The sequence below is a fragment of the Martes martes genome (genome assembly GCF_963455335.1).
Source record: "Martes martes genome assembly, chromosome: 7".
Taxonomy (NCBI): domain Eukaryota; kingdom Metazoa; phylum Chordata; class Mammalia; order Carnivora; family Mustelidae; genus Martes; species Martes martes.
The window spans coordinates 326509-387456 of record NC_137894.1 but is presented as its reverse complement, the minus strand read 5'-3'; the positions used below and the strand labels follow the sequence as shown (position 1 = coordinate 387456).

Sequence of the window (60948 nt, the reverse complement as noted above, 5' to 3'; positions counted from 1 at the left end):
GCGAAGTGTCTGCAGATCAAAACTGAGAGCGGCAGGGGCTCCAGAAACGTTCTGGACTAAGCAAAAATAGAAGACAACGTGTGCAGAAGGCCTGTTTATAATGAGAGCGATTTTTCTGAGATCATGCAGAGATACAAGTATGGACTATAAACGTGTAACAGCTCTGGGAAGCCTGTTAGGACCCCCCCCCCCCCGGAACCCAGCAGGCTGCAGGCAGGAGTGGGAGATGCTGCAGCCGAGCGGGTCTCACTGCCTGACCCGAGTGTGAGGCTCCCCCTGCTGCGCTGGTGCTCCACTGTGGCCTACCAGCTGCGCCACAGCCTTAAGTGCAAAGGATACAATGTACATACTCCAAAAAGGCTTTGTTGCTAAAGGAAATGCAAACCATCTTCTGATGCGGGTGGAAGGTCAAGGGCCACTGACTGACCTGGGTGGTGGCTGCTGAAGGTGGGGGTTGGGGGTTGGGGCAAGTTCTTTTTCAAGACTGAATTTATTTCTTTGAGGGGGAGGGGCTGAGGGAGAGGGAGAGAATCTCAAGCCCACTCCCGGCTGACCACAGAGCCCGACGTGGGGCTGGATCAGGGCTTGATCTCACCGGCCTGAGCCGAAACCGAGAGTCAGACGCTTAACCGGCCGCACTAGCCGGGGGGCCAGTGGCAGCTTCTTAAAGTAAGACAATGACAACGTCGGAGGCATGGAGCGACTCTTCCTCTCATGAAGGATTTCTCTGTAGGGGGTGATGCTGTCTAAACTTCTCTCAAGATGAATCAGGCCTCTGAAATCTACTGCCTCCCCAACTTACCTTATGGAATATTCTAGATCCTTCGTGTCCTCCCAACAGTCTTCACGGCATCTCCCCCAGGAGTAGGTTCCATCTCAAGAATCCACTTTCTCTGCTCGTCCCGAAGCAGCAACTTGTCCATTCAAGCATCATCACGGGATCTTGGCAGTTCTTCTGATTCCGGTCGTTTCGCTTTCCCACGTCTGCAGTGACATCCTCCCCTCAGCCTGGAACCCCTCAAAGTCACCCACGAGGGCTGGAACCCACGGCTTCCAAACTCCTGTTTGTGGTTCTGTCCTCTTCCCACAGATCATGGACGTTCTTAATGGCATCTAGGATGTGAACCTCTTCCAGGAGGCTTTCCACTTACCATGCCCAGATCCTCAGACGAATCCCTGTCCAGAGTAGCTGCGGCCTTGCAAAGTGTATTTCTTGAAGAACAAGGCTTGAAAGTTGAGATGACCCCATCCACGGGCCGCAGAGCGTCTGCAGGTGTGAGGACAACCGGAATCTTGTCCACCTCCATCACAGCTCCTGGGGGAGCCGGTGCGGTGTCCGCGAGCTCTCACGCCTTCCCAGGGGCCTTTCTCCGGAGCGGCCGGCCTCAGCATCAGACTTAAAAGAGCCAGTCGACCGTGCCGTGAACACGCGTGCCGTCATCCAGGCTTTGGCCACTGACAGAGCATGGCCGGAGCGGACGGAGCGCGGCTCCCGGTGGCCCGGGGACGTCCCGCGTGGTTCGTGAGCATCGGGTCACCTTCGAGTGAGCAGCAGCCCGAGCCCCTGCACGAGTCCACCTGGGCCTTTGAAGCCGCGAAGCCGGGCGCTGACTTCCCCCTCCAGCTGCGGGGCGCAGCGGCGGCGGCGTCTTCGGTGGAGGGCTGTCTCGGCCGCGCTGACAAGCCGTGCGGCTCAGGGAGCCCCCTCCCGAGGAGCCGCCTCCCGAACGGTCGCAGTGGGACCCGCCGGGAACGCGCACCTTCACCGGGCACTTCTGCGTTCCGGAGGCGGTGTCCCCCCTCACACCTCACGGACCGTCTCTGCCAGCTCCAGCCCGTCTCCTGCAGCTTCGTCCCCTGCCCCCGCCTTCGCGGACCCGAAGTGCGCGAGGGCCTGGCTCCGGGCTGGGCTCCGGCAGAAGCCGGTGCTGTGGCTGTCGGACCTTCTGTCCAGATCGCGAGGACTTTCTCCGCATCAGCAACACGCCTCTTTCCCGTTGTGGTTCCCACCTTTGCGGGCGTGGTCCTTTAATTCCCTTCGAGAACTTTTCCCTGCAACCCCCCCACCCTTGGCTAAAGGGTGCGAAAGGGCAGCTTTTGGCCCATTTTGGCATTTGACGTACCTTCCTCACTAAGCTTAATCTTTTCTAGATTTGATTTAAAGTGAGACACGGGTGACTCTTCCCTTTCGTGTGGACACTTTGAGGCCCCTGTTGGGGTATTAAGCGGCCTAATTTCAACCCTGGTGTGTCTTGTGGGGGAGAGGATGGGGCAGCTGGTGGCGGGCGGGGCGGGGGGCAGTGGGAACATACCCAGCTTTTCTAGGCAAGTTCACCGTCTCCCACAGGTGCTGTTCCTGGGGCCCCTACGCAGCGACAGTAGTAACATCACAGGTCACTAATCTGCATAACAAATAGGAGAAAACTGCTGGAAATACTGGGAGTGTTATCAGACTGTGGCACAGAGACACAGAGCAGGGAGTGCTGCTGGAGCAGTGCAGCCTGGAAACGTGCGGGACCTGGCCGCCGCCGCCGCCGCCTTTCCCTTTATAAGCAACGCAGTCGAGGGAGGACGGCGTCTGCCTCTGCTTTCCCTTCCTGGCTCTTCACACCGCACAGTTAGAGGTTCACTCCCTTGCTGGCCCCTGGGAGCTCCCTGCAGGCAGGGGACCCGCACACACGGTCTGTTCCCCGTGGGCCCACAGCCTTCCTGGCAGGAAGACCTCAGAACGCAGTGTGTGAAGTACCTATGTGCACCAGGGCGGCCCCTCCCTCCCCTCCGGAGTCCTTTCTCCTGAAACAGTCACCCCCTTCTGGGGGCAGCCGCTCTGGGGAGGGAGTGGGCTCTTGGAGACGGTCGCCCAGCGCAGGGATGCTGACTGTAATGAGTCCTGGGGGCTGGCATGCAGGCCACATGGGCCACGCTGGGGGCTCCCCAGAGTGGTTAGATTCAGGGGCGCTGGCACGGCCGGTCCATGGGCTCCTCAAGGGCAGGCCGCTGCCCAGGACCGAGCCCGGGAGCTGGCAGGTGTGGACCCACCACCTGTTGACGAAAGCCACAAATTCCATCTTGGGGGCGTGGCCACATTAAGCCCCTGAGGCACAGTCTCCACTTAAATTTTTATAACCCCGTGAGGTTGGTGTTCTTGCCCACAGTGTACAGAAGGGGAAACTGAGGCTCATAGAGAGGCCATCTGCCCAATGTTGCACACACCCGGAGAGAGGCGGGAAGCACAAGTCCCTTGAGATATTGACAAAGGCCTGGAGCGACAAGTGCTATTTTGGGAGCCAAGGAATTAGCATCCTCTCCTTCGAGACCCCCTGTGGCTGCGTCCCAGGCCCAGGCTCTGTTCTCTCTGACCCCTGCTGCCTGGGCGCCGGCCGTCTGCTCCTTCGCCACTCCGGCCTCCCGTGGGTTCCGCTCCTCTCCACAGCCCGACACCTGTCCCGGCCTCTCAAACAGCCGCTCTTCCTTCTCCACTTTCTGAAGCAGGTTTCCCCACAGCTTCACCTCGGAGCCCTCTTCCTCCCGCTGTACCCCCTCGGGCCGGCCCGTCAGCCCCCTGGCCTCTGGAGTCCGCATGTCGTGCTCAGAGCCCTCCTAGCAGGTCTGGACCCACTGCTGCTGCTGGCTGCCGCCAGGTGTCCTTCCCGGAATGCAGCTCCTGCTCGGAGATGTTCAGCGGCTCCCACGGCTCCCACGGCCCGACCGAGGAGAAGCAAACTCTTCTCCGGAGGCGGTCACTTTTCTCACAGTTCACAGCCTCCCTCCGCGCTGCCGCTGCCGGTGCACGGCGCATACCTTCCTCCGCGAGGCTCCTCCTGCCCTCCCCAGCCAGTCACGTTCATTAGAGGATGACAGGTTTAAATATCGCAGCGGAGGAGAGAGTCTGCTTCTAGGTGTCCAGAAGTAACTCGTGCTCCAAAGAGAGGATGTGGGAGCGGGGGTGGGGGGGGCGGCGGCTGGGGAGGGGCAGGCCCTCGCAAGGAGCCAGTGTAGACGCGGGCACACCAGCTGGGTCTGCTGGCTGGCGTGACGGCGGATTCCACCCCCTCGCAGACGCTGGAGATGGAGGCCCCAGCTTCAGGTGTTGGGTCGAACAGACAGTAACAATCGGGCAGCCGCGAGTTCCTCACGGGGGCACTTCCGGGGGTGGGGGCGGGGGTGGGGGGGTCATCTCAGGGATGCGGCCCTGAGCTGCTGGAAATCATGTCAGTGTCTGTTCCGGCCTTTAGAGACCAAGGTTGAGGCCTAGTTAAGAAGAGCCCGGGTCGATTTCACAAAGGAGAGATCTCTGCCAGCTGCTTTCGCTTAGATGAAAGCAGAGAGACAAAAAGTACACCAGCGTCTGGAGCCGGCCAGGGCCTTCTCACAGTCAGGCAGCAGACACTACTACTATTATCCCCATGAGAATTCCAGGAATTTAAGGCTCAGAAAGGCTAGTCACCTCCCCAAGATCACACAGCCGGAAGCAACCCTGTGGGGACGTGAACCCTCGTCTCATGGTTTCCACGTTCCTCGCCCTATTCTGCACCTGGAGGCCGCGGCCGCCCTGGGTGGCTGTCATGCTGCTGTCCCTGATCTGGAGCACTGAAGCTGGTGGGCACGGGCGCTGCACAGCGGCTCTCAGCCTTGGCTATTCCCGGAATCACCGGAGCAGCTTTGCAAACACTGACGCTTCGGCGACACCCCAGAAGTTCTGAGGGCACGGGTCTGCAGCGCAGCCCAGACCCAGGGACCCCTAGAAGCATCGGGTCGGAGACCCACGGGGCCGCAAGCCTGTGCTGTCACATCCCATCTGTTCTTAGAGAGAAGCCGGAGAGGTGGGCGGCAGGTGACCGTGACCAGGTCCTGTGGACGAGCTCAGGCAAAAGCTCGGCGGCTTCTGATGGCGGCTACGGAAACTTGCTTCCTGACCTGCAGCTAGACCTAGAGCTCTGTTCTAGAGCAGCCTGATGGACGCGGAGAACAGCGTCTCCCCAACCAGAAGAACTTTGAATTTTGCTTGGATGTTCAAAGTCACTTCACTCTTCCGCAGACCTGGAGGAGGGCATGGAGCCTGCCTCAGCTTCAGGACCCCAAACAAGACCAAGAGCTCCTAGAAGAGAGCGGTGGCCTCCCCTCCCTGACAGTATCCAAGGCTGGGCTGGAGTGGGGAGCCTGCAGGTTGCTGATAACACCCCTTCTACGCCCGTTTCTGCTGTGGGGCAGGGCAGGCGACAGCCCAGGTGGGTGGGAGACCTGTGACTGCAGCCTCCCCGGCAGGGCCCAGCTCCAGTGCCGACCCCCACTCTCAATGTGCACATCGCTGGGCCCACTCCAGCCGGGTCCAACTTAGTGGTTCTGAAGGTTTCCCCCCTGCACGACAGGAGGGGCCGTTGCCCACTCTTTGGGAGACCTGGACACGTGGCTACTCACCCCTGAAGCGCGTCACTGCCCACAAGAGTCCAACGTCACTGCTTACCTGTGGGGGACTGGGGGGAATCCCAGGGGTGCATAGCGCGGCGGCCCTGGTCCACAGCCGGGGCGGGCAGAGCACCACAGCGCGAATCTGGAAGTGCTTAAGCTCCTGCCAGCCTTGAAGATGCCCCGGGGGGTGCCAGCAGCGGCAGGGCCCCGGCAACCAGGGTCCCGCCATGGCCGCGGACCCCCGCCCACCCTCAACCCCTCAAGGGTGCAGCCACGCGCCGCAGGCCTCCCCACGCCCGCCCGCCCTGACCGCACAGAGGGCGGCCACACCCCCTGGGCGCGGCCCGGCGCGGGCGGGGAGCGCAGGGCGCTGCTCGCCCAGTCCCACCCCTCGGGGCAGGGTTTCCGCTCGCGCGACCCCTCGAGCCGGCCGGTCCTCGGGCCAGGGGGACCCGGGGACCCACGGAAGGGCAAGGCGGCGGCCCCTGGGCGGCGGGACGGTCGTCGGAGGGCGGCACCCGCGCCGAAGCCCCCTTCCCAGCCCCCCGACATGGCCCGGGGCGGCGGTCAGAGCTGGAGTTCCGGGGAGTCTGACGGGCAGCCGGAGGAGCGCGCGGCAGGGGAGACCGGGTCAGCCGGCGGGGTCGCGTCAGGCCCCGCGTAAGGGGCGGGGGGCGGGGGGCGGCGGGCGAGCCGGGGGCGGGGACAGAGGACCAGGTGAGTCGGCCATCGGGGTCCGGGGTTGGGGGCCAGGCAAGTCGGGGTTTGGGGTCCGCAGCCAGGTGCGTTGCCGTCGCGGGTCCGGGGTCTGGGGGTCGGGGGTCCGCAGCCAGGCGAGCCCGCCGTCGGGGTCCGGGGTCTGGGTGGGGCTCTGAGGGTCGGGGTCTGAGGGGCGAGGGTCCGCAGCCAGGCGAGCCGGCTGTCTGGGTCCGGGGTCTGCAGCTCGGGGTCTGGGGTCCGGGGTCAGGGTCTGGGGGTCGGGGAGTCCGCAGCCAGGGGCATCGCCGTCTCGGGTCAGGAGTCGGGGTCTAGGGCTCTGGCGGGCGGGGGTCCGCAGCCAGGCGCGTGGCCGTCGGGGTCGGGGTCGGGGTCGGGGTCTGGGGGGCGGGGGCCCGCAGCAGGCGCGTGGCTGACGGGGTCGGGGGTCGCGGGTCCGGGGTCGGGGGTCCGCAGCAGGCGCGTGGCCGTCAGGGTCGGGGGCGGGGGGCGGGGGTCGGGGTCTGGGGGGCGGGGGTCCGCTGCAGGCGCGTGGCTGACGGGGTCGGGGGTCGCGGGTCCGGGGTCGGGGGTCCGCAGCAGGCGTGTGGCCGACGGGGTCGGGGGTCCGCAGCCAGGCGCGTGGCCGTCGGGGTCGGGGTCGGGGTCTGGGGGGCGGGGGTCCGCAGCAGGCGCGTGGCCGTCGGGGTCGGGGGTCGCGGGTCCGCAGCAGGCGCGTGGCCGTCGGGGTCGGGGGTCGCGGGTCCGGGTCTGGGGGGCGGGGGTCCGCAGCAGGCGCATGGCCGTCGGGGTCGGGGTCGGGGGTCGGGGGGCGGGGGTCCGGGTCTGGGGGGCGGGGGTCCGCAGCGGGCGCGTGGCCGTCGGGGTCGGGGGTCGCGGGTCCGGGTCTGGGGGGCGGGGGTCCGCAGCAGGCGCGTGGCCGTCAGGGTCGGGGGCGGGGGGCGGGGGTCCGGGTCTGGGGGGCGGGGGTCCGCAGCAGGCGCGTGGCCGTCAGGGTCGGGGGCGGGGGGCGGGGGTCGGGGTCTGGGGGGCGGGGGTCCGCAGCGGGCGCGTGGCCGTCGGGGTCGGGGGCGGGGGGCGGGGGTCGGGGTCTGGGGGGCGGGGGTCCGCAGCGGGCGCGTGGCCGTCGGGGTCGGGGGCGGGGGGCGGGGGTCCGGGTCTGGGGGGCGGGGGTCCGCTGCAGGCGCGTGGCTGACGGGGTCGGGGGTCGCGGGTCCGGGGTCGGGGGTCCGCAGCAGGCGTGTGGCCGACGGGGTCGGGGGTCCGCAGCCAGGCGCGTGGCCGTCGGGGTCGGGGTCGGGGTCTGGGGGGCGGGGGTCCGCAGCAGGCGCGTGGCCGTCGGGGTCGGGGGTCGCGGGTCCGCAGCAGGCGCGTGGCCGTCGGGGTCGGGGGTCGCGGGTCCGGGTCTGGGGGGCGGGGGTCCGCAGCAGGCGCATGGCCGTCGGGGTCGGGGTCGGGGGTCGGGGGGCGGGGGTCCGGGTCTGGGGGGCGGGGGTCCGCAGCGGGCGCGTGGCCGTCGGGGTCGGGGGTCGCGGGTCCGGGTCTGGGGGGCGGGGGTCCGCAGCAGGCGCGTGGCCGTCAGGGTCGGGGGCGGGGGGCGGGGGTCCGGGTCTGGGGGGCGGGGGTCCGCAGCAGGCGCGTGGCCGTCAGGGTCGGGGGCGGGGGGCGGGGGTCGGGGTCTGGGGGGCGGGGGTCCGCAGCGGGCGCGTGGCCGTCGGGGTCGGGGGCGGGGGGCGGGGGTCGGGGTCTGGGGGGCGGGGGTCCGCAGCGGGCGCGTGGCCGTCGGGGTCGGGGGCGGGGGGCGGGGGTCCGGGTCTGGGGGGCGGGGGTCCGCTGCAGGCGCGTGGCTGACGGGGTCGGGGGTCGCGGGTCCGGGGTCGGGGGTCCGCAGCAGGCGTGTGGCCGACGGGGTCGGGGGTCCGCAGCCAGGCGCGTGGCCGTCGGGGTCGGGGTCGGGGTCGGGGTCTGGGGGGCGGGGGTCCGCAGCAGGCGCGTGGCCGTCGGGGTCGGGGGTCGCGGGTCCGCAGCAGGCGCGTGGCCGTCGGGGTCGGGGGTCGCGGGTCCGGGTCTGGGGGGCGGGGGTCCGCAGCAGGCGCGTGGCCGTCGGGGTCGGGGTCGGGGGGCGGGGGGCGGGGGTCCGGGTCTGGGGGGCGGGGGTCCGCAGCAGGCGCGTGGCCGTCGGGGTCGGGGGTCGCGGGTCCGGGTCTGGGGGGCGGGGGTCCGCAGCGGGCGCGTGGCCGTCGGGGTCGGGGTCGCGGGTCCGGGGTCGGGGGTCCGGTGCCCGCCGCGCCCCCGCCGCCCCGCCCGCCGCCAGCCCGCGGCCAGCCCGCGCGCCGCCGGAACCTCCGCGAAGGTTCTGGGCCTTTGTGGCGTCACCGTCTCCTCGCGGAACCTTCCGCCGGCGCCGAATAAAACCCGCGGCGGAGGAGCCGGAGGCCGAGTGCGGCGGCCCCGGGCGGCGGGCGGCGGGAGCCCAGGGCGGCGGGAGCCGGAGCCCGAGCCGGAGCCGGAGCCGGAGCGGGACGCGCGGGCGGGCGGCGGGAGGTCCGGGGGCGCTGACCGGCCTCGCCCGCCCCGCCCGCCCGCAGGGACAAGATGGTGAAGGAGACCCAGTACTATGACATCCTGGGGGTGAAGCCCAGCGCGTCCCCGGAGGAGATCAAGAAGGCCTACCGGAAGCTGGCGCTCAGGTTCCACCCGGACAAGAACCCGGACGAGGGCGAGAAGGTGCGGGGCGGCGGGGGCCGGGGGGCTGCCGGCGGGGGCCGGGGTCGCGGGGTGAGGGGCGGGCTGCAGGGGTTGGGAGACTCTGCTCGGGCAGGGGAGGGGCAGGAGTGGGGGGAATGGGGTTAAGGGAACGGGGCTGGGGGGCAGGGGGCCGGGCTGGCGCGGAGGGCAGGCAGCAGGGGTTGGGGGCCTGGCGTTGGGAGACTGAGGTTGGGGGCGGGCGGTGGGGGTCCGGGGGCTGGGGTCGGGGGCAGGCGCGGGGCTGAGGTTGCTAGGTTGGGGACAGGCAGTAGGAGATGGGAGATTGGGGTCAGGGCCAGTGGAGGGACTGGGGCTGGGGACTAGAGCTGGGGGCTGGGGTCAGGGGCAGGCAGTGGGGCTGGGGTTGAGGACCTGGGGTGGGGGCAGGCATCGGGGGTTGGGAGACTAAGGTCCACCCTGCTGGGATGGGGCTGGGGTCAGGGGACTGGGTTGAGGGGCTGGGATCCTGGGCTGGCAGCAGGGCTGTGGTTGGGGGACTCGGGTCGGACTCAGGTTCAGGACAGGTGGTGGGGGTCAGGGGGCTGGGGTGGGGGCGGGCGACAGGGTCCAGGCTGTTGTGGGCATTGGGGTGAGAGGGCAGATGGCCGGGGGGTGGGGGTTGGGGCTGCAACAAGCACTGGGAGCCCTGGTGACCCTGCAGTCCCCCACTCCTCCGTTGCCACAGCAAGCCCGCCTGCCACCCAATGTGTCCAGCTCCCCGGGGGAGTGTGGTTGGCACAGCCTCGGAGGGCAGCCCTGTAGGAGGGGCCGCGGGAGCCAGTGGGTGGAATGGTTTGTGTTTCTTCTTTGTCGGTGCATCAGCACCGGGAACCCCATGGATCTGGTCTGCGTGCCTATCTCCCACCTGGTCAAGGTCATGAGACACTGAATAATCACATTTATTAAGCAGGGACAGAGAGATCTCTATCCTGACACATCACTTTACAGGAATAGTCCAGGTTTTCAATCCTGAGGACCCGCAACAGGCTGGAATGCTGTGCATAGTGGCGACCTGAATGAAATTCCCTGTTTGGGAACAGCCGCCCTGCTCTGTCCCAGGAGGCCCGTTACCCACTGAGCAGGTGACTGGCAGGACCGCCTGCTGGTTCTTGGGAAGGCTGCTTAGCTGTCCCTGTCCCTCCTTCCACGGTTTGCTGCTTTCTTAGAAAACTCTGCAGTCTCAGGTAGCGTGGGGGAGGCGGGTCTCCTGCGGTAGGGACAGCAGTGACCCCCAGGCGGCGGGTGAAGCCGCTGATCAGGCATCTAGAGGTTGGAGCCCAGGGACGCCGCCCGTGTGTGCCCGCTCCCATGCCGGCGGCTGGCGGCGGTTCTGGGAGGTTATATTTAGCCACGTGTGCCGAGTGCGGCTGTCACAAGTTTACCATGCTTTCCGCAAGACCGTTTGCTGCTCACTCGCATTCTCTCATCTATATTTAGAGGTCACTGTGGCTATTTGAGGGCCTGGCTTCGTCCGTGGTGTTGGGGAGTCACAGACGTGCTCCTGGCCTCACTGGAGCCTGTCGGGGAAAACCTCCTCTCGGGGGGCGGGCGGGGAGGTGGCGGACCCAGGCTTCTCGGCGGACAGCTCGGACGCTGGCTTCGGTCAGGGCTCGGAGCAGCGTCCAGGAGCGTGCTCAGGGCTGCGTGCGTGCCCTTGGAGCCAGTCTGCTTGAAAACTTTGACTTGACTTCCACGACGTTCCTGGGGGTGCTGCCGGCGCGTCCCTCTCTCAGTAGAGCGTCTGGTTTGCTCCAGGCTGGTAGTTACTCAGCCAGGCCCCGCACCGGTGTCCCGTGAGAGGCTTCTGCCGGCGGGCCTGGGGCGTGGGGGTCCTGTGATGTCTCCACGGCTCATGAACCTTCAGTTCCATGGTCCCAGCAGGCTGAGCCCTGCCCTGAGCCCCTGGCCCCGTCCTCCTCCTGCCCTGGTGATAACTCTTGTCTGATTCCTGCACCCCCCCCCGCCCCCTGGCCCCCACACTCGCTCCCCGGCCTGCTATCCCGTGCAGGGGCTAGAAGGTGGTCGGGCTGGTGGAGGGAATCAGCACACCCTGTACAGATACAGTCTGGGACACAGATACAGTCTGGGACGGCAGTTGGAAGTGGGGTTGGAGATCAAAGGGGGTGAGGTGACAATTCGTGGAAACTGCCCTCAGGTTGACGGGAGCCTCCTCATTCATTCACCACATCCCTGTCTTTGTCCTGCTGTGTGCTGGGCCCACGGTGTAGACATTGTCTTTCTCATGCGAGTCTGTGTTCAGTCCTGTCTACCTTCTCTGTGTGGGAAGAACCGGTAGAACCTTTGTTGTTCCTCCTGAGTATGTCACTGTATTATTCATGCCTCTTCAAAAATAGATTAAGCCGGTCCTTTCACCGTGGGGAGGCGAGTGAGCCAGCCAGCAGGGGGTGGAGGGGGTGGCCTTTGTTTTGTGCTCTGTTGTCCTGTGTTGCTAAGCATCCGGCAGCCGTGCTGGCCACCGGCCCCTCCTGGGGTGTGTGGGGCCTGTTGTGGCCGCTTGTCCGTGGGGCGCTCGGCTGGCCCAGCAGGCCAGGGGGCCCCCCCCGTAGGTCAGGGCTCTCGCCTTCCACAGCTGGAGAGGAATTTGGGCTTTTGGCCGACTGCACTGTGGCTTTTCATTGGAATAGTAGATTTTCAAGTTAAAAAATCACACCAGAGGGGCGCCTGGGTGGCTCAGTGGGTTAAGCCTCTGCCTTCAACTCAGGTCATGATCCCAGGGTCCTGGGATCGAGTCCCACATCAGGCCCTCCGCTCACCGGGGAGCCTGCTTCCCCTTCTCTCTGCCTGCTTGTGATCGCTCTCCCTCTCTGTCAGATAAGTAAATAAATAAATAAAATATTAAAAAATCACACAAGAGCGTAGCAGTACGAGAAGCACGAGCACGTAGAGGAGAACCCACCGCACACGTCATCCTGCCGCCGTTCCCGAGCCGCTGCGCATGCGGCCTCCCACGGGGTGATGGTGGTTTGCTCGCCAGCTCATGTCACAAACACGCTTCTGACTTGTGACGTCATCCCGAAGTCCCGTTTTCCTAGCCGCGCGGTGATTTTGGTCCCGCGACAGATGACCGCAGTCGGAGAGGTGAGCTGGTGAGAGCACTGAGCTCCAGCTGAGGGGGTGGGACGACCGGAACGGGGGGGCTTGGGGTTGTGGGTGCCCGCGCCCTGCCGGAGACGCGGCCCGTTGTTAACTGCCCAAGGGACAGGGCGTTGCTTCTGCTGCTTAGGTTGGTCATTGGGTGACTTTCAGGTGTCGGGAGGACTTGGGGAGTGGTCCTTGTGGAAGTTCTTGGGCAGTGTATTCCTCTGGTCCCTCCCAGGCCAGGCCTGGAGGGTCGGGGCTCCGGCGCCCCACGCCGCAGTCTTGCTGCCGTGGAGGGGGTAGGGGCGAGGGAGGCCTGCTGCTTCGCAGAAACAGAAACAACGGAGCACAAGACGTGGCTGCCTTGAGAGCGAGCCTGACGTCCCTCAAGGACTGGGGCTGTTAAATTAGCTCGTTATTCGTTAGCTCGTGCTTATTGTCGGCTAATTAGAGTAGATCTCGCTCAGCGATCTGAGGAAACCCAGCTTCTCTGTTTACTTCCATGTTCGGTTGCTTCTAGCACGTTCTCGGGCTATGGAGCCAGCCGTGCCGTAGGCTGTTTACAGGGACCCCGTCTGACAGACTGGAGAGGACTCTGGAGGGCACCCTACGTCCCGTCCTCATTTCTGAACTCCTGGCCTCAAGCCATTCATCAAACACGCAGATGTGGCTCTGGGTCCCGGGTCTGGCAGTGGACGTGGCTGAGCGTGTGCCCTGTGCTCTCGGAGTGGCCGCTGCGTGGGGGGCTGGGGGCTGTAGGGAGCGGGAGGCAGCGGCTGGCCGGGTGGCCCAGAGCGAGGTCTGGCTCGGGCTCCAGGGCCACAGGCCACCTTGAGGAGCTGGGGCAGTGGGCTGGGTGCCGGCCGGCTCCGGGCGCCGTGGGCTCCCGCTGAGGCCGGCACGCGGAGGACAGGTGCAGGCCCCTGAGGAGCTTCGGCGCGGCCCCGGGCGCACGTGGCGGCCTCTGCGGAGTGGGTGTGCGCTGTGGTGAGGACAGAGCGCAGATATTTCAGTGTTCTAATTTTATTTATTTATTTAGAAAAAATATACTCTATTTTTATTTATTTATTTATTTGAGAGACAGAGATCACAAGTAGGCAGAGGCAGACAGAGAGAGAGGAGGAAGCAGGCTCCCCGCGGAGCAGAGAGCCCGAGAGACCCTGAGATCATGACCTGAGCCGAAGGCAGAGGCTTAACCCACTGAGCCACCCAGGCGCCCCTGTTCTAATTTTATTTTAAAAACATCCGTGTCCCCCCCACCCTTTGATTAAAAAAGAACAAACCCATGTACCCGAGAAGAGCGTGGGGCGTGAGCGCTGGCCCCCCTCCCGCCCCCCCCAAGCGTATAGCGGTGCCTGCTTCACCTCCCGGCCCTGATGCTCCCACGCGGCTCCCGGCGCCTCGCTGGAGAACTCGGACCCCGAGGAAGCACTCGCCTTTCTGCAGTCGCTCCAGGGCCTCTTGCAGTCACCCCTTCCCCCTCCCATCTGCGGTCACACATGGCACTTGGTTCCCTCGTCTGTCTTGCTGAATGTCTTTCAGTCTGGGTTTTCTGATACTTTTGTTTACAGCCGGATCCCTGTGACACACTGGTGGCAGGAGGGCGGTGTCTTAGGGACTGGAGCAGAGGGTCTGCTGCCAGATGAGGTGTGTGTGTGTGTGGCGGGGACACAGTTTTGGTGCTGGCGGTACCTGAGATGGGGGGACTGGGCCGGGCCCGGAGGACAGGTTCACACGGTGTCTGCAGCACACACGGACAGGTGCCCCCGAGGTGTCTACCCCTGAGTCCTTGTGGGGATGAACTAGCGCACGGGGGGCTGGGGAGGCCGGCGGCTGCATCTGGGAGCTGGGCCCTTGCTGGGCGCTGGGTTACGCCCCGGCCTGACCTCACTGTCTTTGGCTTCAAGCCGGGTGCAGCCGAGGCTGGGAGGAGCGTCCGCTCCCCGCAGGCCCCGTGGCTCCCCGCTCCTGAGCAGCCGGTTCCAGAGGGAGTGCGGCCTGTTGGGGAGCGTGACTGTGTGCAGAACACCTCCGTCAGCGCCTCAGCGTCGTGGCCTAACGACTCACACCTTCTCTCCATCTCTCTCTCTCTGTCTCTACTTTAAAGTTCAAGCTCATATCCCAGGCTTATGAAGTACTTTCAGACCCAAAGAAGAGAGACATTTATGACCAGGGCGGCGAGCAGGCCATCAAGGAAGGAGGCTCAGGCAGCCCGAGCTTCTCTTCGCCCATGGACATCTTCGATATGTTCTTCGGGGGCGGGGGACGGATGGCTCGAGAGAGGAGAGGTAAGTGCCTTTTAAAGACACTAACCAAGTTTCATAGTTTTCAAATGCTACCGGCCATGGGAATCAGGGCAGGTCATGCCTTAAAAGGGATCATTAGCCTTAAATAGCTCCCCCTACCCCCCAGTGTCCAGACTACCCCGAGCCTCCTGGCGCCTGGACACATGCCTGACACCTGCAGACACTGCCCGACAGGGAGCCCGCGGGTGTGAGTGGGGAGGGGGAAGGACGTTCCTTTTGCTGCCTGTGTCTTGCTCATGGGGGTCAGGCCGTGGGGTGTCCTACAGGACATCACAGCACCTCCTGTCCCTGTCCCCCGACCCGGTCCATGCGCTCTATTTCCAGCCGACGCTCTGTGGGCTGTCTCACTTTCTCAGGCTGCTTGGAACCCCGCCTCCCACCCCCCAGGCCCCCGCAGGTGAGCAGGTGCGCAGGTGTGAACAGGTCAGTAAGAGCCTGCCCGCCTCGCGCTCTGCTGTGCGTCGTGGTTCACGGCTTCATCCCCAGGAGGTGGACGAGGGCCCCAGGCTGTTGTGCTCTGGGCTGTGCTTTTCTACCTCTTCCCTCCTGCCAGGCCACATGCTGCCGCCTCTGGCTGTTAACTATGGTCCCCAGCTGCCCCTCTCCCTGTCCAGTTGACTGTGGATACTCTGCTTTGAGTCCAGACAGCCTCGCGTACTGAGATCCTGGGTAAAATAAGGAATAAGCTCCGCCCGGGGCTTACCGGAGGGCGGTTTGCCGCAGCGAGAGGCCCTGGAGGGATAAGGCGGTGTCTGTTTCACGTTACCATAGACTTTGAGCTTCAGAAGCTTGGCCACCCGCTCTCGAACACAGGGTGCTGAGAGTCCCAAGTCTGTCAGAAAGAGCCCTGGTGCCATGTCGGGGCTGCTGGCTCGGGTACTTGACGACGGACACGATGGAAAGTGCAGGCCCCTCCTGCCCGGCGCTCTCCCTGTCTCGTGGTGAATAGCTCCGGTGTCCGTGTTGCCGGCCAGTGAACGGGGACAGTGCGTCTCCACGGCCGAGGGAGCTCCGAGGGAGCCCCCTGGGAGCCGCGGGCCGTCCGACCTTGGCCTGGCCCTGGGCGGACAGACTCCCACCCCAAAGACGCGAGGCCCACAGATAAGAGTTCAGCAGAGGAGAGAGTTCCCGCTTGGCCACAGATTACAGAAGGGCTCAAAGAGGAAAGCAGTGGGCTCGGGGAGGAGTTTCAGTTAAAGGTGTGCAGACGGCACTGACGCCCTCCTCGGGGAGGGGAGGAAGGGCTCCTTCGTGGGGCACTGGCCTCAGGTTTGTTTTTAGGAAATCAAGAGGGAAGGTCTTTTGGCCGATGTCTATAAACGATTGAGGGGTTGGCTCTTAGCTACAAAGGGTGTTCGTTGTGCTGGCTGGCCGGGGTGGCGGGGGAGGGCGTGTGGCCGATGCACCGTCCCTCGGAAGGGGAGGGAGCGCCCTGCATGGCTCTGCAGCCGTAGCTCGTGGCGGCTGCACCTCCTGCCGTGTTACTCATTGCTCTGTTCCCGCTCTCCCCCTAAGGCAAGAACGTTGTCCATCAGCTGTCTGTAACTCTCGAAGATTTGTATAATGGAGTCACAAAGAAGTTGGCCCTCCAGAAAAACGTCATTTGTGAGAAATGTGAAGGTAATGAGTCCCACAGGTGTGGTCCCTTAGACCTGGAAACCGTTCAGATTGTTCCGTAATGTGGAGAAAAATCATTTTTTTGTCTTTTCAAATATAAGGGTCCAACAGACTGCAAACCAGTGGCCTAAGGGCCGGGTCTGTCTTGCTGTGCCATGTACGTTCTTTATTCGGACTGACGTTTATTTAACATGTAGATCGTTACTGTAAACCCATAAAAGTGCAGAGGGCTCACCCCACTTAGGGATCAGCAAACCTGTCCTGTGACAGAGCTGGGCAGGAAGTGCTTCAGGTCCCTGGCAGCGTGGGCAGAAACAGGCAGAGCAGCCCGGGACCCACGGACGCTGGCTGTGGTTTACAGCCCCTTGACTCACACGTAAATTTAACGAACACGATTTTTAAAAACTAGGATTTTAAAAAAATTATTTTTATTTATTTGACAGACAGAGATCACAAGTAGGCAGAGAGGCAGGCAGAGAGAGGGTGGGGGAAACAAGCTCCCCACTGAGCAGAGAGCCCGATGCGGGGCTTGGTCCCAGGACCCCGAGACCATGACCTGAGCCGAAGGCAGAGGCTTAACCCACTGAGCCACCCAGGTGCCCCCCAAACTAGGATTTTTAAAGAACAGTCATATTGGGGACCTCAGATGCACATGGTCTTGAGTTGACCGAGTGGGGCTGCTGCCCTCGTCTCTCAGCCCAGCCCCCTTGGCCACCTGGAGGCCCAGCTGGTGAAGCTCATGTAATGAACGTGGCCGGCACGGCCAAAGCCACGGATACTCACAGTCACATGTTAATGTCTGGATGTTCCTTGCTGGGTTAGGATCCTCCAGACTATATACTGCCGACCAAGACTGTAGACAGAGTTCCAACCCCAGTGTCCCATGGAGGGGGTGCTGGCCACCCTTGCTGGCAGGGGGGACGGGCCGCCCGTGGAGGAGCCCGGCTCTCAGTCCCGCGTCCCCCACAGGCGTCGGCGGGAAGAAGGGGTCTGTGGAGAAGTGTCCCCTGTGCAAGGGCCGCGGCATGCAGATCCACATCCAGCAGATCGGGCCGGGCATGGTGCAGCAGATCCAGACCGTGTGCATCGAGTGCAAGGGCCAGGGAGAGCGCATCAGCCCCAAGGACCGCTGCGACAGCTGCAGTGGCTCCAAGGTGATCCGCGAGAAGAAGATTATCGAGGTGCACGTGGAGAAAGGTGAGGCCGCACAGCTAGGCGCTCCCCCCGCTTGGTGTGCTGCTGGGGGCTGACCGTGGTGCGCACAGGTCGGGCGTCTGGGACCTGGAACACTGCGCCGCAGACGCTGGTCCCCCCCCCCCCCCGCCCTCCCTGCTCCACTGCAGGGCCGGTCAGCAGCCACAGTCTGTGTGCCGCAGTTGGCTTCCTCCGGGTCAGAAACAACCCTTTTGAAGGTTCTCCAGTGCTCTGAAAGGTGCTGGACCTTGAGTTTGGTTAACTACCCTCCCCCTTCTCAAACCATTCCCGTGGAATCATTCTTGACCGCCTTGGCCGCTTGCCGGCCAGAGGGCTCCTTCCTGCACCCGGTCACCCCACTGCCCAGATGCTCCCAGGTATGGCCCTCCCCCATCTCCGTGCTGCCCGACGCTGTCATTGTAAGGCCTTTCTCATGGTTAGAAGCTCTCCAGGTATTTCTGCATTATTCTGTGAGTTCCTAATCCGGTGAATATGAACTAATGAGAGATGAGACCAAAGTTTACAAATTAACACCGGGAGGGCGTTTTTCCAGGACTTCTGCGGAAGCATGCGGCTGTGCGTGCCCCCAGAGCCAGGCCCCGGGGTGCAGCAGGAAGTGGATGGTGACCCGGGCGCGCCGTGGTGGGTGTGCGGGGGGCAGGCGTGGCGATCCCAGCCACTGCTCTGGTGCTGGTGCCCACGAGCTCAGGAGGTCTGATGAGTCAAAGTCCCCAAAGGGCTGTGTGCTGTCTTCAGAGCTTTGTAGAGTGTGCGGTTTTTAAGAGAAATGCTAATCAGAAAGGATGATGTCTCACAGGTATGAAAGATGGGCAAAAGATTCTGTTTCATGGAGAAGGAGACCAGGAGCCTGAGCTGGAGCCTGGCGATGTCATAATTGTGCTTGATCAGAAGGATCATAGTGTCTTTCAGAGACGCGGCCACGACTTGATCATGAAAATGAAAATTCAGCTTTCGGAAGCCCTCTGTGGCTTCAAGAAGACGCTAAAAACGCTGGATGATCGAATCCTCGTGATCACGTCCAAGTCGGGTAAGGTTTCAGAGGCGCGTCTCTGAGTGCTGGGCTGGGTGGGCGCGCCTGGGACACTGCTGGCCGCTAGCCCCACTTCACCCCTGACGTCAGCACCACGTCCTTTGCTCTCAAGTTGAGTCACTGCTCATGACTGGAGAATTTTATGAGCTCTTTAAATATGCTCCTAGAAAGTATTCCAAATCAGGGGGAGGGCCCCCAGCAGGAATCTTGGGGACAAGCCCCATACCTCAGATGGCGGCGGTCTGTCCTGCACACGTCCCTCTAGCTTCCATGCTGTGGGCACGTGGGAGACACCATCAGGTCCAGTTTTCCTGAGAAGACCTTGCCCGTCAGCTTGGCCTCGGCTGCTCACACGCACAGGCAAGGGGGGCAGCACCGAGGACTGCCAGCGTCCTCCAGGGCGCGTGCGCCCAGCACACGAAGCCGCCTCTGGCAACATGAAGGCCGGTCATCCGTGTCAGAGTGCGTCTGGGCGGGGGGTGGTGCTGGCGGACACTCTGGTCATGTGTGGAGCTGCTCTGGTCCCCTCGCCACACCCACCCCCTCCCCGCCAGGGTCAGGGAGTAGCTTGCAGCGGGCCTCTGTTGGGGCTGGGGTGGGCCGTGACCTGCCCGTCCCTGGGCGGCGGTGGCCGGTGCAGGGTGCGCAGACCCTAGAGGGGCCGGCCTCCGTGTGCTTGCTTCCTTCGCATGGCCTCGTTCGGTTTTTCTGCTGCTTCTCTCTGCACCGTTTTCTCCTTTTCTGGACGTAAAAGGATATGGATTCTGTATCCAAGCCTTGATCAGTTTTTCTCTTTTTTAAAAAAACTTCTTATTTGGAAACGTCAAACTCACATTAAGTTGTAAAAATAAACACAGTACCAAGGTCATCCCCGCCTGTCGACAATTAAGCCCATTTGGGCACCGTGCTGTAAGGCAACGCCCGTGTGAAGCTGCAAGCCGCGACCCCTCCCAGGTCCCTAGTTCCTCCCTGCTTGAGGGGAGAAGGTCGCAAGCAGGTGTGGGTTCAGGGTCTGCTCTCGAGGCCCCAGGCCTGACTGTGGCACCGAGGGCGCGACAGGCCAGCGTCCACAGGGAGGCGTGGGAAGCCTCACAGTCGCGGGGCTCCCGGCGTCCCACTGTGCACGGGCAGTACCCTGCTGGTGACCTGGGCCAGAGGGGAGACCCTGCTCCTAGCGCGGTGACGGGAGGCCCGGGCTTGGGAGAACCTCCTGCCGGGAGACTTCTCTCGTCCGTCTTGCTCACTGACGCTGCTCCGTGTCCTGTCCTCCCTCACCGTCCTGCAGCTGCGCCTTATTTCTCATCCCTTCGCTGCTGCTGTCTCCTCTTTCTGCCGTCAGGGCACAGAGACTCGGGATGGGTGGGGAAGGCGCCCTGGCAGCCGGCGGGGGGCCTTCCGCGGGTGGCTTCCCGGCCCAGTCAGAGGCAGGAGCGTGAGGGGCAGGAACGGAGATGGAACTTTCTAGCACACAGGACCGCCAAAGGCCCTGCGGCTGAAGGCCCCGCGCCCCTGCATGGCCGGGAGAGGGTCCACGGTGGGTAGCGGGCTGTCCGGCAGTCAGTGTTCGGCACCTCCCCCGCGGGGTTCACGCCCTTCGCTGGGTCGTCGCTGCCGGGCGGAGCAGCTTACCTCGAGGAAGACTCTTCGGCCCTTCCTTTCTGTTGGGGCAGATGGGATTTTTAGATGTGCCGCTCTGCAGTTCTGGGGTCCAAACCCTGTGAGGCCTTTTGAAAGTTTTCGCAGCAGACCCCAGTGTGGGCTGGACCGCCTCCAGCCCCAAGCCCGGGGTTCGCTTTTCACGCTCGTTCACCTCACGCCGGAGGGGCCGGGCGCTACCCCGGCGTGTCCCCACCCCCGGCCCCGGCAGGGTCTTCGCACTCCGTGACTGAGCCTTCTCTGCGGCAGGCGAGGTGATCCGGCACGGGGACCTGAGGTGTGTGCGCAACGAAGGGATGCCCGTCTACAAAGCAGCCCTGGAGAAGGGGACTCTGATCATCCAGTTCCTCGTAAGTTCCTGAGCGTGGCCGCCGCGGGCTGGGTGAGGGCGCGCCACCGCGCCGGGGCCACCGCGCCGGGGCCGCCGCCACCGCTCGCTCCTCGCCCCCGCAGGTCGTCTTTCCCGAGAAACACTGGCTTCCTCAGGACAAGCTCCCGCAGCTGGAGGCCCTGCTGCCCCCGCGGCAGAAGGTGAGGGTCACAGACGACATGGACCAGGTGGAGCTGAAGGAGTTCACCCCCGGCGAGCAGAACTGGCGGCAGCAGCGGGAGGCCTACGAGGAGGACGACGATGGGCCGCGGGCCGGGGTGCAGTGCCAGACGGCGTGAGCGGCCGCGCGGCCGGGCTAGCGCCCCGAGTGTAACGTTGGCACAATGAAAATGGCATCGCCTAACGGCCTCGTGTCTGGGGTGTCCTGTGTATGTGTTCAGCCTTCTCAGGTGCTGAGTGTCTTTTCGGTTTTTCTTTTGTTTTTTCTTTGGTTGTCACTTAAGTTATAGCTTAATTTATATTTAAACGTCTCAAGTGTGAATCACTTCCGGTCTGCACATGGAGTCTATTTACATTTTCAGGACACTTCTGAGATGCCAGTGACGGCACTGACACTTGCTCCGGGGGGTTCTGCTGCGTCCTGTCGGCCAGGGCAGCCCCCTACAGGGCCCTGGGCAGCGCCCCCGGCGCGGCTTTCCTGCCCTGCCTCCAGGGCTGCTGAGTCTAGATTCTAGACAGTCCTCCTCCAGAACAGAAGCATGTCTGTGGCCTGTGCTCGGCCCCGGGGCCTGGTTCACGGGGCGAGGGCTGCGGGGCCACCAGCCTTGCTGCTGCACTGGGGCTGCAGTGGGTGTGTGATCATCTCGCTCGGAAATTTCTGGAAGCTCCCTGGTCTTGTGAGGACAGACCAGGCTGACATACTGTTTGCTGGGGCCCTGCACCTTGTTTGTGATCGTGATGACTTCCTACCGGCAGCCTTTGCAATGCTCTCCCACCCAAGCGCTTACCGTGAAGAAAAGGACGCCCCCACACACCCTGCAGCCTCGGCAGCGGCCTTGGGAGCAGCAGCCCAGGCTGGGAAGGCACAGACGTCTGTCTGCACCTCCTCCCAGAGGTCATTCCTCTGGCTGCACGGCCACGGGACACGGCTTTGCTGTGCATGGTGGCGTGGGCCGCCTGCCCCGATGGACAGTCCTCACTGCTTCACTCCCAACAGGCGGCCACAGCTCACGTGGCATTGCCACAGCCCCAGCCATCACCGGTCCCTTCCCTCCCATGGCTGTTGAGGGCAGAAAATGCTTTAGATGTGGCTGGGCGAGGGCAGAAGCCGCTTGTTCACCAGACCGCCCGCCCTTGGTTCTGGAGAAGCAGAGTCTGACGCCAGGGGCCGCCGCAGGGGGGTGGAGGGGGTCCATCAGGCCCACACAGTTGGGCTGAGCTGGCTTGGGGGGGGGGCCACCAGGCTCCAGCAGGACCAGGCGGGTGGGCGCCACTTGCTTAGAATGGTCCCTGCTTTGACCATTGATCAGGACAGACCTAAAAGCCACTCCTCCAACCAAGCCCGTGTGAAAACCCATCCACAAGTGGACCGCAACTCCCCGGTCTCCCCCACTGAGTGACTGCTGGGGGCGGAACCACATTCAGCTCCCGATCCCTGGTCGTGGGGATGGGATCTGGAGAGGGTTGCCTAAAACTCACTCCCCCTGTACACCCATCACTGTGCAATTAAATGAGAGACAAGCGGCTCTGGCTGTTTACGTTTTCGGGAGCTCCCCCACGGGTGTTACGGGCCAGCCTGCCTCACACCAGCAGACGGGAGCTCGGACCTGAGGTGGGGTGAGTGCCGACGCTGGGCGGGGGAAGCGTCCACGGCTGTGCTTACAGGAGGGCTGCTAAGGCCAAGGGGCGGGAGAGGGGCCCGGGCTTCATCCTGAGGGTGATGGGCCTGGGGGACAAGCATGCGATCTCACAGGCGTATGAAGTCATTAATAAAAAGCAATTATCTTCAGAGTGAGTCATTTTCACACAGGCCCCGCTGAAGGGGCACCAGCCTCTGGGGTGCCGGAGGCAGGGCTGGAGCCTGGGGACACCGCGGAGGCAGCAGGGTCCACAACCCTCTGTGCAGCCATCAGGTGCACAGTGTGGCAGGTGATGTCTTCAGGCTATCAAGTAGATGCCTAGACAGGCGGGACTCCAGAACACCCCCAGCAGGGCAAACCCCGTTCCCTTCAGGACCCCACTCTGAGACCGGCAGTGTGTGGGACCCAACCCTCCGGAGAGCAAGCCTGGGCTTCTCGGCCGGGAGCACCGGACCCCGCCATCTCTGGGGCAGACACCCCTCCTGCTCTCCCACCCACACCAGGGCAGCTGAGAAAGCCTGTTCACGAACACGGTGTTTGTGTTATGAACACTTTATGTTCGAGCACGAACAGCATTTCTAATAGAACATGAAAAGACTGATCTGTCTCTACAAAATTTAGGTTTCTGCTCCAATAAATGCTAGAAAGGTAAGGAATGTCGTGATGTACACACCGGTCTGAGAGTGGCGTTTACACAGGGCAATCGTAGACATGGATTTCCTGGTCATCGCCCACGGACACAATTTTTGAGCCATTTCCGTTGTATTTTACTCCCCAAACCTGTAAATCAAAAATAAAACTTCTAATGCCTGTATTCTTTTTTTTTAATTTTTTAAAAAAATTTTGACAGAGATCACAAGCAAGCAGAGAGACAGGCAGAGAGAGGGGGAAGCAGGCTCCCCGCTGAGCAGAGAACCCGACACAGGGGCTCGATCCCAGGACCCTGAGATCATGACCTGAGCCGAAGGCAGAGGCTTAACCCACTGAGCCACCCAGGTGCCCCTCTAATGCCTTTATTCTTTACGAACAAACACCCTTGTGTACTCACTATACTGAATCGAGAAAGACAGATGGGGCTGTTCTGGTGCTGAGCCATCGGGAATGGGGCCTTTCCCCTAACCCAGCACCTTGCGTTGCTACTGTTTATCATTCCCTCACCTCCCACACTCCATAAACTTTCAGAGTTTCAGATTCTGGGGAGTCGTGACCTCGTGCCATAAAGCAGGCATCTGCGAGGGGCCAGCATGGGCTCTCATTCACTGTCTCCTGAAAGAAGGCGGCCCACGACTACCCGGGGGCGTCCCCTCGGTCCTGTGCCCCGCCCCCAGCCAGGGATGCTCTCTAAGGCCCTTGGAGCCTGCCAGGCCCTGGAGCTGAGCCAGCAACCAGCATGGGGCACTGGTTTGACAAAGGTGATGTGGCTGGAGTTGGACCAGGTCAGCCTGTCACTCTGACCCCAAGTGGGGGTTCCAGCCCTGAGTCCAGTGTTGTCACTGGGTGGGCCGATGACCTCCCTTCTACCCCAAAAGCCCTTTTGAGACGACAGCACGCTCTGAGCCTCATGTGCAGGGAAACCAGCCCAGGGAGGCTTCACCCTCATGGTGAAATATCAAGATGAACCCCCCAACTTCATCAGCAATGATTTTGGATCAGACGTGAGCACGCAGGAACAGCATCGTCAGCGTTAAGCTACGTTCCAAAGAGCCCATCAGGGCGCCCGGCTGGCTCAGTCGGCAGAACGTGCGACTCTTGATCTTGGGGTTGTGAGTTCAAGCCCATTACTTAAAAAAAAAAAAAAAAAGACAAAATGAAAAATAAAAACCCCAGGATGTTCATTAAAAATATTAAAAGCCAACTTTTTACTGCTATAGGCATTTTCTTCCCTAAAGTGACCAGTTTCCTGAGACTTGCTACTTGGGACCAGCAACATGGGCCTCACTTGGAGCTGCTTAGAAATGCAGGAGCCCAGGCGCCGTGCGGACTCCTGCCTTTCCCTGGAGCCCTAGTTCCTTTCACATCCACGCTGGCAAAGACAAAAAGGTTGCGGGAGCACAGAGCCCGTCCTCCTCATTTAAAGACTGAAGCAAAAGTTACCAATGTTGCTTAAAGCAAAACAACCTATAAGAATTTACGGCTTTGGGTATGTTATAAAAAAGAAAACATCACACCACGTCTGTGGACACCTCTAAAAATAACAAGTGCTGTGTGTTTAAGCAACGGGCACTTTAAAAAAAAAAATTATTTGAGAGAGAGAGCACACGCATGAGCAAAGGGAGAAACAGACTCCCCGCTGAGCAGGGAGCCCGATGCAGGACTCGATCCCAGGATGCTGGGATCATGACCTGAGCCGAAGGCAGACTCCTAACCGACTGAGCCACCAGGCGCCCCAGAGCAACAGGCACTTCTGAGGAAGGCCCTTCCTGAGCCAGCCATGGCAGACTACACCACGAAGAGTGCTCCTGGCATGCTCCGGGCACCAGCACTGGACGGCCATGCGGCTAGTGCTGTGTGTTCTGGCCCCCAAAGGGACATCACACCTCACAGCTCTCCAGGCCGATGGCGCAGACAGTGCACGCAGGACGCTGGCTGTTGGACCACCCACGCAGGGAGAGCAGCCCAGCAGCAGGCCGGGAACAGGGACGGGTATCACTGGCGGCACTCAGACAACGCCGGCAACCAAAGACAAAGGAATGCGAATGTGAACTCTGCTGTACCTGATCCTGGTGGTCGAAGAAGGTGTGCACACATGTTCTCGTTCCAACGTCCCAAACTTTGACACTTTTGTCAGATGAACTAGGTGCAGAAGAGAACGTTAGTATCAAAAGTTTGTATTCTGGTTTTAAGTTGGAAGGAATCTGACCAGAAACTCCACCCTCCTTCGCTCACCTACACTCTGCCCACCTGTGTGCCCCCTGGCCAGCAGGGGCCCCAGGGAGCTCTGGGTGCTGGCCTCTCTGGTGGCTTTTCCTACGCACGGAGCGGCCACGTCCCTCAAGTTCTCATCTGCCCAGTCCTCATCCCTGGGTTCCCATCAGGCATCTCCGACACGTGTGCCTGTTTCCAGGTCGGTGGGGGCGGGGCTGGGAAAGCCCCCACTTAAGGCTACTTCTAAACGAAGATGCTTTTGTAGCTGTGCGATGCTAGAACCTGGCCGTCCTCGGCCTGAGCGACACGGGCTCCAAAGGCACGACTTCCGCACACAGATGTATGCAGTGTACGTGACTACTGGACCACAGAGATCCCTAAAGTCCCTACATAAGGAAACGCTCAAAGTTGAACTGTTCCAAAGAATCTGTCTTTGTTCTGGCGAAGGACAATTAACTACCTGCCTAACTTAAAAAAAACCCCAACCACCGACAAAACCAACGCAGAAAACAAAAGTCTACCTAAAATAAAGGGTCAGACCATCTTCAAATCTTAAGACAATACATAAAAGATGACCTTCACCTTCTTAGCATGTAAGAAGCGGCTGAGAATCACACGTACCTGGAAACGAAGTGCGTGTCATCCGGACAAAAGGCAACGTTCAGCACCCACGACGCGTGGCCGCTCAGTGTGCCGGCCAGATTGGCATGTTGTCTGCAACGGGAGAGCATCAGACAAAACGGAGACGGCATCAAGTCTTACCGGAACATTAGCACAGAATGTGCGACCTGCCCCACGGCAGAGTACGGCGCAAGGCAAGATAGCTGCCGAGACGGGGAAAGCGAAGCAGCAGGGCAAGCCGGCTGGCTCCAAGCCCGCCACGCTGCCGGCGCCCTCTCCACGCGGGGCCAGTGCTCCTGTCCCTGGAGCCGTCCACACTCACTCCTTAGAACCGATGGGGCTCAGAGAGGCCATTTTTAATCGAATCGAGAACAAGACAGGTCTAACGACAAAAGGCATTTTTACTTCCACGTAAGCACAAGCCCGACAGCAGGGGCGGGAGGACAACCCTGCCGCCCGACTGAGGCGCAGGCCCTCGGGCAGCACAGAGCGCACTGCAGGGGGTCGGAGGGCAGGAGGCCTCAGAGGAACCGTCTCAGGCTGGGCTCGTCCTCTGAACTTCGGGGACACTCGTCCCCCTTAGTCGGGAGGCCGGAACTGTAGTCATGATGGTCTTTCGCGCAGTCGGGCACTGAAGCGTCAGCCACAGCGACCTGGGGCTCTGGGACCCACAAGCCGGCACAGCTGGGCAGGGACACCCCTCCAAGCCCCAGCACTCAGCCAGCTCTTGCTCGCTGCCCTGCTGACCACCTCCTGTCCTCAGTGTCCCTGCTCCCCGCGCAGACCCCGGGAAAGCCCTCACAGGCCCACCCGAGGGTGTGCACACGGACAGTCAGGGCTGGGGCAATCCCAGTCAATCCCGGTGCCCACTCCCCGTGGGGGCGCGGACAAGTGGGCCGTGTGTACCCGGGGCACCAGGAGGCCACATTCGGGAGGTGTGAACCGGAGGCACGCCTCGTACTGAGTCGAAGGGTCAAGGACAGTCAATCCCCTTCCCGGGGAGGCTGAAGCGGGGAAGTCCGGGAGGAAGGGGCCTTGCACAAGCTTACAACCATAGATGGCTATGACCTGAAGAGAATGACCCCTTGCTCCTACACCTGTGGCCAAAAGCACCCACAGAGAGCCTCCTTCATCTAGACCTGCAGCGAGGTGGTGGGTGAACAGACAGCCGCCTTGGCAGGGCAGAGGGCAGCCTGCGGGAGGGCCACGTTTTTGCCATCACTCTGGGCCAGCGACCACCTGTGGTTCCGCCTCCTCATCCGTACACAGCTGACTGCCCTGAAGGAACTTAAAATCCATGAGGCCCACAAGAGAGGGAATGGCTGAAGACAGGCAGGAAGTACTGATCCTAGGGGGCAGCCCGAGACATTCCAAGTTCAAGGACAGGGATGCGGAAGGGGGAGCGATGCCTGGACCCTGCACACAAGTCCCTGCCAGACCCAGGACTCCTCCGAGCAGTGGCAGACAGGAAGGGCACCGGCCCTGGGGGAGAAGCCCGAGTCTCCACGGTAACTTACACGTCATAGATCTTGATGTAGCCGTCATCTGAAGCAGTGACAAGCAGCTGGGAGTCTGGGGAGAAGGTCAGGGAGCGGATGGGCATAGCGTGGCCTGAAATTCACAAAGCCCTTGTTAATCCGGCAAATCGTGGGCTCCCCACTGACAGTGTCCCTAGTAATGACCACAGTCACTGACCTGACTGCCCAGATGCCTCTGTCAGAGACACAGGGAATGACTGCATGGACCCCTCCTCCCAGTGTTCTAGAAATATCCACACAACCCGGGCCCCTCCTCCAGGAGCCATTTCTCCTCGGTTCCCTTCCCTCACGAGCTGGACCTCAGCACACACGGCTTGGGAAAAACTCCTCTGCTACGGACACAGACAAGCAAAGAAATACACGCTCTGATCTTCACAGATGCACAACAGGGTGCTGTTTCCTACCAAGTCCCGTGCTGTTGGGTAAGCGGTAAACTGAGGAGGCAATGTGTTCACTGGGTCAGAAATCACACCAGCAGGAAGAGCGCAGAGTGGGAGACGCCCTCCTACCCACGCGCTGATGCCGGGTGCGGGCCCCTGGGGTGGGCCTGGCTGTCATCCACCTTCGACTTCTTGACAAAAAGTCATTTCCTAATCATAAAGTTCTGTAGCACCGAACAGGACACAGAGGAAGCAGTCCTCCTCGGCTCCTCCGGCTAAGCCACGTTAACACATGAAAAGATAAGCCCCTTCACAGGAAAGGGCCCTTCTCACTGGTCCCAGGACCACCACCCAGGTGGTAACGAGATGACAAAACCCAGACTTGGAGGCATTTCAGATTTCCGACTGAGATCACTGTTTTGCAAATCTAAAGCTCATCTGTCATTTAGCAGCATTTTACTAAAAGACTGACTCGTCCTCTGGGACCTGATAGCCCAATCTGCACAAAATGGAAAGAGCTGTACCTTCCAGCGTGTGCAGGAGCTTTCCAGTTGCAATATCAAAAATGTTGATGATCCCGTCGATGGCTCCACTGGCCAGGTACTTCCCATCCGGGCTCTGTGCAGAGAACGTGTGGAGGACATCTGAGACCCCTTGCAGTCAAGCCAGCCCGCTCCCCCAAGCACAAGGCAGCTGCCCACTCGGAGCACCGCCGGCGGACAGTGCACAAGGCAGAGTCGGGGAGAGAAAAGACTGCTGTGTTTCCTTACATATGCAATACTAAGAATGAATTTTCCTCTTGTGTCCAAAGAATATTCCTTTTTCCCACTTTCCACACCGAAAATGTTCACTTTCCCCACATGAGTTCCTGTGGCCAGATACTGGGAATCAGGAGAAAAGGCCAAAGTCCAGGCGTCCACTAAACAGAAAAAAAAGGGAAAAAAATACAGTGAGAAAAGGTACGACCTTAATTTTTAAGATTTAAAGTTTTATCAAAAGATGATTTTTTAAAAATTAGAAACAACGTCCTGACTCAAAAGCCTATGTGTGAAGATGCTAATCCTTTACCAATATGACAATACCAAGTGTTAACAAGGATATGGAAAAACCAAAATCCTCACATATGGGTGGGAATAAAACAGTGCAGCCGCTCCGAAAAACGGGTAAACAGTTTTTCTCTCTTTTAAAACTTTTAATCACCTGGCACTCATCAGGACACATGTCCTCAACCCCCATGGCCTCCCTGGGGACAAGCAGTATGTTCTCTGGGGCTGAGAATCTTGTTCCTTGGTTTGCCTGTTTTCCCCCTTTGCTTGTTTGCTTTGTTTCTCAAATTCCACACATCAGTGAGACTGCGTGATAACTCTTAACGCTGACTTAGTTCACGTAGCACAGTACTCTCCAGTTCCATCCATGCTGTTGGAATGTAAGTGTTCATCCTTTCTGATGGCTGAGTTAATACTCCATTGTATATATACACCACATCTTCTTTATCCATTTGTCTGTCGACGGACATCTGGGCTCTTTCTAGTTTGGCCGTTGTGGACATTGCTGCTGTAAACACTGGGGTGCGTGTATCCCTTCGAATTACTATTTTTGTATCCTTTGGGGTAAATATCCAGTAGTGCAATTGCTGGGTCATAGGGTAGCTCTATTTTCAACTTTTTGAGGAACCTCCATGCTGTTTTCCAGAGTGGCTGCACCAGCCTGCATTCCTACCAATAGTGTAGGAGGGTTCCCCTTTCTCCGCATCCTCGCCAACATCTGTCATTTCCTGACGTCTTAATTTTAGCCATTCTGACTGGTGTGAGGTGGTATCTCATTGTGGTTTTGATTTGTATTTCCCTGATGCCGAGTGATGTGGAGCACTTTTTCATGGGTCTGTTGGCCATCTGGATGTCTTCTTTGCAGAAATGTCTGTTCATGTCCTCTGCCCATTTCTTTTTTTTTTTTTTTTTTTTTTAAAGATTTTATTTATTTATTTGTCAGAGAGAGTGAGCACAGGCAGACAGAGAGGCAGGCAGAGGCAGAGGGAGAAGCAGGCTCCCCGCTGAGCAAGGAGCCCGATGTGGGACTCGATCCCAGGACCCTGGGATCATGACCTGAGCCGAAGGCAGCTGCTTAACCAACTGAGCCACCCAGGTGTCCCCTCTGCCCATTTCTTGATCGGATTATTTGTTCTTTGGGTGTTGAGTTTGATAAGCTCTTTATAGATTTTAGATACTAGCCCTTTATCTGATATGTCGTTTGCAAACATGTTCTCCCATTCTGTCAGTTGTCTTTTGGTTTTGTTGACTGTCTCCTTTGCTGTGCAAAAGCTTTTGATCTTGATGAAGTCCCAGTAGTTCATTTTGGCCCTTGCTTCCCTTGCCTTTGGTGATGTTTCTAGGAAGAATTTGCTGCGGCTGAGGTCGAAGAGGTTGCTGCCTGTGTTCTCCTCAAGGATTTTGATGGATTCCTGTCTCACATTGAGGTCCTTCATCCATTTTGAGTCTATTTTCGTGTGTGGTGTAAGGAAATGGTCCAGCGTCATGCTTCGGCATGTGACTGTCCAATTTTCCCAACACCATTTGTTGAAGAGACTGTCTTTTTTCCATTGGACATTCTTTCCTGTTTTGTCAAAGATTAGTTGACCATAGAATTGAGGGTCTATTTCTGGGCTCTCTGTTCTGTTCCACTGATCTATGTGTCTGTTTTTGTGCCAGTACCATACTGTCTTGATGATGACAGTTTTGTATTAGATCTTGAAGTCTGGAATTGTGATGCTACCACCTTTGGTTTTCTTGTTCAACATTTCTTCGGCGATTTCTGGTTTCACACAAATTTTAGGATGATTTGTTCCAGCTCTGTGAGGAACGCTGATGGTATTTCGATAGGGATTGCATTGACTGTGTAGATTGCTCTGGGCAGGATAGGCACTTTAACCATTTTCTTCTTCCAATCCATGAGTATGGAACGTTCTTCCATTTCTTTGTGTCTTCCTCAGTTTCTTTCATCAGTGTTTTATAGTTTCCACAGTGCAGATCCTTTACCTCTTCGGTTAGGTTGGTGCAGAGATATTTTATTGGTTAGGGTGTGATTGTAAATGGGATTGTTTTCTTAACAGTCTGACAGTTTCTTAAGTGAAAACAAACTTAAGAAACACGTTGCAAGTCCATCCCTGGGTGTGTACCCAGCAAAAATGAAAATGCGCGTCCACACAGACTTGTGCACAGGCGTTCGCAGCACTACGGCGTCTACACAGTAGGTACCACGTAGTAAGTAGTAGAAACTTGCTAGAGACTAAGGAGAAACAATGCACGTGTTCAAGTGGTGGGTGGCAGAACAAAACAGACAGGAGGAAGTGCTCACAGCTGCAGCGTGGACAGAAAGGACATACACAACCCCGCCGGCACTAACTACGTGGACGGAGAGCAGATCTGGGGTTTCCTGTGCCGAGGGCAGAGCGTGGACAGACTCTCCTCGGACATGAGGGGGCTCCCTGAGGCCTGCGACCACAGCGGTGCCTGCACAACCTGTGACTGACTAAAACTCACTGAACACTTAAAACGGGCAAACCTTACAGTGCACAGAAGCGAAAGCTCACCTCGCTGGAGACGTACTATCCTGAATGCTCCCCAGGTGAACTCTAATATGACCAAGTATTTACCACAGATTAACAAGGACTGGAAAGAGGCACTACTGTTTTTAGAAAAATCACCTGTTTCTCAGGTGATTTCTCAGAGCAAAACCCAGCTCTATTTGTGTCATCCGGATCAGTCAAGCAGCGTCGCGGTGCTGCTCGGCCCGATGGAGGGGGTCTCCAGACTCCTGCGCCGCCGGGGCAAGCCATGCGCTCTAGAGTTCTATCTGGGAACATGCCACTGTTTCCTGGGCTACTCGGAACCTCTTCGGAGGCCATCCCAAAGAGCTCTGGGGGCCTCTGGGATCAGGGCCCAGAGGCCGCGGAGTCATCCAGTTGCCCACTACCTGCCCGTCCCGTTAGCCATATGCACTCTTGTAGGGGAACATGCCCCAAGTCTTGCCACCCTGCCCTGACAGGACACTGCTTGCCAGATCAAAGGGAAAACAGAGAAAGGCTCCCTCCCAAGACACCGTCCTCATTCCTGGGAAGGGCTCGCAGAAGACAGGCCCTTCCCAGCCTGTGGGACCAAGAGAGGCCGCTGCCAACGACACACGGCAGACAGCAGGTCCCAGCACGTCCCAGCACGTCCCAGCACAGGCGGGTCAGCACCGTCTCCCAAGGTGTCTTAAACAACAGTCTCTTGCAAATTTCAAAACACGTATTCAAAGGAGTAATAAATAATTTAGCTCTATCACTTTTCTCATGAAATGTTTGTTTTAAAAAGGAGATTGACTTCAAGAATGCTCAATTAACCGAGAAGATCTGAAAAAGCTTTTATAACGAATCTCTCAAACAGCTGCTTTTTAACCTCTCCTTATTAATGGCTAACATTTACCCTAACACTATTGTGCTTCTCATTCCTACTATGACTGTTTACAGGAATAATGGTTATTAGAAAATCTGCTTTGAATTCCTTGCAGTTTAATAAAATAACATTCCTAAATTATTCTATTTCCCCACTAGCTGGTTTACAATGGAGAACTTTTCGCGTCACATACCCTGATGCTTGGAATTCAGGGCGTTTTTGTCCCACACGCTAAGACTCCTGCTACCTGCACAACAGAAACTTGATGCAGTCCCCAAGTGCACCTCACCGCCGGGTCAGCTCTCCGCTCGCGGGCGTGCTGCCCGTCTCACGGCGCGGACGCCCTTCCCGAGCGCCGGGGAGCTTGGCTGCTGTGCCCATGAGGCCCTCCCCCGCGCCTCCACGGCCTTCCACTGCGTCCTCACTTTATTCTCCGGGATCGGGGGTGTTCTCTTTCCCTTCTCCCTGTTGCTCGTGGTGACCCACGTCCCCCGTGCACATTCTGACGACTGCCGGTATCCCTGCGCTCAGGACCCGAGCAGTGTGACCTCCGGGCGGCTCAGCCGCTCTTCAGCTGTCAACAGCAGCACCTGCGCTCACTACCCCAGTAACAGCTCCGTAATGACCAGATTCTTGTCCAGAGAGAAAGGACATCCGACCCCTTGTCGACTCTCTGTACCTGTTCCTTTCCACAAGCACTTGCCAACACGGAACCGATACTGGATGTTCAGGGCACTGTGTCGGGGACAGCAAGCTGGGTGCAGACCGGTCCTCTTCGCTGGAAGCACTCCAGTGCTCCTCTCAACTGCAGCGTGCCCAGGGCCGCAGAGCCCCGCGGTGACCTCAGTGACACGGGTCTGGGGAAGGCTTAGGTGCCCAGGGTAAAAAGGCAGCAAGAGATCTGCCTTTTCCTCCTCTCCCCGGCTCTGTGTCTTCGTAGACTTTGGGGGCTGGTGTGGGGCCCCAAGTCCTCGGAGAGTGATGTCAGCAGGTGGGGATACAGGTGAAGACAATCGTCTGGGGAGTCAGTGTCTGGGTAGCTTTTTCCAGACTTATCCCACCCCACACGCCCTGAAAACAGTGCCTCAGTGGATTCAAAAGAGGGCCTAGGCATGCACATTCTTCAAAAATCTCCAGCAGTAAGAATTATAGACGGGAAGTATTGCTTCCAAGGGGAAACACACTCTGTTTCTTGACAGCCTCGCTTCCCTGTGAACCGCGGGGCTGTTACCCCTTCCAACGTAGTGGCTACGGAGCGTCACCGGTGGGAGGCCAACCCACCCGGGGCTCCGATCAAGGGGACCACGTTGAGGAAACCCCTAAGCACCTTCTGTGTCACCCACCCACGCAGGGGCACCAGAGAGGCAGGCGGCTTCAAGGGCTCGTCGCCCATCCCAGCAGGACAGCCTCTGGCAGAGAATGCGATGCAGCTAATCGCAGGGGGATCGAAGGCTCCCAGGAAGCCTGAGATGTTGTGTTGCTCGTTCCACATTAATGCAGCCCACCGAAATCATTAACTCCTATTACCCCAGACATGTACCCAGGCTGAGAGACAAGATTCTGCTGTCCTACAGTAGGTGAAAAAATGCTACTCTACAAGTGTCCTATCTATCAAATGCTGGGAATCAGGCCCTGTAATCATGATGAGCAGAGAGGACCACGATTCAGTTCTAGAAGGACAGAGCACCTTACAATCGAGACGTCTATCAGTCACCGCACGTAACAAATCAGAATACGGCAAACCGCAGCTCTGGGCCCTCTGAATTCAGGTCCACGACCCCAAACTGGCAATTCTAAAATGGAAAGCCTCCGAAAACCGTTGAGTTTTTCAACAGGTTTAGCACCAAAAGTTACCTGGCAGTAAGACCTGACCCACACAGACAGACAAAGCCCCCGCTCAGCTGCTGAGACACTGCAGGCTGGAGGACTGCCGCCACCCTACCAAAGGCAGTACCTACCACACAGTCCACGCACCACATTACCCCTGCGACCAGACACTCCTGACCTGTCGAACTTCTATCCCTAGAGGTCTGGAAAGGGACAGTGAGAGTTTGCCTTCCTGAAGAGTCTTACCAGGTCCTGCATCTATAGACTTTATCTGTTTGCCGTTCTCCAAGTCCCAGAGGCGGATATGAGCATCGAGCGAACTGGATGCGGCAATGGGCAGCGTGTGGCTGATGTCCACAGACACCACACCCAGCTGGTGTCCCTCCAGACTCCACTGCAGGTCCAGCCTCTCATCAGACCTTCGGTGGGGGACAGAGAGATGGGTTTCTTCACACGCAACACGCTGTACCAGCATCTGAAATTCTGGGCCCCTGTGACCCACCCCTGCTCCCATCACCCGCGGTCTATGAAATGCAGAATCAGAGAGAACCCACGAGCACAGAACACCAAAGTCAGCCAAGTTTTAACTGTGGGACTTTTTTTTTTTTCCTCTTAAACTGTAGGCCTTTACACTGCATAAGAGGAAAACAAATGAGAAAAAACTGGCTGCCTTTTTAGACCACCACACTGCTACTGCTTCCTTACCTGGAATACACTTAACACTTTCCTGATTGCAGCTCGGGAATTCAGAAGAAAAACCCTAAACCCCAGTCTTCAAGGCTGTTGGGGAGAGGGTGCTCACCATTTCCAGACCTTCACCAGGTCATCCAGGGATCCCGTGACCACTGTCTCAGAGTTTTCTTTCTTGTTTGTCCCCCAGGCGACTGACCAAATGGCATCATCATGGGCTAGAACAGAAAGCACCTCACGTAAAAATCTGCACGTAATGTCTACACTTCATGGGCTCCAATGAAGCTGAAATGCTGCTCCAACAGTTATGAGTTCACACCGCTGGTAAACCGGCCACCTGGCTTACTGTCTGGCCCAGTGCTTTCCCTCCTGCTTTTCTCTCAAACACAGAGGCAGGCGCGCGCGTGCACGCGTGCACACACACACACACACACTTGCCCCAGATCTCAGGTGTCCCAGGGAGGGAGGGAGTTCCAGAATAATCCGAGTCTTTCTCACTTTAGCATGCTGCCTGTGTGCCTCAGTCTGGAATGCCATCACCTGGCTAAAATTAGGCAAACCAGCAGGAGCTCCCCTGCCTCCCTTCCCCAACAAAGACCTAAATTTGGTAAGACTCATCTCTTAGGGATGCGTAGGCAGTTCAAAAGCAAATAGCACAGGTCTGAAAATAAATATCTCCACGCTTGATTTGTCTTTTGTCACAAATGTCTACTATGCTTGATGAGTCAGTTACTACATTTTTAAAATAAATATTATCTCAATTAATCACAACAACCCTGTGAAGCAGGCACTGTTAAATCCTCATTTTACAGACAAGAATCAGAGGCTTAGAGAAGCCAAGTAACTCACCCAAAGTCAAAAGCTAAGAAGGAGCAGAACTGGGGTTCAAAGCCAAGCTCTTTATGAACTAAAGTCCACCGTAAATGCGAAGGCCTCACCGTGGGGTCTGCAGACCTGGCGCAGGTCCACACACGTGCCAAGTGCACGCGGAGGCTCTATTCACGCCGCGTAGCAACCGTCGAGGACCAGCTTTCCAAGCTGTGACTACTGGGCACTGAGCAGCTGTGACTCACACGCAGCACCGTGGCTTCAAGGATGATGCCCACCTGAGCCACGTCCGCCAGCGCGCCATGGGGATGGCATGAGCTGCCGGCCAGGGTGCTGACTGGCGCTCCCGACTAGCCAGTTACCCACCTGAGCTAACCAGGAAGAAAGCTTCTGGCTTAAACTTCAGACCACCTAAGCGGCGGCTGCTCACACTGCAAGAGCTTTCAGGCGCTGTTCCCACAAACTCCCCCAGGCTCTGCCCAGCGCTTCCAGGCGTGAAGAAATGAGGCTCACGTGAAGCCCTGTGCCCCCGGCAAGCTGCAACCTGAGACGGGACAGGCCCCAGCCCTCCCAACACTGCTGCATCCCCTACTTTCAGTAAGGTCATGGTCGCTGCGGGAGCCCCTGCCCTTGTCTGAGCGGGGAAGCTGTTGTGAAGACCCCAGGGCAAGTGCTGAGGCTCTAATGTCTCCCTCTTTCACCCTGGTAGCTGGGAAGCTTGAGCGGCTTCTTTCCCAGGCAGGAAAGCTTCCCTCAGCCCGGAGGGTCCCAGTCTCTCGTGTGACTCCTGCTTTTTCTTTCCAGTTAGTTGTCTGGGGCTTCTGCTGCAGTTTGCTTGTAAGGATCTGTTTTCAGCCGCGTCTGCTGCTTCTTCCGCAAAGTGCGTCACGTGGGGACAGCCTGTCAGGTCAGTACACCCGAAACACCCGATGACAGAGTTCGCACAGGTGAATCTGCTGGCAGGCTGCTTACCTTGCTCTTGTTTGAAGAGAATACTGTACTAAAAAAGAACAGACGCCTCATCAAACCAGTGGTCAGATTCGGAGGTATCCGATCCCCTCCCTAAAACCCCCCTGGCACCCACCCCACCCCCACCCCCAGTGCGTTAGCGACTCTCCCGTCCTCACCCTGTCCCATCCTGCAAGCTCCCTGATTCCTTCTCACCCAAGACTTGCAGAGCTGACCGCACCAGAAGAAAATCAGTTCTTACAGAAACTGTACTCTCTCCCCCCATCCGGAGGGGACAGATACATTCTGTGCATTCCCTGGTTGGATCACAGGAGGCTCTACATCCAGCTTCCAGCCCAAGTTTTGTAGTTGTATAAAACGAACAGCCTGCCTCATCTGTTCCCATTGTCCCTAATCTTACTGCAAAGATCTCTCCCTTTCCGATTTTTGTTTTCTTCTTGTTTTTGAATATAAGCTCCTTTTTTTTTTTTTTTTTTAAATTAAGTAAGCTCTATGCCCAATGTGGGGATGGAACTCACGCCTTGAGATCAAGAGTCATGCACTCTAGTGACCGAGCCAGCCGGGCACCCCTGAGAACAAACTGTTTTCCTCAATCCCTCCATCAACCCGGAGAAGACTTAGATAGCCTCCTCCTGTGCGTGCTGTGCGGCGCCTAGCCCTCCAGAGACTAGGTACCCAGGGTCCCCCAGCACTCCCAAGCAGAGCAGGAATGAGATGATGGTCTCCTGCGAAGACACCCAGACCTCGTACTGGCCTCCAACCTGCCAGGGAGACCAGCTGCTGTTCTGTGCCTCACCACAGGCCTTACCTGGTTGGTCATTTCCTTAACTGAGGACGAAGGCTACAGGCCAAACGGTTCTGTGGAAACATCAGGAGTTCAGTGAGCAGAGTCATCAGGATGGAGAGGGATACAGGAGGTCCCCTTATCAAGAAAACAAGGCAACCCTCTGCCGGAGCAGACGTCGGCCCCAGCAGTCCCCTTCACAAGCCCTATGGGGCAGCAAGGTCTCCTTTCTCTCTTGGAGCCCAGGGACTCAACTTATACCTACCCCACGCCACGTGTTCCTCTCCCCAAATCTGACTATCAGGAGGCACCAGTCTGCACCCCGTGCTGCTCTCCAGAGACACAAAACCACAGGTCCTTTTAACTGCAAATGTTATCTAGTCAAAACTCAAGAGGCAAGTATGTGGGAGCAAAGTGGTTATAGTCTCTGAAGGGATCTCGGCCAAATATGCCCACGAGAGCCAACAGGCATGTGAATGAGACACCCATCTCCTGGGGTCTTCAAGGACTGGGCTCAGCTAAACACAAACCTCCTTTAAGAATAGATGTATTTGGGCACCTGGGTGGCTCAGGTCATGATCTCAGGGTCCTGGGATCGAGTACCACATGGGGCTCTCTGCTTAATGGGGAACCTGCTTCCCCCCACCTCCGCCTGCCTCCCTGCCTACTTGTGATCTCCGTCTGTCAAATAAATAAATAAAATCTTAGAAAAAAAAAAAAAAAGAACAGACGTATCTTCTCAGGCTGTAAGGGTTCTTCGTATTTCGTGCGTGTGCCCTAGACCCTCCAGCAGCCTTGTCAAGCCTGTAAACCCCTTCTCAGGATTTCGTAAATGCACAGGACTAGAAAGGGAACCAATGCTTGTTACTCGAGGCTCTTTTTGTCTGTGAAGTCCCCAGGACCACCAAACTAGCGCAGGCGGACCCCACTGCTCCCAGGAGAAACACTGGGGCAGGTCCCGACCAATATAGCACTTCCTAAGCCTGACCGAAGTTTATTGCACACACGCATTTCCCTGTAGGCCCCTCACAGGAGGTGCACTGAGGAACACAAACTTCCGCACCACGTTTGGGGCTATTTTAACAGTGATACTGCAAACAAAAAGCACAAAAATGCAAAACTCATGACACTAAATAGACCAGAAAAAGGACCCTTGTTTACATGAGAGACGTGACACAAGAAGACAGAGCGTCCCCTTGTCCCGCTGCAGCTGACAATGTATCAGGGGACCCCAAGTTTTTGCCACATATCCACGTGAGACCATGAAAGTGCTGCGAGTGTTGATGTGGGGCCACAGGGACATTTTAGCGTGTAGGCAAACCTGCAAATACAGAGCCTGAGACTAAGAAACATCAACCTCACACCTATGTAAAACGCCACCAAAACATGAAAGTTAAATTTGTGAAGCTGCATTTTGATACCTACAGAACAGGGCCTGACAGCAAGTCTCAGCGCTACCCTGCTTTCATTGTGGTGCTGCGCTTACGCAGTATCCTGAGACGCGGACGTAGCTGTGACTTCTGTCGCTGACAAAGTCACGCTGTCAATACCAGGTTTGCTGCCTGCACTCGTGACTGGAGGAAATGCTGAATTTCCGCTGGAGATTAGAAAACCTAAAAGTGCAGTTCTTCTTCTCACCCACATTCATGCCCCCCAATTCCATCCAGGGAGAGACAAGACCACACAACGAAGGCATCCAGGCTCAGGTTACTTGCTTTAAATCTGCAAACCCCAAAAGCCCACCACGAAGATTTTCCAAGGGTAACGGGAAAAACAACTTCTGAATAACCTGTCTGTGAAGATCTCGATCAAGCTGGTAGGGTTAGCTCATCTGCGACCCAAGAACAGGGCAGGGAGGGCAGGGAGGGCAGGGAGGAGCTCGCGCCAGGTTTGCCGGCCCCCCCCTTCCAGTCCGGATCTGTACTTAGCAGCAGAGGGAACCAGCGGAGAGCAGCAAGGCTGGCAGGAAGCGGCCTCCTCAAACCAAGGCTTGGGTCCACGCGAGCTCGCGCACCAGCTCTCTGAACCTCCCACCCCCACTATGCAGGCACCCCTGCGACCGCCTCCACCCTCCGCACGACCTCACACTCAAGGAGGCCTCCCCGGGATCTCTGCGACGGTAAACGGTGCACACACGCTAGAGCACAGGTGACCAGGCGACGTCACCCCCCATGACAAGTGATTTCAGAGCTGAAGGGCCCCCGGAGCCCTCCTCCTCCACCCTTTCTGTACGGAAGTGTCCCCCACTTTCCCCAGCCGAAGTCATCGCTCGCTCCTCACGGCTTCCGAAGAGCCCCACACGCGCCTATTACCCAGGCCGGTCAGGAACCCCCAGGACGGCAAGTCCAGAGAACCCGGCCCGTGCTTGCCCCCGTCCGGCTACGGGAAGCTCGCTACCGAGGAAGGCAGCGCGGCCGACCACGGGGAAACTTCCATTTCCGGTCAGAGGCCTCTCCCGCGGAGACGCCGGCCCCCGCCCCGCCGCTGCCCAGGGCCTTCTCAGGCCAGACGCGACCCTTCCTCCTCCTCTCGGGCCCCGCGCCCCCACAGGAAGCCAGGGCGAGGGGACGCCCAGGAGCCCCCGCCGGGCCCGCGGCCCGGAGCATCCCTGAGCACACCAGCACGGTGGCCGCCTCCGGCGCACCCTCGCTCACCCGCCCTCCGGCCCGACCGCCGGGGCCCCACAGACCGCCATCCCCAAGGTCCACGCGCGTCCACTCACCGCCGTCCTGCCGGCCGCACGGTCGCCGCACTTGTGACGCACGGCTCGCAGCGACGGCGTCGCGCAGCGATGAGCTACGACGGAGGGGCGGGGCATCTCGCAGCCCCGGCCCCGCCCCGGGGCGCAGGGGCGCAGGCGCTCGCCGCAGCGCCCCCTACCGTCGCGGCGCCACGCGGCCCTTAGCGCCGGCGCAGGTTTCCCCGCCCGCACCTGCAGACTCTAGGCTTCTGCTCCCTTGGGTGTGTCCTCCGACCCTCCGCGCCCCTGGGGTGGAGGGCGATGGGGGCCGCCCCTCCCGCAGGAGTGTCTCCCGCAGGGATGGAGGGAGATGGGGGCCGCCCCTCCCGCAGGAGTGACCACCCCGGGGGTGGAGGGAGATGGGGGCCGCCCCTCCCGCAGGAGTGACCACCCCGGGGGTGGAGGGAGATGGGGGCCGCCCCTCCCGCAGGAGTGACCACCCAGGGGGTGGAGGGAGATGGGGGCAGCCCCTCCCGCAGGAGTGACCACCCCGGGGGTGGAGGGAGATGGGGGCCGCCCCTCCCGCAGGAGTGACCACCCCGGGGGTGGAGGGAGATGGGGGCCGCCCCTCCCGCAGGAGTGACCACCCAGGGGGTGGAGGGAGATGGGGGCCGCCCCTCCCGCAGGAGTGACCACCCAGGGGGTGGAGGGAGATGGGGGCAGCCCCTCCCGCAGGAGTGACCACCCCGGGGGTGGAGGGCGATGGGGGCCGCCCCTCCCGCAGGAGTGACCACCCCCGGGGTGGAGGGAGATGGGGGCCGCCCCTCCCGCAGGAGTGACCACCCAGGGGGTGGAGGGAGATGGGGGCCGCCCCTCCCGCAGGAGTGACCACCCCCGGGGTGGAGGGAGATGGGAGCCGCCCCTCCCCGCAGGAGTGTCCCCCGCAGGGATGGAGGCACATGCAGGGCCTCAGCTGTCTGGGCTGACCCTCAGTGGCCAGCTCTGTCAGTTGCTGTCTCTCCTGATTGAAACCGGGGTAAAGCCAAGAAGACTCCCAGTCCTTTCCTGGTGGAAGTTAGGGCTTCAGGGGTCTAGTCTATTGGCGTGGTCTGCAGGTCTACCGTGGATTTCAGGACACCGCCAGACCACACAGCGGTTTATTCACGCCACGATATAAAGTTCACCCCTGGGGGCTCTTTGAGGAGGCCGTGTTGCTCAGAAATTGGCCAAATACACACACAAGTCTCCCAGGACCCTTTGTCTGGCCCTCAGTAATTCCTTCAGTGACTCCTGGCCTGCGGAAACTTCACCCAGCCCCAGTGGATCCCCTGCAGGTCACTAGTTGAGGAAGTTTGGGTTGAAGCGAGCAGGCTTCAAGACGTCCTTAATTGCCAAAATTCTTATGTTGTAAGGACCTGTTTACCCAGAGCGACTCCATCTTGGCTAAAAGCCATTTTGTTGTTTGTGCAGAAAAACTTAAACGGACCCTGTCCCCCTCCCCCAGAGAAACTTAGAAGCAAGTCTGGGAAACCAGTAAAATATGGTCAGCCAGTTCCTAATAACAGAGCCCAGAATACAAGGCCAGGTCGGCCAGTTCTTGACAGAGCCCAGAATACAAGGACGAGTCGGGCCAGGTGGAGACATCCAATCAGTAAGAAACACACGTACTTTTCCCTTGACCGCCAAAGAATGTAAACCCTGCCATTTGGGCGCCAACCTTGAGCACCAATTCTAACCAGAGTAATAGGTTAGGTCAAACAGCTACTATAGGGTAAATTGTAATTCAATTGGCCACCTGCGTGTGACCTAACATAACTACAATCTCATTGGCCACATATGTGTGGCCAGACTTTTGCTCTAGAAAAGATAGTCTGTAAGATGGGGAGGGGTCGCTCTCTTCGGAGATGGCCCTGGCGGGTCAGTCAATCAATTCTTGAGCCTGTAAGCTGGGGGTGGTCGCTCTCTTTGGAGACGGCCCTGGCTGGTCGGTCTGACTTATAATGCTTGGCATAGAACAGAGCTTTGCATAACTTTAACTTTGTTTCAGTCTCGTTCCCCTGGCCGATCAGTCTGATTTCTAATCCTTGGTATAAAATAAAGCTTTTTTTTTTTTTAAAGATTTTATTTATTTATTTGTCAGAGAGAGTGAGCACAGGCAGACAGAGAGGCAGAGGGAGAAGCAGGCTCCCTGCTGAGCAAGGAGCCTGATGTGGGACTCGATCCCAGGACCCTGGGATCATGACCTGAGCCGAAGGCAGCCGCTTAACCAACTGAGCCACCCAGGCGTCCCTAAAATAAAGCTTTAAATAACTTTCACTTTGTCTCAGTCTCGTTTCGTTTAATAACAGACCTAACAATGTGGTGCCTCCTAAAACTCGAGCTGTCCCTATAACCGTTCTGGCTATATTTGACCACAGGACGTTTGCTCGTAAGGCCAAGAAAGAATGTACAAATTATACCTTCAAACTAGGGGCAATTCCCATTACATTGACCTACATGCTGAGTGGACCCTGTTCAGGCTCATCTCACAGAAAACTGAACTCGCAACCCTGAAGGAACTGAGGTTCCTAATGTGCAGAAAGGCCTTTACGTCGGTCCACAGAGCACTGGCTGTTAGCAGAGAAATTGTGAGTAATCTGCTGCCTTTCTGTACAACCCGTCCCTTAATTTTGCCCCTTTGTGTTTGTTGGCAAAATTTGTGGGTTTCTCTGGTTTTTGAAAATAGACTGATTTGACCAACTGAATGATGTGACCACTCCCAAACCAGGATAATTGGGCCAACTTTACTTTGACTTTTAGCTTTTGAATATGAAGAAGCATTTTTGAAGACTCTCACTTAAGAATGATAAAATTGTGGCTATCAAAAGTGCCTCCAGGGTGCCTGGGTGGCTCAGTGGGTTAAGTCTCTGCCTTTGGCTCAGGTCATGATCTTAGGGTCCTGGGATCGAGCCCCGCATCGGGCTCTCTGCTCAGCGGGGAGCCTGCTTCCCCCACTCTCTCTTCCTGCCTCTCTGCCTACTTGTGATCTCTCTCTCTTTCTGTCAAATAAGAAAATAAAAAAATCTTTTAAAAAAAGTGCCTCCAGCTGTGTAAGTAAGGTGAATTTTAATTTGTATGATTCGGGCTTATGTGGGTATCTTTTCTTTTTCTGCACATTAACTGTAAATCTCCCACCTCTAGATTATTCTAAAAGCACACTGATCACTTTTTTGGCATCTCATCAAGTCCGAGAATCCTGTCTCAATATAATGTCTAGAAGTGCATAAAATGAAATGCATGGGTTTACAAAAGAAACCACTTATATCAAAAACATTATCAAAATATTTGTGGAACAGTAATGAATGGGGTGCTCCCTCAGTGCCGCAGGTCTAAGCACATCTGTAACTTCACCTGGTAGCGATGAGCATAAACAGGACTTCAGGCAATCGGCAACAGCTATGCTGGGATAGGAACCTCTACACGGTTTGTATTGGCAACAAAGTGACGAGTTTTGCTAATACTTCTGCAGTTTCTTGCTTGCATTCGTAATTACAGGAAGTATTAAATTCTAGTTAGAGGATAAGGAAAATAAAGATGTACTTATCATCCCTCAGTTCTCACAGATCCCCTGAATGCCTGTTGCAGAGCAGATCTGGAGAGAGTTGCCGGGGTAACTGGTGTTTAAATGTTTGCAATGAGTTGTGGTCTCGCAGGGCAGGAGGGAAAGAATGGAAACAAGTGAAAATCCAAGCTAATTGTGAAATAATTAGCTCCAGTGCAGATCCTTTGGAGGCCAAGGTTGGGCAGCAGGTCCTAGCACAGGTGGGACAGCACAGGTAGGACGGAGCTGTTCCCAGAGAGGGGCCAGCTGCCTTTCTAAGGACCCGGGGGAGGCTGTAGCAGGCACCGTCTCCCGCACCTTCCCTGCTACACTGCTACAGCTCTCCTCGCCACTCAGAGTCACACGTCTGAGCATTCCAGAGGGGAAGGAGCCTTCCGGATCTGTCCCACATCTATCTTCCTCTACCCAACCCCATCATTAGGTCATCTGGCCTCTGGTTGCACACCTCCAAAGACAGGGAGCTCAGCAGCCTTCGCTCCAGTTCCAGGAAGCCTTAGCTGACTTCCAGGAAAACACAGGGATCCGTGGGTGTGGCGTGGGGCACAGGGGAAGGTCCTACTTTCTGCTCAGAACAGGCAGAGGGCAGGGGAACTCCATGGGCTGGGTGTCTGTCCCGCGTGGGGCTCTCCGTGGCCCTCCCCAGAACCCCGTCCGGCAGACCTAATGTCAGGAACCTCACCCTCGTTCCCGTGTTCTTCCCGTTCTTCCCAGGAGCCCCTGGCCCCAGGCTGATCTCACCCTGCCCCCGCACCCCTCTCCAAGCCGCAGTATCTCATGGGTGCCCCTCCCTCTCGGGCCTCCACCCTTCCCTCCGCCCCAAGACTCCCACTCTCAGAGGGACCTGCACCTCCTGCTGTGTTCCCTGCCCCCACGGACAGGCTCCCGGCCCTTCTTGTTTTGGGCTGGGCACCCAAGGGTTAATGCGGGCTCTAGCGCCGGGGCTCCTGGGCCCAGTCTAGGCCGCTGCACGCTGCAGCTAACCTAGGCCTTGTTTCCTCATCCCTAAAATGGGGGTAATGTGATGATAGTACCTTCTTTTTAGGGCCGATACGAGGAAATCAATGCTGTGGTTTTTCTGGAAAGTCCAAAACACACAACCTACTGTTGGGGAAGGCCCCGAAAGCCCAGGGTCTCCTTCCTTCACCGGCTCCCTGAACACCTAAGGGCACGTGCCTCTGAAGCCGACAGCCAGGACAACTCCCAGGCTTTACCCAGAAATGACCTGCTCTGAGCACTTTTTCACAAGGAAACTTCCAAAAAGTGATCGGGATTCTCTCCTTCAAAGCTGTGACTCCACATTCCTATCACTAAAATTTTTTACCGTGCACCTCGACATGTGTACACTATTTATTAATTATGTGTATGTACTATTCTGCTAATATGCATATTCTAAAACAAATACAAAAATAGCATTAAAAAAGGATGAAATGAAAGTAAGTATAATCTGAAGGTCTAATATTTTCTTCCTATACCCCAGTGCACGGTCTTGCTCACCATTGGGGCATACAAATCCCACACTGGAGACCCCAAAATCTCCACATTTTTGTTTTCATTTTAAACATTCGGAGAGCTACGGTGGCCGGAGAAGCTCGTGTGTGCAGAGTGCCCGTGGTGTTCAACCCTCCGCCTTAATCCACAGGGTTCGTCCCCTCTCGGGACTGACGGGAAGGGTCCCGACCCTGAGGGAAGTAAAGTGACTTCTCCAGGGTCATTTGGCCAGCAGGTGCACCGTGGGGTTGAAACCCAGGCTGCTGGGGGATGGCCCTCTCCTGCTCCCCTCCCAATCGCAGGGTGTTGGGAGAGGGGAAGGTGGGAAGCAGGAGATCCCTGGAAGGAAAGGTGTGGCCAGGCTAGGACAGGAGTGCTATGGGGCCAACGGTGGGGTCCTATGGCTCCTTCTCCGGTGGGTCTGGGGAGGCTGAACCAGGAGGCCCCTGCAGCCCATCTGGGCAGGTCCCGGGCTGGGGAACAGGGGCCCAGGCAGCCAAGCCAGTAGCCCGCGTCTTTCCTGCTGCTGACCAGAGGGCGGCAGTCACCGCCTGCTCTCAGCCGCTCCGCAGGCTGCCGCCCTCCTCAGCTCCTGCGGACCCCAGAAGCAGGGACCGCTGACCCGTGAGTCATTAGGGGATCCCAGGCAAGGGCCTCTCAGGCCTCAGTCCTCTCACCTAGCAAACGGGGCTCAATACACCAGCACCCTAACTGCTGTTCCAGTGTGGTTCCGGCACCACCGGGAAACTTGCTCAAATGACAGATTCTTGGGCTCCGCTGCAGAGCTGGGGGCTGGCCCCGCCCCTTGATGTAATTCGGGCTATAGGCGTGCTATGGGTGAGACAGAGAAGGAGAAGGTGAGCCAGGCACCAGCGAGGGGGGCAGCCCCCCGACGGGGGGCAGGAGCCCCCACAAAGCCAGGAGCAGAGGGATTGCCCCCTCCCTGTGCTGGGAAGGTTCAACAGCAGGCTCTCGAGGGAAAAAGCCCAACCTGGGTGACAGCACTCACTGATTTCCAAGGCCTTGACGCGGCTCCCGGGGGCAGCTTGATGTTGCGACTGCATTGTCAGCATGACACGCGGGACCTAGTGCAGTCGGTGGGGGGGTGGTGTGCCCGCTCCAGCATCCCCAGTGGGCCCGGCACATTCTGGGACCGTCGGCCTCAGCCCAGCATGCCCGGGATGAGCCCACCCTGCAGTGTCCATCCCGGAGGCTGCCTGGAAGAGGTGTCCTCTGGAGAGCTGCAGAAGGTGGCAGCAGGTGGCGTGGAAGGGACCCTGAAAGCAGGGCCTCTCGTTTATAGAGTGGCGGGAGTCAGAGGATTGAGAGCGGGGTGAGGGTAGATCCGCAAACCTGCCCCCCAGCAAGCAGGACCCTCCGAGGCAGGCCCCCTTCCCAGCGTTCAGGGCACAGCAGCCAGGCGGCCCCACCCCTCCGGCCTCTGGGCTCTCCCTGCACCCAGGCCTGGCTCCCTGACCACTGCCTGCAAGTCCACTTGTGTCACTGTGTGCCTGTGGGGCCACGCAGGAGCCCTGAGGCCCGCCTCCCTCACCGGCTCCCTTGGCCCCTTCCCTGCAGGTACTGCACACAGGTCTAGATGTGGCCAGTGGTGAGCTAAGCAAGGCACCTGTCCCCAGGGCTCGGAGAGTCTGTGATGTCCAGGCTGACAGCGGGCTGGGGCTGATGGTGACTGTTGTGGGCAGGGACAGGAGAGGGCTTCAGGGAGTCCTGTAGGTGGGGGGCTGGGCAGCTGCCGCTAGGGAAGCACACTGCCCCTTGGCACCGTGCCCTCTGCAGGGCCTGGGCCTGGTGGCGGGTGGGCCTGCCCACTCCGGAGCCCCCAACCTGCCGTCCTGGCCAGAACCCGGCCTCGGGAAGTCCGTCCCCGCTCGTTCCCTGCCCCCCCCAACCCTGTACCTGAGCAAGAGCCGGGTCCAGAGGCAGGACGTGTACTTTGTGTCCGGCGGGTCCTAACCGGGCTCAGCCCCTTCTGCAAACCATCCCTGTTCTCAACTGCACGAGGGACGCGGCTCCCTGGGTGTTATCAAGATGAAAGGAACAAGGTGCGTGGGCCACACCGTGCCCTGTGCGCGGCCCCCAGAAGCCTCTGTGAGCGGAACTGCTGGTGGGATCACCGGCTCTTGTCTCCAGCTTTCATTTTGCTGAGAGGGAAACCAAGGTCGAAAGAGAGGACGGGTGGACAGAGACGGGGGCAGGTTTGCATCGGCCCCTGCCCTGCGTGCAGCCCTCTGGCTGCCCCCATGCAGGTCCTGGGGCCTTTGGGCAGTGGCCAGCTCTGACCAGCTCCCCACGGTCCACATTTGCTCTGTCCCTGCCTCCATGGTCGTGCCAAGGGAGGGGTCCGGGCCCTGGGCCGGCTGGCCGGGGGACACGGCACCTCTGTCCCCGGGACTCTGTGTCCTTGGTCCCATGTCCGTGGACCCTCCGTGGCAACCCACAAGGGCTCGGAGCCCAGGCAGGCAGGAGGAGCTCCGGCCGCTCCTTGAGCCAGACCTCTGGGGAGGGGGTTGCGGCTTGGCAGTGGCTGCCTCGGTACACCCCTTATCAATTAATTTGGCAGCTCCGTGTCCGGGGCAAGTGGTCTTTGAGAGGAGCAATACATCCGTGTCAGAAATGAGTTATGGGGTCTCCGCGGGGCTGCGGTCATTCCTCCCCCAACCCCCAGGCCCTCCCCAGAGGCTGGCTTTGTCATTAGCCCCCGTGTTTGCGTTCCCTGCCCCCCCAGGCCATGGGTGGCCGCAGGGGACTCATTGGAGGCCCATTATCAGTGCTGGTTGAGAGGGATGCTGTGGGGGTGAGGGCAGGCCCATCTGCGTACACACATCAGGCCCTTTGTCTCAGGCGTGGTCAGGAAGATGGATGAGGCCTGTCTAGGCGGTGCTGCCTGAGGGACATCAGGGGCTGGGGATGGACCTCGGGGACCTGGGGACCGACCTCCGGCTTGGTGTTGGGTCGAAAGTGGCCTGTGCTTACCTCTGTGGACAGAACCAGATCAAACAGGTTTGAGCAGAGACAGCTGGGGGTGGTGCTTAGCGACGAGGAAGCGCAGCCCTGCTGTACCAGTCAGGTGGGGCTCCTGCTCGGCCCTTGCCGGGCGCCCCCCGCTGAAGCTGAGGAAGTCTGTGCAGCCGGGGGTTCCCTCCGCGTGCAGCCCAGGCGGGCCAAGGTCTCAGACCAGCTGACGCAGACGCCTCCCTCTGGTGGGGAAACCGAGGCATGCCGAGGGTCGCTTCGGAAATCAGCAGCCGGGCCAGGATGGGCGCCGACGTGATGAACTCACAGGCACCTGCACCCTGCTGGGGGGTGGCGTCAAGACAGCTCTGGGAGCAGGACACGGCAGAATGGGGCTCCGGCCCATCCTGTGGCTGAGGGTGGGCTGGCCTGTGCGAGCACGGGGCCGTCTTGTTTCAGGGGTTTCGGCCGAGCCAGCCGAGCCAGCCAGCCGCACGACGGCAAGCGGCACGGCCGGGGGAGCTGCTGCAGCGGGACTGGAGACCTCACTGGGCAGCTGCCAACCTTCAGACGCAGGGCACAGTCCTGACCCCTTGCCTGGCACCTGCAGCCCGCTGTGGCCCACCTCTCACAGCTACTGAGCTGCCGGGGACTTTTGCAGCGGACTCACGGCACAGTGCTCCAGCGCTGACCCCTGGGGACCCACTGCTCAGATCCTGGAAGCCCTCCTTCCACGTCTCTCCTCCCGCTGGATCACACACTGGCACCTCACGCAGGTCCCCAGTCCTCAGGCAGGAGGAGGTGTCCAGTGAACGGAGGGAGGGGGGTAGGGAGCCACAAAGCGGCCAACACCTCGGAAGAGCATTTCGGGCACACTTGCCAAGGGCCTTCCCCTGGTCGTCCCCTCCTACACAGTAATCCCATCCTGGGACAGTGTCTTAAGGAAATAATCCGAAACACAGAAGGAAAAGCCTGCAGAGATGCACGCGTGCCTCCCAGCGCCCCTCATAGGGTTGAGGGTGAGTCAGTCCTCAGCGCCCAGGAGGAGGGCCGCACCGTTAGATAAACACACGTGGCCGTGGGGATGCAGCCGTCCACACGGGCGATGGAAGCCGGAGGCCGAGCCGGGACAAGACAGGTGCCCCGTTCCCGAGTGGCCCGTGCTTGGTGAGCGCCCTGGGTTTGGGGGGCCAGGCCTTCCCTGCCGCGGCCCTGCAGCCGCCAGCCCCTGCTGGTTTACTCGTCTGCCGGTTTCCCTGGTTCTAAGATACCCCAGCTGCACGGTCGTGCGTTATACGTGGAGGGACGCGCTCCTCCTCGCTGTCCTTCCGTTTCGGTGTCCTGGTGCTTACCCCACGTGCTTACTCCTCTGTGTAAATTTTAGAGCCAACCGGTCAGATATGGAAAGTCTCCTGTCCGTGTTCAGGTGGGCTTGAACTGAATTTACAGAGTTTGCTGAGAGACAATTGATAGCTCTGTGATTCTGAGCCATCCCCGTACCAGTGTTGGAAATTAAGGAAAAAGCAGAGTGAGCACCACCGGCAGCGCGGGAACTGGGGATTCTCTGGAAGGGAGAGAAGGACGCGGTGCAGGACCACACGCGTCTGACCTCACCAAAGCCGGTCTGGGGCTGGATGGGGACACTAACGATGCAGACTGTGGGCTTAGTTTCTGCTCTCCATTTGCTATTTCTGTAAAATATTTTAATTTTTAAAATACGTAGTCTGGGGCACCTGGGTGGCTCAGTCGGTTAAGCGTCTGCCTTCAGCTCGGGTCATGATCTCGGGGTCCTGGGATCGAGCCCTGCATCGGGCTCCCTGCTCTGAGGGGAGCCTGCTCATGCTCGCTCTCCCTCTGTCAAATAAATAAATAAAATCTTTAAAAAACAATACGTTGTTGGGGCGCCTGGGTGGCTCAGTGGGTTAAAGCCTCTGCCTTCGGCTAGGGTCCTGATCTCAGGGTCCTGGGATCGAGCCCCGCATCGGGCTCTCTGCTCAGCGGGGAGCCTGCTTCCAACCCCACTCTGCCTGCCTCTCTGCCTGCTTGAGATCTCTCTCTCTCTCTCAAATAAATAAATAAACAAATAAATAATCTTTAAAAAAATTTTTTTAAAAATTTTAAATTTATTTAAATTTATTTAAATTTACTTAATCTTAAATTTTATTTATTTATTTATTTATTTATTTTATATTATTTTATTTATTTTATTAATAAATTTTTAAATTTATTTAAATTTTAAAATTATTTTAAAAATAATTTTTAAAAAATAAAAATTAAAGAAATTAAAAAAAAATACGTAGATCTATTTTTAAGGAGCAGGACATTGACAAAGCATAAGGGGGACCAGGCCGCGGGAGGAAGCTGGCTGTGTCCCACCGGGAGAGGCTGGCGGCTGGGGAGCAGGACCTTGGGGAGGGGTGAGGCCCTGGCGGCCACACTGTGCAGGGGAAGGCGGATGAAGGGGGGCTTCTCGTGGGCGGTGTCCCGGCCCTCAGCAGCTTGGGCTCCGGGGGCGCCCCTGGGGTGCAGGTCTGGTGCAGCCTGGGACTCTGGGACTCTGAGGCTGCTTCTCGGAGCTGAGAAACCCTTCTGGGCCCTGGGGGGTGCATGCCTGCGGGAGGGTCTCTGGTGAGCACCACGAGGCCTGCGGGGTCCAGGCCAGCAAACCCCAGACAACTGGGGCATGTGCAATAGCTCACGGGCTCCTGACCGCGTCCAACCCCGAAATCACGCTCGGGACTTGCGTCCTGGGAGGTGAGCCTCCAGGTCTGGCTGGTCCCTCTCCAAGGGGCCCCGTGGGGACCTGCAGGGCAGAGGCTGTTTCCAGCTTAGCAGCCCTGCTGTCCCATTCCCTGCCCCTCCCAACCTTGTAAACACCGATCAAAGGAGGGGCTGGTCCCCAAACCATCTGGAGAGGAGGCTCAGGCTGCCTGAGAGGGCAAGTGGCCTGCCCAAAGCCACGCGGCAGGAGTGCCAAGCAGCCCGCATCCCCCCAGGTGCCCCCGGGCTCCGGCCGTGACCCCACAAGTCCTGCGGTTTCCCAAGCGGACTTCATTCTCCCTTCCCAACCCCCACCCCCACGGAGCGTGAAGCCGTGTGTCCACCCTTGGGGGTGATGCATTCATCAGGCAGGGATAAGACGGATGGGCCGTCGGTGATGAGCCAGCCTGAGTCCCCCCACGGGATGGGGTGGGCGGCTCTAATGACCCTGACGACCGGCCACCCACCCCCCATCCTTCATCTGTGCCCCTCAGAGGGACTGGCTGGGACCCCCGCCCGCTGCACACGGTCTACTCTCCCATCTCCAGGCCACCGTGGCAGGGAGCAGACACACCAGAGTCTCGTCCGGGCAGAGGCGAGGACGGTGGCCTTTCGAGGTGGGGACAGACACGGGGAAGGCCTCCTCAGGCAGCCCAGGGACCCTGCAGTTTGGGTGGAGGTAGGGGCCACATCCCGGGTGCCTGGGATCGGGGAGAAGCTGGGCGCGGCCCCCCAGAGCCTCCTGCCCTCCCGTCGTTGCCCCCACCCCGCAGGGAAGATAGACGCATGGACTGATCCGAAGCCTCAGACAAAGGCCCCTGACCCCCCGACCACCTGCTGCAGCCCACAGGAGCCTGCCTAGCTGCCTGCCCCCGACCTCGGGCTCCCCTGCCGCTGCCTAGATCCGAGGCCCGCAGACCCCGCACCTCTCCCTTCTCTGTGCCCTTCTAGCCCCTTGTCAGGGCCCCTGGCTCCCGGGCCTGAGGAACTGGGCAGACAAAGGCCTGGGGACAGAAGGACGATGCGACCCCCCAGAACAGCTGTGACCAACGCCAGCACGCGTGTGCCACCAGCCTGAGAACCTCCTCAGAACCCTCCCCCCGACACACTAGGGCCCACGGGGCACCGGGGAGGCCTGCTCGGTGCACGCCCTGGGCCAGGGAGGATGGCGGGCGCGTGAATAGGACGAGGGCTCTGAGAGTGGGCAGACAGGGGCCGCAGGAGCCCGAGGCCAGGGCGGGGAAGCTTCCGGATCCGGGGGCACGAGCCCTGGGTTTGCATTGTAAGCGAGGTTTGGCAGGCAGGCAGAAGGGTGAGTGGCACAGAGCGTGCGGGGAAGGGCACATGGCTTCGGGGGGAGTGAAGCAAGGGGGGACGCAGGGGCCCAGATCACGAGGGCCCTGGGGCCAGGGCCAGGGCCGATTCCGAGGCTGGAGTGCTTCAGAGGAGTGTTAGCTGAGGGGGGCATGCTTGTGGAGAATGAGGACGAGGCCCAGCAGGGCAGCAGCTCTGGGACACGGGGATCGGTCCTGTGAGGCAGGGAAGGCCTGTCCACTCCCCTGAGCCAGGTCCTGGTGCTGGACGGTGCCCCGCACAGTCAGCCTGCCTGGACTCTGGTTGGGGTGCAGGGGCACCCAGAGGGCCATGCAGACCTCCAAGACGGAGGCTGTGCCCAGACAGCCAGCCCCCCTGTTGCCCACTGGGCACCCAGCAGCCTTGGCTGCAGCACCCAATGAGCCCACCATGGCCGGCGGGGACGTACCCCTGTGGTCCCCATCGTGACAACCCCCGAGCCAACCGGGGACGGGGCTGAGAGAATGGGACGGTTCCTTTCCGCACTCTGCTGCAGTCAGTGTCCTCTTCGGCTGGGCTTGCAAACCAGTCCTGCTCCCTCCTGGGGCATCAGGCTCCCCGTCCACCCAGCCCTGACCACCGCCCCCCACCCCCCCCCCCGGCACATCCTCAGCGATGCCGGAAGCTTCATGGTTCCCCCGCACTCTCCGAACCCTGGGAGGTGTTCTGGTATGCACAAGACAGGTGCAGACGCTGATGAGGCCTGATGACCCGGGCCCAGTCAGCAAGCCCCCCACAGAGCCTAGAAGAGCGCCCTGGTCCCCGCTCCCTCGTCAGACCCCCTCAGACCACGGCTATCTGCCTCCTTCACACTGGTGGGAAGCGCCCAGCGATTGTCCCTGTTTTCTTGTGCATGTTTGTTTCCAAGTGGGGGTGGGGGTGGAGTCGTGCCTCCCCTTGGGGTCCCACCCTGCTCTGGGGAACAACTGTCCTAGCGGGTTTGCGCTCCTGGGGGAGCACTCTGGGGAGCCACTCCACAAAGGCCCATCCGCCAAGTGCTGGTCCCAACAATGAGGCCTGTGATTTCCAGCCGGGGCTCCGTGGAAGGGAAGGCGGGCGGTGTCCAGGCCCAGCACCCCTGGGATGAGGCCGCATCCCGCATGGGCTCCTGGCGGGGGCAGCCCTGGGAGGGGGCTCGGCCCAGGAGCTGCTGGCAGGCGGAGGGGGCTGGGAATGCTCAGCTGAGGTAACAATACGGCCCATGAATCATATTTACAAACACTCCAGTGAGCAGGAGAGGGACGTTAATTAAATATTCACATCCTGCGGGGCCCAGGGGAGCCCCACAGCGAAGCTCTGGCAGGAAGTATGGTGCTGCTGGAATGCGGGGCTGCCCTGGGGCTCCTCCAGCAGCCTGGCAGGGCTCATTATGGTGATTAATTTCGCATTATCAGCACTAATGCAATCACCATCACAGGCCAGGGAAGCCCCTTCATCACTCGCCGCCCAGGCCCGGGCGACCACAGAGGAAGGGGGGCACCGAGCTTGTCACGGAGGGTGGGGGCGGGAGAGGACGCAGATGCCGGCTAGGGCTCAGCTTTCGAGCTTGGAGGCCTTCCTGGGAGGGGCCGGATGGTCTGAGGACCCAGCCAGGCGAGGCCTGAGGCGGAGGCCCCTCAGGTGGGGCTCCCAGGGCTCCCCCCTGCCTCACTGATTGGGAGAACAGCAGCTCCTGGACATCTGGGAAGGCCGGGGCAGCTGGAGGGGCCCGGGGGACTCTGGAGACCTGCAGCCCCCACATTCGTCAATCTCGATTAAGGAGGCCCCGTGGCATTGTCCTGGAGACGGCGGGCTGGGACGGGGCAGAAGGGGGCGGGCGCTGCTCCGGTCGGTAAGACCGCGACTGCGGGATGGTGATCGAGCACCCGTGACGGGCAGGCATTGTGCTGTGCCCACACGTGCCGCAGGCGGGGGGTGGGGGCAACCGATCAGGGATGAATGGGCGTCTCTGCCTTTATAGACTTTCAAAGGCACCATGTGGTATCCTGAGCAGGGGGATCGATGAGTGGCCGCTGACCCCCCCCCCACCGGGGGCCACCTCCGGGCAGCAGGTGGATGGGCCACGTGGGGGACGGCCCGAGGGCCTCTTCAGCGCCCGCCCGGCACCGTGAGCCAGGCGGGGGGCCCTCCCCGGAGCAGGGCTGTTGGCCATCAATTTCCCCTCTCCTTGTGCACTGAGAGGGAAGCTGGAACCTTTGCCGTGTTTCCTGATGAATTACAACACGGTCCCCCAGCCTCGCAGCCCAGGGCATCCCAGTGCTTGTATAAATCAGACTAATGAAAGCCGAGCCTGTCACTGGCGAGAGCAGGCATTCACTTGGCAAACGACCACCGAGTGCCCGCTTGGTGCCCGGGCCTCTGCTGACCGGAGAACAGACGGAACGAGGTCCCGGCCGGCATGAGACCCCTGGGCCGGCAGGACCGGCAGACACACACACCAGCACCCACGAAAGGCAGGGCTGCCTGCTGGATGGGGTCTGGACTCTGGGTTCAGCAACCCCAACTCCTGTGTGGCTTTGAGCCAGAGCCTCAGCCCCTCTGAGTTTTGGTTCCTTTACCTGAACAGGAGCCTGGAAGACACCTGCCTTGCAGGACTGGTGTAGGGATTAAATGACCCTGTAGTGCAGGGCCCAGCCCTGAACCTGGCACCTGGGAGGGGGAGGCAATAGACGGTGAGTTCCGTCTTTGTCCTCTGCTCCCACCGCCTGTGCTGGGGCCAGCCTGGACTGTGGGAGGCAGAGGACGGATGCTGGACTGCACCGGGGTGGACACGGAAGGACGCGTCGGCAGGCAATGAGGGGTCCAACTTGGAGAATGGGCCTGGGCAAGAGTGGGGGTTTGTAAGAGCAGGAATGTGGGGCGACGTGGGGCAACGGGGGGAGGAAGGGGACAGAGGACAGGGTGACAGGGAATGTGGGGGGAGACACAAGGACACTGGGGGAGGAAGGGGACAGAGGACGGGCGGGCGGACAGGGTGTGGGGGAGACACAAGGACACTGGGGAGGAAGGGGACAGGACGGGGTGACAGGGTGTGGGGGAGACACAGGGACACTGGGGGAGGAAGGGGACAGAGGACAGGCTCGCAGCCGGTACAGGGTGCTGAGGGAAGAGCTGGGAGTTTGCCAGCCACGTATAGAGCTCAGAGCAAGGGCCTGCATAGGGCGGGTCTGGGACGGGGAAGGCTCAGGGCTGGGGCCTGGCCGGGGAGACGGCGGCTGGTGTGTCTGCGGCAGGCTCTGGGGATGGAGAGAAGGCGGCTGAGCATAGGAGGGGCTGGTCCGGCAACAAGCCCACGGCAGGGACAGGCACGACCAGACAGGCCACCGGCAAGGGCCCAGTGTCCATTCTTCCCCTATAGAATCAGGCTCAGGGGCGGGGGAGTCAGGGACGCACAGAGAGAACACCCCCGACACACAGGTGCAAACCCACAGCGGACACGCGCACAGTCTGCGGGCAGACGGACAGGCAGGAAGGCCGCGTAGAAAGCTCCCTTGCGGGGTGTGACCACCCAGACACTGAGATGACACTGGACACAGGGTGACCCCACGGAGCAGAGAGACACACTCGCACCAGCGCACACCCAGACACACGCACACAAGGGCTGGCACATGCACACACCACGAACGACGACGTGCCTGAACGTAACCCTTGAAACAACGACCAGGCAAACTCTGGGAAGAGCGAAAGTGGCCACGGGGTCTGCAGGCTCCTGGGATGCGGTGGCTGCTCTGAGGCGCGGGTGGGCTTTGGGGGCTTGGGGGAGAGCGGACGTGGCCGGCCCGGTGGGCACGTCCACCCCGGGAGGGCAGCTTCTCCAGACCGGCTCCGTGGGCTAAGGTGGGTGCGCGGCCGACCCGAGGGGTGTCCTTCTGCACGCCGCACCCCCCAACGCTGATGGCGCCTCCACCCACTGGGGCTCGGGGGCCCGGCGAGCAGCCGCATGCAGGGCCAGGCACACAGGACTTAAGAGCGGTTCTGATCGGTACCCGCAGTCCCTTTCCCGGAATTCTGAGCCCCAGACATGCCGACAACAGAGCATCCGTTTCTCACTCACTAAGAGGCGCAGCCAGACGGGAAGGGATGTGAGGCTCTTCGTTCCTCATCTAGCCTGTGGGCTCCTCACGTCCCTCTCTGGTGACAGGAAGGCGCTGCGGGGCACCCGGCTGGTTTTGGAGGTCTGCGAAGTGCAGAATCAGAAACACACCCGGGGATTCGGAGAAGGACGCCCGGACCCGCGTGCGCACGTCTACACTCAGTGCAGGGTGCGACGTCCTGAGCGCAGGCCTGCCCGCGGGCCTCAGTCCGCCCGGGACACCCAGCACGGGCGTTGGCCCGACACAGGCGCTGCCCTTCACAGCGTACAAGCCTACACGCCCTGTCTCGTGACCCTGCGGAACCGCGTGAGCTCAGCCAGCTTCCCTGTGGCCTCCAGGTCTCAGACACGGAAGCCAGGCTCAGAGAGGCTGAGCGCCGGCCCGAGGTCACACAGCGAGGGTGTCTGGCCTGGGTCCGAGGCCCCCAGAGCCCATGTTCTCTCCTGGACGCGTCCTCGCTTCCTATGGTCTCAGCTGCTTCCTGAGAAGCAGCAACGGGCCATGACGTAAGTCAGCAGAAGGGCCGACCGCGGAGCCCCGAAAGCGCCGGCGACGATGGCACCGACTGGCCGCTGCCTGGCGCCTCAGCCGCGGGAGCCTGCGACCCTTGACGTGGGGGTTGGGAGCTCAAGCCCCACGCCGGCTGTGGAGACAGCTCAAGCATCACATGTTAGAAGAGAGAAGCGTTGGACACAACTTGGGTCTCACCACAGGGACGCCGAGTCAGCCACTGCTTCCGGGCCGTGGCCCCTTCCGTGACGTTGAGCAGGAGAACGTTCCAGCGAGAACCCCGACAGCCGCCCGAGATCCCTGCGCGTCAGGACAGTCGCGTAACCTGGTCGGGCTTCAGGCAGCGTTTCCAAGCCCCTCCTAGGCCTCAAATGCCCCAGGCCAAGGACCAGAGCTGTTCTCAGTTCACCCAATAGGGCTCTGGTCCTATTGCGGATGGTCCCACCAGTCAGGGACCATCTGCAGGGGCGCGGCCCCGGGCGGCCTGGGTCGTTCTGCCACTCTGCCTGGACGCCTCCTTCCCTGGCTCTAGTTTGGTATTTTCTGAATATGTTGTTCGACCGGAAAGGGAGTTGGTGTAAATGCCTACGGCAGGCCGGCGGTTCCCAAATCTGGCTGCACATTACCAGGGCTTGTGAAGCTTTTAAAAACCTGATGCCCAAGCCACATCCGGGGACAATTATGTTGGCAACTCAGGGGACAGTGCCCAGACAGCAGCATGGCCCTGCTGTCCTCAGGTCCCAGCGTGCGGCCCACCTCAGGATCGGGGGCTTCTCACCCTCTAGCGGGACGCAGATGCCTGGGCGTCTTGTTGGAATGCAGACTCTGACTCTTCGGGTCAGGCTCTGGCCGGGGAGTGTGCATTTCCAGCAAGTTCCTAGGGGACTCTGCTACGGCTGGTCCCCGGACCGCAGGGCCCGGTCAGCCGGGGGGTCCCTTCCAGCTCAGCCCCTTTCAGAGCTCGGCCCTCAGGGCTGGACAGGACGGGGTGCCCACTGCCAGCCAGGCCCCCTGGGTCCCTTTATCCTCCTGCAGCACCTCCGTGGGCCACGCTGTGCAGGAGCCTCCAGAGCGCCTGCATCCTGGGGCGGGGAGGGGGCAGACACGCAGACCAAGAGACAGAGGCCCTCCTCGGCCAGCATTCACCCCGGGGCTGGCGGGACAGAGCCTCACCCCCGGGGGGGCTCCGACGACACGGACGCCCCGACTCACAGCTCTGGAGGCCAGCACTCCAAAACCAGAGGTTGCAGGCGTGGCTGCTGCCGGGGGCTGGAAGGGAAGGCTCTTTCCGGGCTTCTCTCTGTGGCGTGTGGTCTCTGTGGCATCTGGTCTCCACGACGTGTGGATGGCCGTCTCCTCCCCGCGTGTCTTCCTGTCACCGTGCACCTGCGCGTGTGTCCACGTTTCCCTCTTCAAGAACAGCAGTCACCGGGGCGCAGGTTCCACACTAACGACCTCCTGCTGGACTTCAGCGACCCAGTGCAACCCACAAAAGGGTGTCATACGGGGAGTCAGCCCCAAGTCACCCATCGTTCGGGTTTTCACGAGGAGCCAGGAATCTGGGTTTTTCCACGCTCAGCATTGTCTTCCATTGGACAGAATCAGTGTGTCACCCTCACACCACACCCCTGCCTGCCGTGCCTGACCTTGGGCCACCCACCCTCCTGTCCCACGGCCGCAGCGGGGTCCCCAGCTCCCCCCGACGCCCCAGGCTGGCTCCCAGCTTCAGATCCCTGCTCTCCAGGGGCTCACCCGATGGGACAGCTCTCGGTCACGGTCACGGGGCCTGCTCCCCCAGATCAGGGCTGGCTTGCCGCGCAGTGCGCCCCCCCTCCCCTCTGCATTGTGGCATTGTGGAATTTGGGAGCCAGCCTCGCTCATCAGCTCCTAGGAGACCCCGACCCTGCACTGAGACGATCACGGGTTCAAATCCTGATCTGTGACTTCAGCATGTTTCCTAACCTGTCACCCCCACTTTCCAGATCTATAAAACGGGTATAATAACAACCCCCACAGGGTCAGTCTGAGAAGTGCGGGCCCTCATAGGTAGTACGTCACCAACGTCTGATGAACGAGGGCAGCAGTCACTGCAGGGAGAAGCCAGAGCTCCCATGTGGGCAGGGGCATGGGCCAGGAGTGAGCGGAGGGCAGGCCCTCATGCGCACCACCATATAGCCCTTGGTGGTCCCGAGTACGAAACCCTCTTAGAGCGGGCCCGGCGGTGCCCTCCTCTCCTCTGCGGGTAGAGAGATGGCCCCGGCCGAGGAGGAGGCTGAGGTTCATGGTGCTTGTGACGTGCCCCATGGTGCCCAGCCCCTTGGGGCTCGTGTCCCCACCCTGCTCCACGGCTTGGTCCAGGGCCACAACCCCCTCAGGGCCTTGAGTCCCCATTTGCCAGCTGAGCCAGAAAAGTGGGTGGTAAAGGCCTGCATCTGGGCCAGCCTCCCGGGCTCCCTCCCGGGCTCCCTCCCGGGCCTGTCGCTGCGCGCCGAGTGAACGTGCACACCTCCTCCTCCGTGTGCCGGCGTCCTCATCTGGGACCGAGTGCCGCTCCCGGGACAGAGGTAAAGAGGGAAGGAAGCACTCGCCCCCGTGTCTGGTTCTTAGCAAAAGCTCGGGAAATGCATCTGTGCTCATTCTACTGTGGGACTCCATGGTCCCCAGGACCCCTTCAGCCCCGGTGATGCCGACCCCTGACTCCCGTCCGGTGCTCCTTCCACGCCACTGACCTAGAAGAAACTCACCCAGCAGGACCCATGGGGCCCCACCCCCAGTCGTCCCAAGGCATCAACTCTTCTTTGTCCTCTTCTGCTGACTCCCGGATTGTCCCGGCGTGGGCGGGGGGGCCCCAGCCCCTACCACGGAGAGCCGTCCTCGAGACCCCCACTGGGACCCTCTCCAGAGCCCCAGCTTCCAGGCGCTGAACTCTGACCCCCGTTCTTCCAGCAGGAATTCGGCCTGCCTCGGGGCATGGGGCCGGGCCTGGGGCCCAGGGAGCTGAGGCTCTGGCAAGCCTCCAGGCCAGAGCAGCAAAGCTCAGCGGAAACGCCCGCACAGGGATGCTGGTCAGTGGCCTGGGAGGCGCTGGAACGTGGGGTCTGCAAAGGCAGGAGCGGCCAGCCCGAGAACAAAGGGATCTGGGAGAGAGGGCCCGGGCCCTCGCCCCTGCTTCTAAGAAACCTGCATCCGGAGGGAACACCAGGGACAGGCCCAGCACCCCCGCGCCCCCACCCCCCAATCGCAGCGGCTGATGCCCACCCACGGGGCCTGGACTCTGGGATCCCTGCAGGTGCCACGTCCACGGAGGTCCCCCCATGGGTTTGCCCCATTGGAGCCCAGAGGCCCTTTCCCCCCAGTCCACCGTGGAAACCCCACTCACCCTTCAAGGCCCTGTTTCGTGTAACATCTCCTTCTCCGGGAGGTTCTGCTGTCCTCCTCCCCGGGGTCCCTGCAGTGCCTCCCTGCCCCTTCAACGCCCTGACTGCCTGGTCCCTTCCCCGCCAGCCGTGCACCCCAGGGCCATGTCTGCCCGCCTCTGGACTTCATGCCCGATCCGCAGCATCTCTGTGGGGACACCGGGCGAGTGACAGGGTCTTCTCTCCAAGAGTCTCTGCTGCAGAGGTTCAGAGACCGGGGCTTCCGGCCAAAACAGAGAGGGCTCCTGCCTGTGAGCACGCGTGTGTGAGCGTGCCACAGGCACATGGGGTGCCCTGGGAACGCTCTGGAGCCCACAGCCACGGCATGGATACGTGCAGCTGTGATCAGCTGGGAAGTCGCCCCCGCCCTCCGGCGGAGCCTGGCCGTGAGGGCCTGCGGCTGGGCACCCCCTTGCCGCCCGCGCAGGGCACTGCCAGCCGCCAAGACCCTGTGAAAGCCAAATTCCATTTGGCTCCCCAAGGCCCTGCGTCGGCCTCCCGCCTCCCACCAGAACCCCACTCTGAGGCCAGAGGTGCCCCCGAATCCGAATGTTGTGACCCATGTTCCCCCACGGCTTCGTCCTGGGCCAGGCTGTCTCTCTTCCCTGAGGGCCCCGACCTCGGCCGGCTGGCTTCCTCATCCGGGGGGCCTTCCAGAATGCTGTCTTCTGTAGTTGCCCTGATGCTCAGTCTGCTCCGTCCGTCCGTCTGTCCCTCTGAACCTCAGAGCTGCCATATCCAAGGCGGACCTCAGCACCTTTCCCTGAAACGGCCGGCCGCCGTCTGGGCGAGTGGCCTCGGCCTCCGTGCTGCCTCTTGCGAGAACCCCAGCAGCAGAGCCCCCTTCTCCTCCAGCCCCCACCCCCTAGCCACTGGCCCCAGGAGGCTCCCCAGGTACTGGAGAGGCCTCGCCCCCTCTGCCTCAGCCTCCCTCCCCCTCCTCAACTCCCTGCGTGACTTCATCTCTGCCGGCCTCCCTGCCGCCCGGAGTATGCACTCTCCCATCTCACGGGGTGCAGGCCCCAAGCCCCACAACCCGTCCTGGCTGTCCCGCTGCCAGCTGTCCTCCGTGGACCCCTGCAGGGTTCACACGTCCGCCATCGTGTCCTCCCACCCCCACACTGCGTGCTGGGGTCCCCGAGCTGTGGGCGGAG

At 59.9% G+C, this 60948-nt stretch overlaps 2 protein-coding genes across 6 annotated transcripts; one reads left to right on the top strand and one right to left on the bottom strand.

The window, feature by feature from the left end:
• Nucleotides 1–8564: 8564 nt before the first annotated feature.
• Nucleotides 8565–20684, top strand: DNAJA4 (DnaJ heat shock protein family (Hsp40) member A4; the record flags this gene model as incomplete). 2 transcript variants are annotated; one of them, XM_080807947.1, is made up of 7 exons in its annotated part: nucleotides 8565–8853; nucleotides 14081–14261; nucleotides 15795–15899; nucleotides 16866–17093; nucleotides 17908–18138; nucleotides 20047–20147; nucleotides 20251–20684. In XM_080807947.1, 7 exons carry the CDS (start codon nucleotides 8722–8724, stop codon nucleotides 20464–20466), a joined length of 1194 nt encoding a protein of 397 aa, XP_080664073.1. In that variant the 3' UTR covers nucleotides 20467–20684. The 2 variants fall into 2 exon arrangements, with proteins under 2 accessions (XP_080664073.1, XP_080664074.1); XM_080807948.1 differs by lacking the exon at nucleotides 8565–8853 and adding an exon at nucleotides 11851–11973.
• Nucleotides 20618–39690, bottom strand: SKIC8 (SKI8 subunit of superkiller complex). 4 transcript variants are annotated; one of them, XM_080807951.1, is made up of 12 exons: nucleotides 39642–39690; nucleotides 36944–36993; nucleotides 36139–36166; nucleotides 34451–34556; nucleotides 33895–34067; nucleotides 28162–28310; nucleotides 27916–28009; nucleotides 26991–27084; nucleotides 25474–25566; nucleotides 24702–24780; nucleotides 22661–22767; nucleotides 20618–21021 (listed from the first exon to the last, which is right to left on the bottom strand). In XM_080807951.1, the coding sequence occupies exons 2-11, from the start codon at nucleotides 36953–36955 to the stop codon at nucleotides 22678–22680; spliced, it is 918 nt and encodes a 305-aa protein (XP_080664077.1). In that variant the 5' UTR covers nucleotides 36956–36993; nucleotides 39642–39690; the 3' UTR covers nucleotides 20618–21021; nucleotides 22661–22677. The 4 variants fall into 4 exon arrangements, with proteins under 4 accessions (XP_080664077.1, XP_080664078.1, XP_080664075.1 ...); XM_080807952.1 differs by having other exon boundaries at nucleotides 39574–39650; XM_080807949.1 differs by lacking the exon at nucleotides 20618–21021 and having other exon boundaries at nucleotides 22110–22767; nucleotides 39642–39689.
• Nucleotides 39691–60948: the final 21258 nt, after the last annotated feature.

What these genes read in the sequence shown, in the direction of transcription:
- SKIC8 (XM_080807951.1), bottom strand. An exon ending in CTGGTGAAGGTCTGGAAATG is followed by an intron (nt 34,068 to 34,450) that starts GTGAGCACCCTC and finishes CCCCCACCGAAG; the next exon opens with GTCTGATGAGAGGCTGGACC. An exon ending in GACACGCACTTCGTTTCCAG is followed by an intron (nt 24,781 to 25,473) that starts GTACGTGTGATT and finishes TTCTGCACCTAG; the next exon opens with TTCATCTGACAAAAGTGTCA.